The sequence below is a fragment of the Cavia porcellus genome, unplaced genomic scaffold (assembly GCF_034190915.1).
Source record: "Cavia porcellus strain 051 isolate PalLab524CR breed Dunkin Hartley unplaced genomic scaffold, mCavPor4.1 scaffold_3, whole genome shotgun sequence".
NCBI lineage: Eukaryota > Metazoa > Chordata > Mammalia > Rodentia > Caviidae > Cavia > Cavia porcellus.
The window spans coordinates 19,875,670-19,938,355 of record NW_026947486.1 but is presented as its reverse complement, the minus strand read 5'-3'; the positions used below and the strand labels follow the sequence as shown (position 1 = coordinate 19,938,355).

Sequence of the window (62,686 nt, the reverse complement as noted above, 5' to 3'; positions counted from 1 at the left end):
CCAGTACTCAGGAGACTGAGACAGAAGGATTTTGAGGCCAGCCTGAAATACATAGCAAAACACTGTCTCAGAAAACATAAAAAAAACCCTACAAACCCCAAAACAAACAAAAACAAATTAAAAGCCCCACCTAAATAAACGGTCACTTGCTTGCTTTTGTTGTCTTCTGCTGCCATGAACTGTTTTTCCTCTGAGATCCCTTTCTGCAAACCCTGCCTTGGACCCAGCTGATTATAGACTTAAACTTCTACAAATTGTGAGCTAAATAACCTTTCTCCTTTTAACTTTGGGCACCCAGGTATTTTGTCTCAACAAGAGAAAAGTGACTATACCTGATGATGTGGTTCAAAACCCTTTGGAAATGGCTTGTGAGAAGAGATTTGAAAGTTTTGGAAATATAAGCTGAAAAAGTAGAGCTGAAATGCCTTAGGCTGTACTTGATGGAATATTCTGGCCAGAGTTCAGAAGACCAGAAGGCTGACAGAAATCCTGCCAGTAAAAACTAGGCTTAGGGTGGGGGCGGGGGCGGGGTTCTGCTGATAAGAAGGACTGCATTGTAGTTGGACTTTAGATAATATGTATTGTGGCTTGGCAGAAATTTTGTCTGCTTTTTACTCAAGTCCAGAGACTTTGCCCGAGACTGAGGTTATGGACAGCAAACTAATCTGGCAGAAAAAAAATTTCAAAGCAATCTAATATTGAGGCAGTGGCATGGCTACTGTTGGCAGATTTTAGTAAGATTTATGTTGAGAATCAAGAGCAAAAAGCCTAGCAGAATGATTAGATAGAGCAGAGGATATCTTGATTCCTGAGAATGACAAAGAGACGAGAAAAGATGGCCTGAGGGCATCACAAGAAGCAGCATGACTCCCCTCTTTGCCACCTCAAAATTACAAAAGTAAAAGACTTTGGGTTGAGAAGAGAGCAACATGTTCCAGAATGGAGGTGGCCTAAGAAAGTTTTTCCTAAGGATTTGGTTCATAGGCACTCAACCCCTACAGCCAAGAGAGAAGGAAGCGTGGCCACTGTTTCAGTTGGCAGCAGACCTTGGCATCATCCATGTGGTGCTAGTTTTAGAAGCATGCACAATGCAAGAGTTGTGGGGCCAGGAAGGCTTCAACCCAGATTTCAGAAGAAGCCTGGAACTAGGCATGATGGTACACACCTATAATCCCAGCACTTGGGAGGCTGAGCTCAAAGCCAGCCTGAACTGTATACTGAGACCCTGTCTCAAAAAAAGGCCCTGGAGTCCAGGCAATGTTAGTGCAAAGCTGAAGGTATAGTAGAGACCACAGAAGGTTTGAGAAGCCTGAAAAGTGGGTTGTTCAAGAAAAGCTGCAAAGAATGAGCAAAGCCAGCCAAAGTAAGAAGCTATGGGAGCTACAACTACTGGCAGTGCTGTAGGAGCAATGCCACCCAAACCCTTTGGAGTTCACATTTGCCACAGATTGCCAGGATGCTGGAAGTGGATCTGCTGAAGTTTGTACTGTGCATAAGTACAGTATTATTCTTCCAGATAAAGGCAATGATTCCAAAGCAGGGTTGTCTCCTCTCCAGCTCTGGAAAGTCCCAGTGGGCTCAGAAGTTGGTGCCTGCTCACTGACGGGCCCAGAGGACAGAGCATCAGCTGGAGAGGATGAGCCACATGACTTCCATTCAAATAGAATTTCCTCATTAGATCTGGGACTTATGTGAGACCTGAGATCCCTTTTTCATTGTGATTTATCCTTTGTGGAATAGGAATTTTTTTTTTATATTGGGGATCAAACTCATGACCATGCACTTGCCAAGCAGGTGCTTGTGCCACTGAGCTAAACCCCCAGCCCAGGAATATAATTTTTGAAATTCTACTTTATTAGTGCATGTTTAGGTTATATGATGATGAGGTTTATTTGGGGATGCTGGCTCAAGCTTTTAACATATCTTAATGAATTTCAATTCTCTTGCCTATAAGGACTATGCATCTTATGCCTCTTGAACCACTGTATTTTGCAAGCAAAAAACTGATCTGGTTTCACAGGTTCATAGCTATAGAGGAGTTTTGCCTCAAGATGAATTGTACACCTGGTTTCAGCCATGGTTTGTTTATTTATGAGACAGCCTTGCTGGGTAGTTCATGCTGGCCTCAAAATCCTCCTGCTGCATCCTCCCGAGTGTTGGGATCACAAGCATGCACCAAGTCACATTTCATTTAGATGATATTTAGATGAGACTTGAGATTTAAAGTTAATGAGGGGGTTGGGGTAGGGGTCAGTGGTAGAATACTTGCCTAGTATATGCAGGGTCCTGGATTCACCCCACACCCAGCACCATAAAAACATTCCCAAATGGGAGAAATGTTTTGAGCTATTGATATGGAGGTGAATGTAATTTGATTCAGGAAAGACATAAATTTGCAGAGGTCAGACAGCAGAATTTCCATGTTGAAACCTTGTCCCCCAGGAATTTAGAATGTGACTACATTTGGAGTCTGGGCTCTAATCCAATCTGATTGATATTCTCATAGGTAATCTGTACACCCCTCATGAAGCCAGGGGCCTAAAGGCACAGAGAAAAAAAAAAAAACAAGCAAAAACAGAGGCCAAGGAGAGAAGCTTCAGAAAAAAGCAAAGTTGCTCATGCTGTGACTAGCTCCAGAACCAAGAAAATCAATTTCTGTCATTTAAGCCACTCACTGAGTAGCATCTTACTGTGACAGCCTGAGCTAATACAGGTCTATGGTGTGAGGGACTAGGTGGCATTGAAGGGGAAGTCCTTACGGTGAGTGACAGGATGTGTATGTAGGGTGACTGATTAGGAGCATGTGGAATCAGGTTGGGGGCTCATGAGGTCAGAGCTAGCAGGTGTGTGTAATGATGGGGGTCTGTGAATGCACGAGTGATGGAGAGGCATGGAGGGTTAGTAATTAAAGATCTTTCAGTGTTAGAGTTAAGGTCTTTTATTTTATTTTCTGATTTTAACAATTGCCACCAGCACAGACCTGGCTTCTCTTGTATTTTTTTCTCAGTGGCTCTTAGCAGTAGCACTTTTTTTCCTGTCTCAGGCCATTTTCATGCCCACCATCAGCCCGAGTGCCTCTCCACTTGGTGGAGCAGGACAAGATTTTCCTGGCGATGGGAGCACCTCTCAGCTGCAATTCTGGTCCAGTCCACCCTTCATTAGTTCTATTTGCCCTTGCTTTTCATCACCTTGGTGTCCAATGCATTCTGGGCCCCATAGAACTGCTTCACGGAATCAAAAAAGAGGACTCCGGGTATCACCAGCCATAGTACATTCATGAAGAAAAAATAAAACCAGAAATAGATGGGGTGACCCATCTCCCCATGCTGGAATCCATCTCGGTACTCTGTCAGGAAGTAGAGTAAATCCCCATAGATCTGGCCTGTGATGGGCAGAAAAGGGAGAAGCTCCTGTGAGGAGGAGATGCTAACCCAGACCTCCTACTACTCTGAGGCATTCCCAGTCATCTTGCAAGGTCCCATACTTGAAGAACCAAGAACTCTGAACTCACAGGGCTGAAAATCTGAGAAATCAAACAAGTAAAGATTCCAGAAAACACAACACTAACAATTTCTGAACTCAAGAGAGCTCATAGCTCCAGAGTTCTGTGTTCAGTTCTGTCTCAGTCTCCTGCATGCTAGGACTATGAGCATGCACCGCCATGCACAGCAAGAACTGAAGCAACTTAATAAAATCTTAGAAGTTGAGACAGCTTGGCATTCTAGAACTAAAGAGAAGACACAGATCCAGAACTAGAGAAATCTAACAATTTAAAAACATAAAGACTGAATCTCAGATAAAGGGGTTGAGAACGCAGGTCCCAGAGGATCTGGGAGCTCCCTGCTAGTGTGGCCACCTAGTGCAACCTTCACAAGGGACTCTGTGATAAAAGCAAATGGAGAAATGAACCCTCCCCACTTGAGTGACAGGCTTAGAGGGGGCATGGCTGTCTCCGAACTTCTGGGGTGCTGTCATTCTAGTTCACCCTTGGATGGACACCACTGAGACATGCCCCACCCCCAGCCAGGGAAACATCAGCTCTAGTGCCAATGAAGGTCCTCTCCTTACCCAAAGAGATCACAAACTGAAGGACATAGCGGGAGGGATGTTGGCGGAGAAAGGCTATCACTGCCCACAGGCTCAGTGGTCCCCACAGGACAACCGTGATGCTCTCCATACAGATGATGAAGTTGTCTTCACTACAGAAGGGAGGGAAGGACACTGGTGTCAGTGTGCTTCGCCCACACTGTGCCCCACTGCATTTCCCAACTCCCCACTACCCCAGACCAACGTAGGTGACACTTACATGATATACCGGCTGTCTCCCTTAGCGTACTCTTTCCCTGAAGAGAATAAACAATAAAGGTGGGAAGATAAAAAGGACCAGGGGGCTGCGGCAGCCCGAGGGAGAACCACCAGGGTCTCCTGAGATCTGCGCCATGTTGGAACTTTAGGACCCTGGGAAACCAAGCAAGCAACTCACCTCCCTGGTAAGCGGCTGTGGTGTGCAGGCTGCAGCTGCCCCAGGGGGAGAACCACCAGTGTCTCCTGAGATCCGCACAACGCGGGAAACCAAGCAATCAGCTTGATAGTGGGCCTATCGGTGCATAGGCTTAGAGTCAAACATCCCACTTCCCCTGCTCCCCTTTAGCAAATGGGAACCAGAGATCTGAGGCATCTTTTGGGAGGTTGACCATATGCAATATAGCAAATAAGGGGGATTTCCTTTTACCATCTTTTTGAAGGCAAATATTTTTACTAATGTTTTGCTTTATTCTTATTTGTTCATTTTTTTTTATCGGTTCCAAGGATGGAACTCATGATCACCTGCTTGCAAGGCAGGTGCTTATGCCACTGAGCTAAATCTCCAGCCCCTGCTTCATTCTGATTAATGGTACTGTTCTATTCAATACTCTGTTTTGGTAAGTTCTATAATGTTCTGTACTTCATTTTATTTTGCTATATGTGATTGAAAGAACAACTATTGTGATGATAATAGGATATAGTGTGATACCTATTGCTGTTATCCCGGCAACCTGCTGTGAAGTTGTGTACCAATTTCACTACACTGTCTCCAGGGATGTAGCTCAGTGTGAAGGGCTTGGGTTTAAGCCCCAGTAATGCAAAAAACAAACAAAAAAAAAAGAGGCAGCAGACTTAAGTAAGTTCTTCACACACAAACCCAAAGGATTTCTAAATGGTCAATTAAGGTAGGAATGGTGCTCAAACTTTCAATATTCAGTAAGGAAAAAGTAAACTAAAGCCAAAGAAGAGTTGTCACTCACATTCACTAGAATGACTGAAGTTTAGGAAACACCTGAGCACACTGAGCATTGGGAAGGGTGCAGAGGAACTAGAACTCTCCTATTCTGCTGGCAAGAATGGAATATGGGAAACCATTTTTTTTTTTAGCTTTTTGAGACAAGGTCTCACTATGGAGTTCAGGCTGATCTTGAGCTCACTTTGTAGCCCAGGCTGGTCTTGAACTTGCTATGATCCTCCCACCTCAGCCTCCTGAGTGCTGGAATTACACACATGTACCACCAAAAACTATTATTTTGAAAAAGAGTTATGTTTTTGTTTTTTTCTTTGGTGCTTGAAACATAAAGCAGGGCCTTACTCAATGCTGGGCACCCATTCTGCTGAGCTATACCCCAACCCCTGGTAGTTTTTCATAAAGTTATATATGCACCTAAGTTGGCTATTCTTTACATATTGATCCAAGAGACATGAAAGGAGAGATTAACAGAGAGACATGTATTAGACTGTTCACAGCAGCTTTATTCATGAGGCCAAAAGGGAGTATTGTCAAGACAGCAGAAAACTGCCTTTCAGTACTATAGGAGTCAAGAATTTTATGGCACCTATGCTTTCTAAGCTCTTTATGAAACAAGGAATGACCTCATGTAAAAAAGCAAAATTCAGAAACATATAGCATGTTAACATTTATGTAAAACAGGAAAAAAGTAAACAATTACATGGCACTTGGGAGGCTGAGGTGGGAAGACTGCTGTAAGTTTAAAGCCAGCCTGAACTGCATAGCAAGACACTATCTCAAAAACAAAACAAAACACAACTACATGGCATCTGCTGCTTGTCACTGTTTTTAAGTACCTTATATATATTTGAACATTTACTATGATCTGCCCCTTTCATCTGTGGTACTAAGAATGGAACCTAGGTCCTCATATGCCAGGAAAGTGCCATATCACAAAGCTAAATCCCCAGTCATTTTTATTTTTATTATTTTTACTATTTACTTATTTAGTGGTACTGAGGATTGAACCCAGGGCCTTTGCACTGAGCTAGCTACATCCCCAACACTTTTTTAAAATTTTGAGACAGAGGCTCACTAAATTGATCAAGCTGGCGTTGAATTTGAGATCCTCCCAGATCAGCCAAATAGCTGGGATTACAGTGAATGCTACCCTGTGTGGTTTTATTATCTGCCTTTTAAAACTATGAAAAAAAAAACCTTCTGAATGTGGTGGCATGTACCTGTATCCAAGCACTAGGGAGGCTGATAGTATGAGGCCAGCCAAGACTACCTAGTGAGTTGAAGGCCATCCTGAACAAAATTAACATTTGTCAATAGTTTTGAAGGCTGGGCATGGTAGCACACACCTGCAATACCAACTCTTAGGAGGATGAGGCAGGAGGATCACTGTGTGTTCAAGGCTATCCTGTACTATATAGTGAGTCTCTATGTAAAAAAAAAAAGTTTTGGGGGCAATTTTATAGATAAAAGGCAGACTTTAATTACATATATCTTTAAATGTTTCTTTTTTTGAGACAGGGTCTCACTACATAGTTCAGGTTGGCCTTGAACTCACAGCTATCCTCTTGCCTCTACCTCCTGAGCACTGGGATTACAGGCATGCACCATCATACCCAGCTTAAACATTTTTTTCACCCATGTGAATACAGATGCAAAAGGTTACATAATTTTTTTATACCAGGGATCAAACTCACTACCTTGAGCTTGCCAGGCAGGTGCTTGTGCTGCTGAGCTAAACCCCCAGCCCCAGTTATATCAATTTTTAAAACAGATGAATGAAAGAATTGATGGGTAGGTAAAATCTAAGCCAACCTATGCCCAGAAATACTCTTCCCCCCCAGCACAAAAACCCAGGACTCACAGAGTTGGGATAAGAAGGCTTGGTCTCCAAGAATGGCCTTCTGGTAGAGAACGAACCAGCCCTCAATCACCAGGTGGACGAATGCACACACTGCAAACCAGCATACAGACAGTCGCCGCCATGTCCCCAGTGGGACAACTGAAGCACGACTGGACAACAGCCACATGGTCACGACTAGTGCCCCAAAGACAGTGAACAGGACAGTCACAATATACCAGGCAGAAAGGTCGTTTGGCACAAAGTGATCCAGCCGCAGGTGCCTAGGCCAATACGGGTGCAAGGGGCCTGTGCTGGTAGTGGCCATGTCTCTATGGGCTGATGACTGCACGTGAACAGAGAGGAGAAAAAAAGGAACTGAAAAACCTAGACAAATAGAAAGCAGAGAGAGATAATTACTATGAATAATAAAACAGTTTACCAGTTAACAGACTGACTATAAAACACGGACTCTCTACATTACTTAGGCTGGGCTTGAACTGGTGATCTTCCTGCCTCAGATTCCCAGATTGCTGGGATTACAGAAGTGTGCTACCAAAAAAAAAAAAAAAAAAAAAAAAGAAAAAAAAAAGAAGTGTGCTACCAAATCCATCTTGGATTAAAAATAATCCCTGCCAGGCATGGTGGTGCAGGCCTGTGATCTGAGCACTGAGGCTGAGGCAGAAAGTTCCCCCCCAGTACCAGGCTGGCCTGGGATACCAAATGAATTCATGGCAAACCTAAACTACACAGTGAGACTCTCATAAAACTCAAACGATGATGACAACAATTTAATCTTAAAAATACAGAAAAAAATTAATCTAGTTGCATGCTGTTAGAAACATGACTAAAATACAAGGCCCCAGAAAGACTGAGTTTGTCCCAAGCCTCTGGTAGCGGTAATAACAGGAAACAGACTTGAGTTCAGCCTTTCCTAATCACAATCTACCGAGATACACACAGGCACCCAGCCTGGTCCCAGTCCTCACTGTTTTAACAGTGTGGTAGGAAAGTCAACTGTCACTAAGCCAGGTTCCGGCTCTCATGCTGGCTCAGTTTGGTGGCAAGATACAGGAACCAGGTCTAGGTATGCTGTAGAGGCCAGTGTCTTGCACAACTCAACGCAAAGCACTCAGAAGGCTGAGGCTGGAGGTTCGTAGGAAGATTACTGCGAGTTCGAGTCCAGCCCAGACTACGTAATGAGTTCCAGGCCAATCTGGATTACATAGCGAGACCTTGTCTCAAAATAAATAAATAAATAAATAAACAACAACAAAAAAACTAGTTCAACAGAAAGCTATTATTCCTTCTCCTGGGGTCTTGGTAACCGCTGTGGATCTGATAAGATACTAGCCTAAGCTCCACCCCAGCGTTCAGAAAGCAGACAGACCCCGCGACAGCGCATAACGCCACGGAGCTGTGCGAAGAGCGGGAAAGGCTAGAGTCTCGCGGGCAGCCAGGAGCCCACCAATCAGAGCCAGGACCCGCCAGAGCCCTGTCAGGCGAAGACAGCGGGTCTCCGGTTTCCTGGACAACCGCGCGGAGCTAGGAGCTCCCGGCGGCAGGCTGAGGGCAGGCTGCTGGACATGGAACGCGAACTGCATGAGGAACTCACCCGAGCCGTACTACTGCAGTAGGCTTTCCGCGAGAGTTCCGGATGCCGCGGGTGGCTCTCTGCAGCACTCCTCCCACGCTTAATAGAACAGACCAGTGGGCAGGTGGGAGGGCACTGCCCCCCAGCCAATAGGAGCTCTTTGTGTACCTACTCTCCCCTGGCGCCTTTTCCGTGGTTGGTTAAGACCCAGTCAGGCGCAGGCTGGTGGGCGGTTTTTAGAGCGCATGGCCTTCCTTGATTTCCTGAAACCTAATCCACCCCAGCGGGGCATAATTAAGCTGCACTTTCTTAGTGTTTTCTGTTGAAGCGGCGTTGCGTTGCTCTCTCACCTGTGCTGTGATTTTTCTAGGGAACCGATTGATCAGTTGGGAGACCACCCTAACGCGAGGAAACTATAACACGACAGGCAGATCACCAGCGGCATACTGCAAAAACCAGGCCCCGCCCCATGCATCTAAACCCTTCAGTGCTCAGAACTACCCAGTCCTTAGAGCTGCGGTCACTCTCACCTCTCCGGGCTTCAAGTCAGAAGAATCAATCAGAACCCAGCCCTCTCAGTCCTCCAGGCCAGTTGGCATGGAGACCCTCAACTATGCCAGTTTTAAAGAGCCAGGCAGAAAGGCAGAACGCTAAACCAGTGAACACCTAGGCCGGGCACTCAATCAAAACCCAGACCCATCCCATTAGAACCCACAGCCCTTAGTCCTGAGGCCCAAGAAGCACCAATTTGCCCTCTTTCTTGCTTTTCCTCTTAGCTCAGTCAGAGCAACCAAGCAGGATAGGGATCCTTAGGTTTTCTGGTCAATTAGCACCTGCACCTCCCTTCCCCCTCCCATCAGCCACTTGGTCTCTTCCTGCTCCAATCTAATCAGGACCAGAACCCGGGCTTCTGCAGATTCATCATTCAATCACAAACCATAAATCAACCGCACAGCAGTCACAATCTGCTTCCTCATGATGGTTTCTTTTCCAAAGTTTTTAACCTTGCAGTACCCCTTTCCTCACTCCTATTCCCCTCTGAGCAGTGAAGAAAGAGCCAGTACTATATTTCTACTTTTATTTGACAATAATAAACTATACAAAAAGGAGGAAGACACGAAGGGAGGCCCTGGATCTCTCTTTCTCTGTTTTCCAAGTATCCCCACCCCTAGGGCCATGCGGGGATCATCTTTTCCAGCCTTGTAGGTGGGAAATGACAGGCATGGGAGTGCTTGCTCTGTGTGTGTAGGGCTGTTAGGGGTCAAGAATGGAGGGTGTGAGGGAGTAAAGGGCTTTCCCACATTCCCCATCAGAGCTGGCACCCTGATGAAAGTTCTTGAGGGTTACAAGGGCGCCTAAGGGTTATCCGATGAGACGATAGCAGATCCAGCATCCAAAAGTGACCCAGTGACTGGCCCAGCTGAGCTCGGACCACTTGTGGACAGTGTATGCCATGCCATAGCCCTGTGGGAGAAGAAGAGGGGATGGTTCCACTCAGCAAGGTCAAACAGGGTCTCAGCAAAACCCAGCTTATGCCCAAGGGCATTTCTGTAACTTCATGGTAACCTAGGGGATAAAAGGCCCCAGGACATGTGAAAGGTGACCAAATAGTTTTCATTTTCTTCTTTAAAAATCATTTTAGTCCAGTGTGGTGGCATATGCCTATAATCCCAGCACTTAGTAGTGGGAAGCAGGAGGATCGCTGCCAGTCCGAGGCCAGCTTAAACTGCATAATGAGACCCTGTCTCAAAAAAATCATTTTAAAGGGGATATGGATGTAGCTTGGCAGTACCGCCTACCATGCATGAGGCCCTGGGTTCCATCTCTAGCACTGCCAAAAGCAATCACTTTTAAGGGGCTGAGGGTATAGTTTAGTGGTAGTGTGTGTTTAGAATTTGTGGGGCCTTGAGTTTGATTTCCAGCACTGCCAAAAAAAAGTCATTTTAAACAAGAAAATGCAAGCCTACTTTCTGACCTGTAACCTCTCTTGTATACAAAGAGCTACTAGAAATCAATCTTTTGTAAAAGCCAAACACATCATCAAATGAGGCGAGTAAGCCACCTTAGTAAAGGAAAATCAAATGGCTTTTTTTGTTTTTTGAGACAGAGTTTCACTGTGCATTGCAGGCTTGCCTTGAACTCACAGTAATGCTCCTGCCTCAGCTTCCTGAGTGTTTGTAATGGCTCTTAAGTAAGAACACATGCTCAACCTTACTCATACTCTGATGACTGGCAACCATATCCAAGAAGTCTGTGCTCACACACTGCTGGTGGGAGGGCAGAGAGTAATCTCTCCACTGCGATCATCAGGAGCAGACCCTGCAACTGCCCATGCTTGTGTGAAGTTACATATGTTCTGTGCAAGAGTTCCTGCTGCAGCTTCATTTGCTATAGGAAGGACTAGAGATTACCAAACATCCACCAGTCAATTAAAGTCTCACGTTTTCACAATGGAAAAATGAATGGGGACACTATATACTGATGTGGAAAATTTTTAGCAATTGTAGAACAGCCTTGTGTGTTACCTTTAGGTTAAAAACTTGGGGAGAGAATTAAAATATATCATTGTATTTGCTTTATATGGTCAAAATTCTGAAGGCTAGTCTTGGTTTTTGAAGGGTATATTTATAAAATGAGTAAGCTATTACTTATAAGAAGGCAAGGGATAGAGGATGAAAGTAAGATTTTTCTCTATGAATATCTTGATATCTTAAATATTGTTTTTTTGTTTTGTTTTCTTTTGGGGGTGGAAGGGCTCACTATATAGTTGAGGCTGACCTAAACTTGCCATGTATCCCGAGTTGGCCTTGAGCTTGTAGGGATCCTCCTGCCTCAGCCTCCAGAATGCTAGGATTACATGTGTGTATCACCACACCTGGCTTTCTTTTCTTTCTTTGTTGCTATTGTTGTTTTGTACCACTAGGGATGGAACCCAGGGCCTAGTACAAGCTAGGCAAGCACTCTACCACTGGGCTACACTAACCTCAGCAATAAAATATTTTAATAAAAATACAAAAAAAGAACTTTAAGAAGAACCCAAGCCCAGATTTTGTACTCAACCTAAATAAAAATTTAAATTGTTGAGTATTGTGTTTGTTTTTTTCAAATATTTTTTCTTAATGTTTATTATGATACAATATGGGCTCATTTATGTAGCCCACGCTAGCCTTGAATTCCAGACCCTCCTGTAGTAACCTCCCAAGTGCTAAGATCATAGGCATGGGCTACCATGTATGGCTACATTTTGTTTTTCCAGACTGGGTTTTCCTACATAGTTCAGGATGGTCTTGAATTCACTGTGTAGCCCAGGCTGGCCTCAAAGCCACGTGATCTTTTTGCTAGTTCAAGGCCAGCATGGGTTATATAGTGAGTTCAAGACCAGCCTGGGATATATAGTGTGATCCTGTCTCAAAAAAAGGAGGGGAGATAAAATCTGGAAATTGTGTACTTGACATAAACAAAAATAGTGTAGAAATGTAACATTTAAAAAAAAAAAAGAAAAGAAATGTAACATTTTAAAAAACTTTTTACTTTTTTTTCTTGGTACCAAGAATCCAACTTAGGACCTTGTGCTTGCCAATCAAGCAAGTGCTTGTGCAGATGAGCTATATCCCCAGTCCCATTTTATTTTTACTTTTGAGATAAGGTATTACTGTATTGCTTAGGCTGGCCTTTACCTCCCAAGACATTCTCTAGCTTCAGCCACCCTTGTAGCTGCAGCTATAGGTGCATGCTACCATTTAGAAAATTTAAAAATAAATTCTTCTTTTGCTGTTGTTTTTGATACAGGGTCTCAGTATGTAGGCCAGGCTGGTGTTAAACTCACTCTGTAGCCCAGGCTGGCTTTGAACTCACAGTGATTCTCCTGCCTCAGCCTCCTGAGTGCTGAGGTTTATGTGTGGGTGTCATGCCTGGTTAAATGTAAAATTTTTAAAAAGCAAAGTCAAGTTTTAACTGGACACAATGGTACATAGTTATAATCGCAGACAAATGGAAGGTTAAAACAAGAAAATATCTAGCTCATTTTGGGCAACTTAGTGATATCCTGTCTCAAAAACTAAAAAGGATTTAGGGGATAGCTCAGTGGTAGAGCATTTGCTTAGCATGTGTAAGGCTCTGGATTGAGTCCTCAGTACAGATGGGAAGTGAGAGAGGGAGGAAGGAATAGAGGAAAGAGAAAAATATAGCTTTCACAGTCAATCATATATATGTGTATTTATGTATTTTTTTCAGTACTAAGAACTTTATACTGGGCTACATATTCTGAGCTTTACTTACTGTAATTTTTATTTTATTCATTTATTTATTGTGGTACTGGAGAGTGAACCTAGAGCCCTCACATTGAGCTACATCCCCAGCCTTTTTTTTGTTTTTATTTTGTATTTTGAGACAAAATTCTTACTAGGTCCCTCAGTTACTGAGGCTGAACTCGAACTTGGAATCATTTGCCTAAGCTTCTCAAAAATGCTGGCTTTATAAGTGTGCACCATCATGTCTGGTAGTAAAATAAATTTTAAAAAAACAAATAAATAAAAGGGAGGATGACATAGGAGGATCACTGAGTTTGAGACCAGTTTGGGCTACATAATGAGTTCAAGGCCAGCCTGAACTAGAGACTCTGGTCTCAAAAAACAAAACAAAACAAGCAAACAAAAAAACAACATAAAAAGTAAAACTTGGGGCTGGGGATGCAGTCAGTGGCAGAGCAAGTAGTGGCATAGCATTTCCACTACTAACAAAAAGTAAATAAACAAAACAAATGAGCTGTGTGGAATAGCACACACATAATCCCAACACTCAGGAAGCTGACAGAGGAGAGTTGCTCTAAGTTTGAGGCCAGCTGGGACTACATAGTGAGTCTCAAAAAAACCCCCAACAAATTAAATAAATACAATTAAAAGGTAAACCTGGTTTTTTACATTGTCTTTATAAAGTGACTTTTTTGCTTGTTTAGGAGGATTGAACTCAGGACCTTCACATTGAACTCAGTCTCCACTGCTTTTTACTTATTTATTTTTTTGAAAATTTCTCACTAAGTCATTTAGTTGTCCAGACTGGGATCAAATTTGTGATACTCCTGCCTGAGCCTCTCATTTTGCTGGGATTATAGGTATGCATCACCACGCACTTCTTAAATTTTAAAAGGAAAATAAATAAGTATATTTTCCACATTTTACTCAAAGAGCCAACAGTGTGACGAACCAGAGGACACTGGGAAGGGAGGGCAAGCACACTAACTGCACATGCTAAGAAATATAACCCGGGAGTTCTTCCCTCCATCTCTGTCCCCAGGGTTCCTGTGAACAGGAAGTGCCATCCCTGGTTTACTACCCAGCCCAGGGCTAACTCACCTGCTCCTCTGTGGTGTCATCCACATCAACATCAAACAGGGAGCCCAGGTAGGTCAGGTGGAAGATGGCCAGGGCTCCAAAGAGCAAGTTTAAGGTTCGCACCCCCAGGCCCTGTGGGGGACAGATAAGCATGCTTGTTAGCTGCACCTGCTCACTGTCCCCATTGCTGCCTGCACTGGGAAGCCCAGAGAGACACGAAAGGCACTATGGGACCCAGGAATAGAGATGCCCAGGTAAGACAGGAAAGAGATGTTTCAAGGAGCTCAGAGGGTGAGGGTGCTTTGAATCATGAGGATGTCCAGGTTGGAGATATGAATGTTCAGCTGGAGGAGCGAGAATGGTGGGCTCTGAGTTGGGGTTTTTGGTGACAAACACTGGTCCCATGTAGAAGACAAATTAAGTGTGGTTGTCCATATTTCATAGGGCAAACAGTTAAAAATAACAAAATAAAAGCAAGTCCCTGCTATGACCTGGAGGGCCCACATCGCTCCTGGTTTTCTCTGCTCCAGCTACACTGGCCTCTCATGGTTCCTCAGATTGCAGGTCCACTCCCATGTTGGGTCCTTCACACAGGGCAGATGCATGCCTCCTTTTCCTCCTTCACTTCAAGAACTCAGAAGTCCCCTCACCTGGGAAGCTTCCCTGACCTTCTATTTAAAAGCAAAACCACCTGCCCCCATGTTTCCCGTCCCTTTTCCCCATGTTTAGCACTGCTCACAACCTGGCAATCTATTATTAGACTTCGTTAACTTATTTTTCACTTTACTGTCTCTCCTGTTAAAATACATGTCACATAGGGCCAGATTTTGGTCCATTTTGTTCACTACTGTATCTCCAGCAACCTATAACTAGCAGGTGCTCAATAAGTATTCACTGGGGTGCCACATGTGCATACAGCAGGTGATCAATAAATTCCTATTCAAGAAATACATGGTAGTGAACAGAGGCAAGGACATAGGGGTAGCTCTGGCACCAGAAGAAGAAGCTGGGGGCCCTGTGACACACACAAGATGGAGACAGAAGTGACATTTCTGAAGGGAAGGGCTGGGCATGAGGTTGCCCAGGTGGAACCCTCACCAAGCGATGGCGGTGTGGACAGTCAGGTCGACATGGCTTTGACAAGACACAGGCACTGAGGATCTGAGCCAGGCGCTTCCGGAGGACTGGGTTAGTGTGGGGAGATAAGGGGATCAAGTTAGCCTTAGGGGACAGTGGCCGCAGGCCTCCTGCTAGTGAGCCTTCTCTGTCTAGGGGATCAGGCCAAGCACTCACCATGCTCTACATAAGTGATAAACGCCAGGGACAGCAGTACTGCAGCCAGGTGGAAGCTGAAGCCCTGGGGGCCAAAGGGGGGCAAGGAGGTGAGTGAGGAGGAGGGCCTGCCACCCACCCAGCGCCCCATCCCGCTCTGCCTTGCTCACGTGCAGGAGGGCACTGGCCGCATAGGTGACCAGCACAGCTGAGAAGGTGCCCAGGCGGAGAGCATTCTTGAAAACATCTGGAGGGGAAGGGTGCAGGTCAGGATTCTTCAGAGACTCCCCTACTATTCCCAAGAGCCGTGTGCAGGATGAGAACACCCGCACTGGATTGGGGCGCCAGGATTAACATTCTGATAATGATCTCCAGCTTCATAGGCCCCAACCCAGGTCCTCCCTCAGTCTTCCCAAGCTCAGTCAATAGCAACACCATCCTTCCAGGACCTCGGAGCACATGCCTCAGAATCACCCTTGGTCTACAACCTCCCCTAACTTGAATCCTTAGCAAATTTCCTGGGTGCTCCCTTTAGAATTTATCTCTCCTGTCCTTGTGCCCTGCTGCCACCACTGTCGCTGGCCTGGACTGCTGCTTTGTCCTCAGTCTGTCCCCTAGCAGCCAGAAGGATCCTGTTAGAACACGGAGCCCTGCCCTGAGTAACGCCTGTCAGCCTTGGAAAAAAAGTCAAGATCTTTTCAATGGCCCACGGGGCCCTACAGGACCTTCCAGAGCTTGTGTCCTAGCAAGGGCACCCTGACTTACTTTGCCCTCTCCAGCGACCCCCCCACCCCCGCCACTGCTAGGGATGGAACTCAGAGGGCTACTTAGGAGCTCCACCCCAGCCTACAAGGACCTTCCTGCTATCCCTCAGAGACCAAGCAAGCTCCTGCCTCAGAGCATTTGTACCTGCTACTGCCCAATCCTTGCATTTCTCCTCCACATATCTGCATTCTTTTCTCCCTCACCTTCCTCTGCTCTTTGCTCAGATATCACATTCTCAGTTACACTGCCCTTGCTAATTTTGTCCAAAGTGGCAACATTGCCTCATACACCTGCCAACACTCCTGGATTATCTTTTATCTGCTTTATTATTTCTGTCTTTAGTTTTTGTTAGTACACATTTGTGGTACATATAAATTCCTTGTGTGGAGTTGTACATGTACATAACACATCTTAATTTCTTTTTCTATCCCCTTTCTCTTACTTCCCACCCTCCATCTCTCAATCCCCTTCTCATTTGAGAAAGAGCTATCTCTCTACTTCTGTTTTGTCTTGCTCTTTTAAAAATATATATATATTGGGTTTTTTATTATTTTATTGCGATACTTCTCACCCTGAAGTGTGATACATTTAGCACATCTGAACTTTGTTTTTTTGAGACAAGGTCCCCCTATGCAGTCCAGGATGGCCTTGAACTCCTGGTGATCTTCCTGCTTCAACTTCCCGCATGCTGGGATTACAGTCATGCTCCACCACACCTGGGCTACACTAGTACCAGTGTGTGTTTCTGTCTTATTTATTAACTGCTTGGCCACCAAGTGGCAGTTCCACAGGGGCAGTGATTTTTTGTATCTTTTTATCCCTGCTGTATCTTTGGTGTCCAGCACACAGTAGTTGCTCAGTAAATATCTATTATATAAATATGTACAAAGCCCTCCTGGATTACAAATGCCCTGCAGCGGTGACTTGGTGACTCACAGTTATTTAGCCAATAAGACATAGGCAAGTTCCAGCTTGTGACAACTTCCACCATTGACCGGGGGAGCTCCACGTCCAGTGGTCTAGACACTGTTAGGTCCCTATAGACAGAAGAACCAAGCAAACCCAATTGGGATCTCAGCCTACCTAGCTGCCATATTCTTGTCTCAGCTGTTCCCTGCCCTAAGAGCATCATCCCCCATCCTCCTTAAGCAGCATCCTGGGGAGTGCAGGCTCTCAGTCCCCCGTACCATTTCAGGTGATCCTTTTCCTCAGTGAAGCCAGCCCCTGCCAATGTGGCTGTGGCCTCAGACAGAAAGCCCACAAAATAGTTGCTGAAGTGGAAGGAGACTGCACTCTCATACGCTCGCAGCCATCTGGGGAGGGAGGAGCAGGGGAGAGAAGCATGAACCCAGGCTTCCCATGACACCCCACCATGTATCACCATCCCCAGTCTGACTTGGTGGACTCACCTTACTATGGTGCCTCTAGGGCCCCCAGGGGTCAGGAAGGCAGCAGAGAGGAAAGAAGAGAGCATCAGAGAGGTGTTGGGCAGAGTTGCTCACAGACAAGACAGACAGAGACGGAGTGGCAAAAGAGGCAGACTATGACAGTCACCCGTACACAGACACTGGCAGGTGGGTGGTTTCATGTGTCCCACACAAATGCATGAGATGTCCCGTTATATGACACAACCCTGCATGCTAAGATCCCATGGAGCGCTAGCCATGAAGGCTATCAGACGCCCAGCCTCGAAGCTCTCTTACCAGACTCAGTAACCATAAGTCAGTTAAAGCCCTTTAGTGACACTCTGAGACTACTTAGCATGTGTGAAAACAAGCACACACGCGCACACACACACACACACACACACACACACACACACACACACTTTCTGTCAATTTTACAATCAGACATGCCCCAAACCAGGTAGCATCCTGCACTGGCCAATACATAGGGTCTGAAAGTAGGCCTGGGGCTCATGCCTGGCTGCTTAGCTGGGTGAAAGTGGTCAAGTCACTGCACTGTTTGGAAACTCGTACATCATCCTACATAATTAGCAGCTAGTGCAGTGGGGAGAGGCCAGATTCAATTCTAGGTCAAAGCAAGGCTGTTAGTCCTAAAGACAGGTGCAGGCTCCTCATTGGTCACAAAACCCTTCAGCTAGCTAATATCAAGCAGTGAGAGGAGGTAACACATAGACAGGATCAATCACAGACACCCAGCATGCTATAGCCATACCAGAGTTATAGTCAAGCCAGAATCACCCACCTAGACCTACCGTATCAAGTGACAGCCACACACCACATCAGTGCCAATGACACGGACAGCCAACCAGAACTCTCAGTTCCACATATGGGGAAGTTAGGAGCTATAGGCAAACAACCCACATATCTTCCTACCCAGAGATACAGACAGGCCAGAGTCATCAACTAATGTACACTTGTTACTCTCAATTATGGCTGCATAACTTGTTCCTAATGATGAAAGAGATGAACCAGTGGACACCAGACATACAGTATGTGTCACAGTTTCAGTCACATACAGTCACAGAGCCGATCTTGGTCAAACGGACAGTCACCAACAGACACCCAGTTTCTGTCTAGCCATGAGATGGATGGCCAGGCAGATGCAGACTTCCAGAAACAAGTGGTCCTAGACTCTGCCCCACTCCTAGGCACACCACTCGCCCTCAGCAGTTGCCCTCATTTACCTGGCTTTGCGTTTCTTGCTGTAGCAACAGAAGAGGACACAAATATTAAGAGACAGGCTCAGAAATGGGGAGACTCCAGGGCCCAACCCAACCCCCTTACTGCTGGGCTGGGGCTTCAAAGGTTGTGCTCACTTGCGAAGGAGGCGGTCACTGTCAAGGGGGATGAAGTAGGGGAAGAGGTAGGGGCCCACACAAGTGGACAGTACAAGGCACAGCAGGGCCAGCGCGAGGCTCCGGGCCACCTTCTGCAGCCATTGGCGGCTCTGTAAGGATGAAGGCTCCATGAGCACTGCTCTCTGGTGGCTCCCACAGCCCCTGCCCACCTGTCCACCCAGGACCTCACCAGCGGGCGGCCTTGGACAGCCTGTAGGTAGTTGTGGAAGGGTATCCAGGGCCCAAAGACGATGGTGCCCACGAAGTAGAGGTAGCCCATGAACTCCACAGGTGAGGGCACAGCACCCACCTCACCCCGGTCCAGGTCAAAGCCCAGAGACACTGCCTTCATGGCCACAATCATCTGGGCCCCTATGTATGGGGCCCATGGTCAAGTGGATGGGCAAGAGAGCGTGTCAGCATGGAGGAAATAAGGGCACCAAGTGAGAGGTTCAAGGAAAAGAGGGTATGCTGGCAGGGATACACAGGCAGGTGGACGAGTGAGCCAGGACAGGCATACATCTTGACTCAAGAATACCAGGCACATATATGACATAGGACAAAACATGGTACCGAAACCCAGCAGGACCAAGGGGAATGTGAGGTCTCCACCGTTGGGTGGTGGATGAGGGAGAGAAGTGGAGGGAAGACTTAGGGTAGGGGATAACAATGAATCATGACGGGGACAGGAGGGCTGGGCCAGGATTACCTACCTCGCATCTTGTGCCATGTCACGGTGTCCACCATGTGCATCTCACTGGGGAAAAGGGTGCTGGTCTTTTCTCCACAACTCCCATGGCCTCTGACCATGGAGGGGGAACACCAAGGTGCCCAGAGGGCTGTCCCTTCCCTTGTCCTACACAACCTCATGGAACAAAATTGTCCCAGGCTCCCTCCTCCAGAGGAAGCCCACACCCACCTGTCCTGTGTGGCATGGTGGAAGGACAAGTCCCACAGCTCCCCCCTCCATGAACACTTCACACCCTCCCCTTTCAGTGCTCCTGCATAGAACAATTCTCCCAGACACACTTCTCTCTCCCAGGACTCCCCAAACCTCCCCATCTGGAATGCCCACTTTAGGGCCTTGGGGATCCACCCATATTTCTGTCCACAGTGTGAAGATGAGGAAGCACAGCCATACCCCATGAGCAGGTAGATGAGGATGGTGACGGAGAGGAAGACGCCACGATGGGAAGAGTGCCGGCAGAGGAAGAGCACGAGGTAGCACAGGAGGCTCAGCAGCACGACCCAGACCATGTGCAGCTGGAAGAAGTGGTAGAGGCTGAAGAAGCCACCTGCGACGGTGCTTGCATGCTTCAGGTAGGATGGCAACCCTTTGGGGGAGAGGGAGAGAGGGAACAGATAGAGAGAAAGAGAGAGGCAGAGGGTGGGAGGGAGAGAACAAGAAAGGGAAGGTTGGTGGGCTGGAAGGAGGGGGACGAAGACATGGGCACAGATACAGCCTAGAAGCCAGGGTGGTGGGAATGGAGGAGACCTGTAAATGATATTGTGGACCTAGACTGGTTGGCAAGGCCTGGATTTTAAAAAGAAGAAACATCTATAAAAGACATTCTGGAAACACTGGAAAAACTTCAAGTATCAATTTATGTTGGATAATATTGTATCTGGGGGTGTGGCGGTACACACCTGCAATTTCAGCACTAGGGAGGCTGGGGCAGGAGGATTGCTGTGAGTTCAAAGCCAGCCTTGGCTCCATAGTGAGTTCAAAGCCAGTCTGAACTACAAAACAAGCCCTGCCTCAAAAAATATATTATTCCATCCTCATTTAAATTTTAGAGAGTAGGGCCAGGGATTTAGCACAGCAGCATAAGTGCCTGCCTGGCAAGCGTGTGGTCAAGTTTAATTCCTGGTACAAAAAAAATTAGAGAGCGATGATTTTTTTGGTCTTTTTGAGACAGGGTCTCACTATGCAGTTCAGGCTGGCCTTGAGTTCACTTTGTATCCTAGGATGATCTCAAACTTATAACAATCCCCCTGCTTCAGCTTCCCGAGTGCCAGGATTACAGGCATAAGCCACCATACCTGGCTTAGAGAGTGATGATTAAAGCTATAGTTGTGAGAAAATGTGTCCTTTTCATTGGCAGCCACACTAAAGGATTTGGGCTGAAGTATCATGATATCCACAGGTTATTCAAGCAATTCAGGAAAACAATAGGTAGATAGACAAACAGATAATAGATAAAGCAAGCTATTATGGCAAAATACTAACAGTTGGAGAATCTGTTGAAGCATATATGGGTGTTCATTGTACTATTTTATTTGACTTTTTGGTAGCTTTGACATAAGTCAAAATAAACTGGGAGGAGCTGAGCGTGGTGGTGCATGTCTGTAATCTCAGCACTTGGGAGGCTGAGGCAGGAGGATCACTGTGAGTTTGAGGCCAGCCTGGGCTACATAGTGAATTCGAGGCCAACCTAGACTATATATCAAGACCTTCTCTCAAAAACAATGAAATCAATCAATCAACCAATCAATGGGAGTTTGGGGATGTAACTCCATGGCATGGTGCTTGCCTATCATGTGTGAGGCTCTGGGTTAGATGCCAAGCACCACAAAATAATACTAATAAACTTGGGGAAAAATATCCATTTAAAATAAACAGATTTCTAGAAGTCTCTGCATCCTATAGGAACCTTGAGGACTTTGAACCGTAACCTTTGGATATAGGTCTGCTATGATTCTGGAAACATTCCACAGTCTTACAATACAGAAATTTTGCCATGTCCGAATTCTAGAAATCCAGAATGCCAACATTTTGAAAGCCTAGAATGTGAGAGTCTCAACTTCTCAGAATATCCATATGCTGTGATCATGGTACTTGGATATTTCATAACCCCATAACAGTATTTCTGTTCCTTCAGTATTCATGAAGAACCTTGGGAAATAGATATTTCAGGATCCTAAGATCCAAGAACCTCAGCTTTCCGGAATCCTAGAGCCCACGAATATTGATGGGCATGACTCAGTACAATAGGTTGTGGCCCGGCACAGCATGGCACATGGTAGCTGGGCACAGTAGGATGAAGTTTGGGCTGGTAAGATGTAACTGGGCTAACTAAACACATCCAGGCCTAGATTGGATTGGCAAGATGTAGCAGGGAGAGGTGTGGCTTAATGTAGATGAACATGGCAGATACAGCACTGTCCGGCATGGTGGCACACAGTGTGCAAGGCACTTACCCAGCCTCCAGAGGAGGCGGCAGGCGAGGCAGATGGCAAGGAGCAGCCAGATCTGGTCAAGACCCTGCTGAACAGTAGGCAGAAGACAGCCCTGCAGTAGCTGCTGGAAAAATTCCTGGCGGCTGAAGGTGGCCATTGTGGACCCCCACAGATGGGTGGACAGATGGACAGATCTGCCAAGGGGGGGACACAGAGGGAGCAGGATGTCCATGGGGCTGCCCATGCCCAGGGTGGTCTTGAGCATCCGATTTCAGTTTGGGGCTACTGAACTCACAGTTAGTACTGGGGGCCTGGGGAAGGATGTGAACATCAGGTACATCAGACTGAGCCACCAACTGTGCGTGGGAGTGGGTGTTCTGGGTGCATAAGTACAGCTGTGACCTGTGGTGAATGAAAGCCTGTGTATCTTGAATGATGTAAACGGTTTGGTCGAATGATGATCAACTGATGTTCATTCTAGGCCCACAAATCAAAAGGCGCAAGGAAAGGGGGCTCTGGTTTCCAAGGTACAGTTGCTCTGTGTGTGTGGGGCGGATTCTGTGACTCTCAAGGGCCTTGTGCATCTCTTCTTGTATGAATTGGGGGGGGGAATCCTGCATCTTCCGCGCTACCCATCTCACCCCCACCCGGCAAAAGGCCTCCAACAAAGCCCTGCCCAGGTCCAGGGAGGGGTAATGTTGGCAGGGAACACACCAGGAGAGCTACTAGGAAGGTGATGCGGAGGGGGTCCCAGGACATGCACTTAGATTGGTGCGGGGATACTTACTCAAGGATAGCCACGGGGGAGCGACGTGCACACCACTGGTGACCTACCTGGCAGGAAGGAAGCCGTGGTCCTGGGGGCTGGGACGCGCCGTCGCCGCCGCTGCCACTGTAGCCACCTCCTCCCGGCAGCCTCCCCCGCAGGCCACAAGGCCGGGACTAACAGCGGCTCCCAGGCCGGTGAGGTGAAACTGGCCCTTTAAATCCCAGGGTGGGCCGGCAGCGGAGCTCGGCCAATCGGAGAGCCGGAGCGGGGCGGGGACCGAGAGGAGGGAGCGGGAGGATAGCTCCAGGGAGGAGCTGTAGGTTTGTGGGGTTCTGGGCGCAAGAGGTCGTTGGCAAGTGGAGGGTTAGCGCGCGCATTTTTCTCAGTCTACAGTGTTCTAGCCCCGGTACGCTCGCGAGGTAGATTTTCGATCTCCAAAAACAAACTTCCGAAAGGCCGAATTTCTAATCCTAGGGAGCAGAGATGGGAAAGATCTGGGGAAAGCTCAGTAGCCTAGGGGTCCTCCACACGCATACCCACGCACGCCCTCCCCACTTGGTGTGTCCCCGTTTCACAGATAGAAAACTAAAGCGAGGCCTAGCTTTCCCCTTCCTTCGGGACAGAGGACGAATTTCCAAGCCTCCCTGCTCCCAGGGTCAGGCAGGGAGCGTTTATAGGTAATGACTGTCACCTAAGAGAACGCACCAGGCGCCTGTGCTTCCCCGAGGGCTAGCGGCTAGCTGTAGTCGCTTGGCTTATCAGTAACTGATTTTCTTCCCCACCTCACTCCTACCCTGGACAAAGGTGACCTGCTGACTACTGAACAATCCTGTGAAGCTAGAAGCTAGCAGAGAGCACTTCTACTGGAAGCATTTAAACCAGGAGCGGTGACACATGCCTGCAAGTTCAGCACCAAGCGAGGCAAGCAGGAGGATCCATAACTTCGAGTGCTGTCTGAGCAATTTAGCAAGATCTTGTTTCAAAATTTTAAAAATGAGACAAACCGGGCATGGTGGCACATGCCTGTGGTCCCTGCACTCGGGAGGCTGAAGCAAGAGGATCTCTGTGAGTTCGAGGCCATCTTGGGCTACATAGTGAGTTCAAGGCCAGCCTGGACTGCAAGGTGCGACCTTGTCTCAAATTAAATTAAATTAAAAATAAAATGGGCCGATGTTATAGCTGAGTGGTAGAGTGCTCTGTGGTTCAATCCCACAGTGCCCCAAAGAAGGGAGGTCATTTACAAAGCACTTACAGTGGCCCCAAGAAAAAAACATAGGGCTGTCTGCAGCACCACTAAGAATTTATGCAGCATCTGTTCTCTACCTACCCAACACAGCAGCTTCTGGGCATTCTACTTTATTCCTAGGTTGATGAAGGCCCTCCCTTCCTGCTTTTTTTTCCCCAAAGGAGGGCTTCTTTTCCCAAAGGAGCATTTATTGGCTGCTAGGGTACTTAGCTCTGATGTGGGAGGAGAAGGAAGCCCAGGTCAAACTGGACCCTACCCTCACTCCAGGAGCTAAGGAAAAGGAGTTCTAATAGGTTAATGCTTACCTGTGTGGAGTTAAGAAAGTCACACTTGCTCTCCCAGGGTGGTAGGCCAATGCTCTGCCATGGATCTACACTCCAGCCTAATTTCCCTCTGCCTTTCCCCCCCTCTCATTTGAAAGACGCTTTATATTAGGATTTAAGCTGCAGCATAAGGTTCACGAAAAGTTCACAGACTGACACTACTTCTCTCTGCCCTTTTCAGGTGGTACTGGGGATTGAACCCAGGGCCTTTGTACTGAGCTACATCTCCAGCCCTTTTTTATTTACTTATTTATTTTTCTTTTTTTCCTTTAGAGACAGGGTCTCACTCTGTAGTCAGGCTGGCCTTGAACTTGCTGTGTAGCCCAGGCTGGCCTTGAACTCACAGCAATCTCTGGTCTCAATCTCCCAAATGCTGGGATTAGAGGCGTATACCAATGGATCTGGTTGACTTTTTAGTTTAAAAGGAATTTCACTAAATTGCTAGACTGCTCAGATTGGGTTTGAATTGTGAACCTCCTGAATCTGCCTGCTAGAGTGCTGGGATTACAGGTGCATGCCATAATGCCTGGTGTAAAAACTACTTATTAAACACATGAGCAGGGTGTGGTGGTACATGCCTGTAATCCCAGCACTTGTAAAGCAGAGGCAGAAGGTTCACAATTCAAACCCAATCAGAGTAACCAAGAAATTTAGTGAGACTTCCCCTTTTGTCTTTTCGAGACAGGGTCTCTCTATGCAGTTCAGGCTGGCTTTGAACTCACTTTGTAGCCTAGGCTGGTTTCGAACTCGCAATGATCTTCCTGGCTCAGCCTCCTGAGTGCTGGGATTACAGGCGTGAGCCATCACACCCAGCTGTGAGAGCCCCTTTAAATTAAAAATTAAGCCAGGTATGTTGATATACACATTTAATCCCAGTAATTGAGAGGCTGAGCCAGGAGGATTGCTATGAGTTTAAGCCCTGCCTGGGCTACATAGTGAGATCCTGCCTCAAACAAAAACAAAACAAACAAGCGAGAAACACACTTGAGGATTTGGGTACAATCACCAGCACCACAAAAATACATAAAAAGCACAAAGAAGAAAAGCTGTTCTTCACAAAAGAAACCAGTCTAACCTGGGCGTCATGGTACACACCTACAATCTCAGCTATTTGAAGGATCCAGGTAATAGAATCACAAATTCAAGGCCAGCCCAGGCCTTTTAGCAAGATCTACTCTCAAAAAAATTAAAAAGGCTGGGAATGTAGCTCAGTACTCCCTGGGCTCAATCCCTAGCACCACAACAAACACATAACAACAACAAAAAAATCTACATCAGACAAAGGTGCTCTGTGCCCATGATGAATTAAGCCAAAAATGAAATTAATCTAATTTTGTTTGATTGCAATCTTATGAACAGTGTTTAGACCAAAAGAGAAAGAGAAAGGAGAGAGAGAGAGAGAGAGAGAGAGAGAGAGAGAGAGAGAGAGAGAGACAGAGACAGAGAGACTATCCTCCAGGTCTGCCAGACCTGACTGAGAAATTGTTCTGTATTTTCCTGAGGTACTCTGTATGGAACCCAGGGACTTGGACTTGGGCATGTTGGGCAACTGCTCTGTCACTGAGCTATGCCTCTAGCCCCAATCTGGCTGATATATAACTTCACTATCTGTTACAGTTTCAATCCTCTCTAATTCACTTCCCAGATAAAATTCATTGAGATACCTAATCATAGACGTTCCCTCGCTTCCTATCCCGAGCAAATCCCTGCTTTCTCTGCTTCCCTTTTGAAGGGGTATGTTGGGGTTTTTGAGACAGGGTCTTGCTATGTAGCCCAGCTAGATCTAAAAATTGTGGTGAGCTTCTTGCCCTAGCCTCCCAAGTTCTGGGATTACAGCCATGTGCCACTGTGCCTGGTTTATCCCTGCTTCCTTCGGCCTTACCCGGACCATGTTCAGTGGAGTGTACCTATAGTGTGTCATGTCTGCCCACCCCGCAACCCGCACAGGACCCGGAGTGAAATTCGAGTGCTTTGGGTGGGTGGGGTCATAGATAACTGGTTGAACCAAGGGCTTTCCCACTGAGCTACATCCAAAAATCTTTTTTATTTTTGGTACCAGGAATCAAACTCAGGACCTCATGCTTAGGTGCTATGCTATATTCCTGGCTCTTCTTTTTTGCTTTTGAGACAGGGTCTTGCTAAGTCACTAAATTGCCTAGACTAGGTTCTATCTTGTGATTATGCTCTTAGCGTTCTAGAATGGGTGGGTTATAGGCATGCACCACCATACCCAACTATACCAGTGTTTTTCTAGTATGTACAAGATGCTGAATTCAAGCTGGTCATGGTGATGCATTTCTGTGATTACAGCACTTGGGAGGCTGGGGCAGGAGGATTACTGTGAATTTGAGGCCAGCTTGGAATACGTCATGATTTTTGTTTTTCTTTTTGTCTTTTTTCTTTCATTTCATTTCTTTTCTCTTTTTTGGTACTGGGAATCAAACTCATGACTTTGTGCTTGCCAGGCAGGCACTATGCCACTGAGCTATATCCTTGGCCCTACATCGTGATTTTTAAGGCCAGCTTGGCCTATGTAGTGGGACTGTGTCTCAAAACACATAGGCACATGTGCGTGCAAGTATGTTTTTTTATGCATGTGCGTGCACATGTGCGCACGCGCACACACACACACACACACACACACACACACAGAGCTGGCTTCAGTCCTCAGTGCTGCAAAAAATAAACCAAACACCCTGCCCTAAATCACCTAATAAACCCAAATCCTATAAATTCTAACATTCTTTGACTGACACCCCCAGTTTCCCAGCATGAGCTTTCCCTTGTTGCTATGAGCAATAAGCTGAGCTTCTTTGGGCTGGAGGTGTAGGGCACTCAGTGGTGTAGCTCAGTAGTAGAGCCTTTGTCCCGAGCACCACACACTTGCACACACATACAACATACAAACTAATCACAGATGCATTCCTGAGGCTGTTTGAATGACAGCTTTGGCAGAGTTGGCTCTTTGGAATGCCATCTATGGAAGCTCCTCATTAAGTTGCCTCTAGCCTAGAATATAAGTAATACTATTAAACAGATGGAGAAAACGAGGTCTAAACAGATTAAGTGGCTTCTTTTTTTGTCCTAGGTCCCTGTAGCAACCCAAGATCTGGTTGTACCAGCTGTCAAGGCTGAGGGGATTTTCTGGCTGGCCCTCACCCCTGGAAGACTGGCAGCATCTGGCAAGGATGGCAATTCAGCCACTAAGCCCCAGACCCACCAAAATGTCATTTTTAAGACATATTTTCAGCTGTTTCCCTGCTCTTGCTCCCCATGAAAGACAACTTCTTCTGATAGCGCCAGAAGCATCCAGCACTCCTAAATGAGGCCTAGAATGTTTTTTTTAGTTTTGTTTTGGTACCGGGGATCAAACTCATGACCACACACTTGCAAGGCAGGCACTTACGCTGCTGAGCTAAATCCCTGGCCCTCAGAGTGCTTTCTTAGAATCGAAATTCAGCCCCCTGCAGGAAATTTCAGGAGCTACTGCCCTTGAGGAAGCCCTGCTGGCAGTAGCATTCACTTTTTGCTCCCCTTTCCTTGGCAATACAGCCTTGCATCCAGAGGCCTCCACGCCTTGAGGAACCAGGTATGGTGGGGTGCACATGCCTGATGCCCATTCTTATGTCAGGTCTCTGGCATGTGTCCCCAGAGTGTATGTGTGGATTGGAGCTCAGGATTGTGTCTGCATGCTCACCTGCTGTGCAAACATCCATTTGTCTATCTGCTCATCCACCTCAGGGAAAGTGCTTTTGAGTGGCATCCTTCCTGAGGTTTAGGGTAGCCTATCGTTTCCTTTCCTTTTTGTAATATTGAGGATTGAACCCAAGGCCTTTACACTAAACTACATCTCCATCCCTCTTTTTATTATTTATTTACATTTTTTTCCTTAAATCAAGGTTTCAACTATGTAGTTCAGGATGTCCTTGAACTCCTCATTAAGTAGCCCAGGCTGTCTTCAGACTTCACAGTCATCCTCCTGCCTCAGCCTCCTGAGTGCTGGGATTACAGACTAGCATGCCTTGTTGACCTTATTTTTTATTTTGAGGCAGGGTCTCACTGAGTGACTCAGTTGCTCAGGCTGGCCTTGAATTTGTAATATTCTGGCCATTGCCTCTCAGAGTAGGTTTACAGGTGTGTACCATCACATCAGGTTTTTTTTTCCCTTCAAATTGTGGGTTGGACAGCTGCTAGATGAGACAGAGTAATAATTTAAGATGAGTTGGAGTCAATGAACAAGCAGGAGATATCACAAATAACATTAAAAACATGTTCACAGATATCATGACAGAAAACTTTCCTGATAGAATTTGAATACAAATAAGTGAGGCATATAGAACTCCAATTAGCAATGATCAAAAAATCTATATCCAGGCATATCATAGTCAAGATTCCAGAAATTCAACACAAGAATAGACTCTTAAAAGCTGTTAGGGAAAAGAAAAAAATCATTTATAAAGTAAAGCCCATCAGAATCACAGCTGACTTCTCAGCACAAACTCTCAAGTCAAGGAGAGCCTGGAGTGAAGTGCTTCAAGTTCTAAAGGAAAACAACTTTCAACCTAGATAGATGTATCTTGAAAAATTACTGGAGAAAAAAGATACTTCCATAACACAGATCATCTGAGGAAATTTATGACTACCAAACCAACACTCCAAAATGTTCTGAAGGACAGGCCAGAAAGATATTAAGGACTATAGATTTATGAACTCGAACAGAAGAAATCCACCAGGGAAGGCAAACAATTATAGGGAAGGAAAAAAAGGGGGAGGCAAAAACAGGAAAATAACATGACAAGGATAAGTCAATACATATCAGTTATAACCATCAGTGTCCCAATTCACCAATCAAAAGACACGGACTGGCAGAATGGATCAAAAGCAAGATCCAACAATGTGCGGCATACAAGAAACACATTTAATTCAAAAAGAAATTTGTAGACTGAAAGTCAAAGGATGGAAAACAATACTCCATGCAAGAGGAATCCAGAAAAAAGCAGGGATAGCTATTCTATTTGTAGACAAAGTGAATTTCAAGCTAGGACTGATTAAGACAGATAAAGAAGGTCACTATATCCTTGTAAAAGGAACAATTTAAAAGGGAGAAATAACACTCATAAATATATATGCAACAAATTTCAGTGCACACAGCTATATAAAATAATTACTAATGGACATGAAAAATCAAATAAGCCCTAATAAAATTGTATTGGGAGACCTCAATACCCCACTGTCATAACAAGATAGGTCAATTAGACAAAAAAATCAAGGATGAAATATTAGAAATAAATTACACTTTTGAGCAAATGGACTTAGTAGATGTCTATAGAGTGCCCCCCCCAGCATCAGAATACACATTCTTTTCAGCTGCACATGGGACATTCTCCAATTATCCTATGTATACTATCAGACCACAGTGCAATGAAATTGGAAATCCATGCCAAAGGAAACCACAAGAACTTCATAAACGCATGGAAATTAAACAGCACCCTACTGAACAACCAATGGGTCACAGATGAAATTAAAGAGAAAATCAGACAGTTTTTTATGGTTCAGAGATGACAATGTACATACTGAAGCTTGTGGGAGACAATGAAAGCAGTAGTAAGAGCGAAATTTATAGCAGTAAATGCCCATATCAGGAAAACAGAGGAAGCGCATATAAACAATCCCTAGTACCAAAAAAAAAAAAAAAAAAAAAAAGAAAGAAAGAAAGAAAAAAAAAAGATTGTAGGATTCATCCTAGGGATGCAGGAAGGTTCAACATATATAAATCCATAAATGTAATACACCATATTAACAGAGCCAGGGACAAAAATCATATGATCATCTCAATAGATGTAGAAAAAGCTTTTGACAAAGTCCAGCACCCATTCATGATAAAAACCCTCAGAAAATTAGAATAGATAGTCTTTATCTTAACCTCATAAAAGCCATCTATGACAAACCAATAGCCCACATCATACTATCTGGACAAAAACTGAAATCTTGCACTCTAAAATCAGGAACAGGACAAGGATGTCCACTGTCTCCACTGTTACTCAACATAGTCCTGGAAACTTTAGCAGGAGCAATTAGATAAGATAAAGAAATAAATATTGGAAAGGAAGAAGTTAAAATATTATTATTTGCAAATGACATGATATTCTACATAGAAAACTCCAAAAGCTCCACCAAAAGACTTCTACATTTTATAAGCAAATTCAGTAACATAGCTGGTTACAAAGTCAATGCTCAAAAATCAATAACCTTCCTGTACATGAATAACAAATTCACAGAGAGAAACCAGGGAAACAACACCTTTTACAATAGCATAAAAAATGAAATATCTAGGAATCAATCTAACAAAGGAAGTAAAAGACCTCTACATTGATAATTATAATACTCTGAAAAAGGAGATTAAAGAGAATATTAGAAAATGGAGATATATCCCATGCTCTTGGGTAGACAGAAGCAATATAGTGAAAATAACCATACTTCCAAAACTGTTGTACAGATTCAATGCACCCGAATCAAAATTCCAATAGCATGTCTCACAGAATTAGAGAAAAACAATCCTAAAATTCCAGAAGAGCCCTAGAAAGCAAAGACAATACTGGGCAACAAAGACAAATCATGGAGCATCACAACTCCTGACTTGAAATTAAACTATAAAACTACTGTGAATAAAAATGTGGTACTAGCACAAAACCGGACCTGAAGATCAATGGAATAAATTAGAAAATGCAGAAACAACTGCAGACACACTAAGCCACCCTCTTTTTTTCTTTTTTCTTTTTTTTTTTTGTGCCAGGGTTTGAACTTACAATCTCACGTTTGCCAAGCAGGCATTTACTCCACTGAGCTAAGCCCTGGCCTCAAGCCACCTTATTTTTTTTTTTTTTGTCTTTTTCGATTTTATCGGTACCAGGGATCGAACTCATGACTGCCTGCTTGCAAGACAGGCACTTATGCCGCTGAGATAAATCCCCAGCCCCAAGCCTCCTTATTTTTGACAAAAGTGCCAAACACATTCACTGGAGGACAGATAGCCTCTTTAATGAATGGTGCTGGAAAAACAAGTCGAAGATTAAAATTGGACCCATATCTTTCACCATGTACTAAGCTAAAATCAGAGTAGATCAAAGATGTTAATATTAAAACAGAAACATTAAATCTTCTGGAAGATTAAGTAGGTAAAACTCTTTAAGACACTGATGTAGGTAAAGACTTTATGAACAAAACATGGCACAGGAATTATCACAAAGTATCAACAAATAGGATCTTACCCTACTGAAAAGTTTTTGCATGGTAAGAGAAACCACCAACAGAGTGAAGAGACAACCCACAGCGTGAGAAAAAAATGTTTGCCATCTGTTTCTCAGAGAAAGTAATATTATCAAGAACATACAAAGAACTAAAAAAAAATCAGTCCTTCCATATTTAAAGATCCAACCCAAAAATGTGCATCTCAGATGAATACACACTTCTCAGATGGAGAAATACAAGCAGCAAATAAATATGTGAAAAAATGTTTAACATAACTGGTTATTCAAGAAATGCAAATTAAAACAATACTGAGATTTCACCGCACCCCAGAAAGAATGGCTAATATCGAGAAATCAACCAATAACAAATGCTGGGGGAGCTGTGGAGAAAAAGGAACCCTTCTACACTGTTAATGGGAGTGTAGACTGGTGTAACCACTATGGAAATCAGTGTGGAGATTCCTCAGAAAACTAGGATTGGAGATACCATTCAACCTAGCTATTCCCCTTCTGGATGTCTTTTCAAAAGAATTAAAAATGCCATACCACAGTGATGTATGTGCACCATATTTATAGCATCAAAAGTTTAAAATAAATCTTGGAAGCAACTTAAATGGCCATGGACTGAGGGATGGATAAAAAAGATGTGGTATTTTTATAAAATGGAGTACTACTCAGCCATAAAGAATGATAAACCTGTATCTTTTATAGGTAAATCGATGTACTTTGACAACATACTCAGTGAAATAAATAAAACACACGTGTAAACATCATATTGTTTCATTAGTGTGACAAGCTGAAAGAAAAATATGATATGTATATTTACATAAAAATAGCTAAGATAGTTATACTACTGATTTCTCTGAGTTCACTGAAGAGAAAGATTTATGCTAGTATTGTTCAGACAACTGAATGCAGATGTCTTGTGCTCTGGGTGAATGATTTGGGGATGACAATACCCAATGTATGTATGATTGTTATGCCCTGAATGATGTGCTTTGAAATTTTATTATAGTTTTTCTTCTATTTTCTTTCTTTTTATAATTGAATAAAATGGATTTGAAAAGAATAAATAAGTTGCAGGCCACAGGTTGGTATATGTGTCTCTCTAGGTCTTGAGCAAGATCCTGCTGGCCACTCCAAACTTCTAGCTACACACTCTGGGGGCTGGTTTTTTTTTATTCTTATTTTTTTTTAATTTGCAAAAGCTATCTCTGGCTCCCTATGGTCAGAATTAAAGGCCTTGCTCGACTTCCCACTGGCAACCTCTGCCTTAGCCCTCCATATGTCCTAGGCTTTAGCCCCACTCATTGTCTCTTCTGAGGCTGAGCTGCACCGTGTTCATGCCACCCTTCCTCCTTCTCCTCCTCTCTCCTGGCAAACGCAGATGAGTCCATCAGCATGTAGCTAAAATGTTGCTGGCATAATCCAGTGCTCCCTGGGATGCCCACAGCATTGGTCACAGAATCAGGCCATGAGATGCATCTGGGGACATCTCTCCTGCTAGACTGAGAGGTTTGAGAGCAGAGGCAGATAGAGCTTGTCTCTGTGTTCCCAAGGCTGGATCTCAGCAGCATCAGGAATATGGGGGCCCAGAGATGAATGGAGTGTGTAGGCAAGGGCATGATGGGTGACTGAGGGGGTGCATTATGAATGGGTGGAAAAACAGGTTGATGATTGTTCAAATGTTCTCACCTGTCCCATCTGCTTTCTGGTCTCTCCCTCCAATCCTCTCACATACAAAGCATCTCTAAGGGTCCAAAAGGGAATTCCATCTTTTAAAAAATCAGTTTTATAGATTGTACCTTGGGCTGTATCGGGTCTTGACCTAGATCTCTAATCTCCTAAATGAGTGTATGACGAAGGCTTAAAAAAATGAGACAAATGGTATGATTTTAGGGCTCTAGGATGTCAAAACCCTTTAGCTGAGCTCAAGACTCTGAGGACTAAGACAAAGACTTCTCTGGACTGCTCATTTTTATTAGTTCCAACAAAGGGCAGGGAAACTGAGGAAAGTGCAGACAATGAGCAGGACCTTGGGGGTCACTTCAAGGATGTCTCCAAGTAATGAATCATGTCAATTTAGTAGAACCGTCTTATCATGAAGTCATGGGAGCAGTGAGACTGTAGTAGTAATTCCTGCAGCTGTAGTCCTTATCTACTTAATTGATGTTTGAGCCAAGTTTCTGTAACTGTGGCCTTAGCTTGCCCTTTGAGATATCTCTGGCCTCACAGGTCACTGCAGACCTCAGCCAGGACCAGTGATTCATAGAGGTTCACTTACTATGAATCACCTCCTGTCGCCAGGCAAGGGGCCTAGGCCTAGGACAGACTCACAGATAAACACAGAAAGCCAATTAGTTATTTTAAATCCTGCTTAGAGCCGCTTTGTAGTGGTCTCCAATAGGGCTGGTCCTGGGTTCTGCCCAGCATGAAAGAAAGAGGGTGGGGGGAGAGAGAGAGACAGGGAGAGAAACAGACAGACAGAGACAGAGAGACAGACTAACCAGGGCACAGACAAATTCCTCAGAAAAAGGGCTCAGCAGAGCACAAGCTCCAATGTGCCAGAAGGGCATCTACTTGCCAAGGAGACTGGAGCTGAGGAGGAAGGTGTCACTCCCACCTCTGGCTGCCTTTGAGCAGCTAGGTACTGAGGATTTGGAATTCCCCCCTCCCCAACAGAGATCCTTTGGCCACACTGCCTAAATTGCACCACTCACAAGGCACCCCCTCAGCCACCCATCACACCTGCACACTCCATTCATCCCTGTGCCTCCATTTGTGGACCCATATTATTGATGCTGCTGGGGATCCAGCCTTGGGAGCACAGAGATGAACTCTATCTGTCCCTGCCCTCAAGCCTCTCAGTCTAGCAGGAGAGATTTCCCCAGAAGCATCTCATGGCCTGATTCTGTGGGCATCCCAGAAAGCACTGGATTATGCCAGCCTCCAGCGAAACAATGCCTTTTTGACTGCCTCTGCCACAAACATGTTTCCCCATTCTGGGAGTCATTGGCTTTTTTAAAAAATTCAGGGTCTTGAATGTAGTTCAGGCTCACCTTGAAGCTACTATGTAACACAGGTTGGTGTCAAAGTCACAGTGATTTTCCTGCCTCAACCTCCTGAGGGCTAGGATTATAGGCATGTAGAACCACATCCCGCTTATTGGCATTTTAACATGAATTACCTTTCCATCTGTAGTGGCTAAGAGATATGGAGCAACTTTGTAGCCTACAACTCTAAACCTCCAGCACAAGCCTGTAACCCCAGCTATTTGGGAGGCTGAGGCAGAAGAATCTCAAGTTTAAGCTCAGCCTGGGCAACTTAGTGACTCTGCAAGATCCATCTCAGAATAAAAAATAAAAAAGGTTAGGGATGTAGCTCAGTGTGAAGGCCTTGGGTTCTATACCTGGTACTGAAAAAGGGCAAAAAAAACCCCCCAAAAAACAAAAAACAAAAACAAAAAAACACCAAACAAACTGAAAACCTCCAAATAGAGGACAGAAAAGGACTAAGTCTGCAAGTGGTTTTCCTGAAAGATTTAATGGTGGCCTCTTACAGTACTTTCACCCACTCTCTTCTTTTCTTCCTTTCCTCTTCTTTTTATTTATTTTTCATGATGCTAGGGATGGGCCTGATACTTGCTAGGTAAGTGCTTTCCCATAGAGTTCCACTCTCATGCCCTCTAATTTTAGGCAGGATTTTGAGCTTGTGATTTTCTTGCTTTGGCCTCTCCAAATGCTGGGATTACAGCCATTGTGCCCTGCTTCCATGTCTTTTTGATGACATACTTCATCTTGTTCACTGCATGTGGTTCTGTTGGGTTTGGTTTTCGTTTTTTCAGTACTGATGATTGAACCCAGGAGGTACTAAGCCACATACATCCCTAGCCCTTTTTATTTTTTATTTTTTGAGATGAGGTCTTCCTACATTGCTCAGGTTAGCTTTGTACTTTCAAGTTTCCCACCTCAGCCTCCTGAGTAGCTGAGATCACAGGTATATATCTCCAGGCTTGGCTTGTGCATAGTTCCTGTGGGGTTAGATTAGCCTGGCCAACCAGAGCAAAGTGTCATCCTGAGTGTAGACTCCAGAAGCAGTGTATGACCCAAGCCAGACAGTGCAAGCTGCTACTGGCACTGAAAGGACACAGTAGTTTCTCTATAGTTTAGGGCTTCTTGCTCTTCACTGGGAGGGGATGCTGAGGCCCAGGCAGAAAGAGGAGGTGCTATACTTATTGGTGCACAGACATCTCTCACTGGCAGGCAATTCCCTTCTACTCATACTGGCTGGAATCGTGTTTCTTCCCTTTGCAACATACATTTCCCAGAGGATGCCTCTGCCTTCCTGCCCTCTCAGCCCAGATGGACGATCTTCCCACTCTTCACATTGGTCAGTGCATGCCAGTGGCATAGGCAGGATTCTTGACTGGAAGGGACCTCCCTCGGGTCACAGAATGCAACCCCTGAGGTTTAAACGTAGACCCTTTTCTCTGAGCCACATCCCTCACCCTTTATTTTGAGAGGGGTCTCATTAAGTTGCTAAATTGTCCAGGCTGTGCTCAAAACTGTCGTCCTCCTGCCTCAGCCTCCCACAAGCTGAGATTACAGGCTTGCACTACCAATACTGCATCATGGTTTCTCCTCCTCCTCCTCTTCTTCTCCTTCTTCCTTCCCCTTCCTCCCCTTCCTCCTCCTCCTCTTCTCCTTCTCCCTTCCTACTCCTCCTCCTCCTCTTCCTCTTCCTCATCTTCTTCTTCTTCTTTTGCTTCCATTCTTATCTGGTGGACTTCTCTGCAAGAGCAGAGTCTGGGCTGAGGGAGCTCCCGCTGCTAGTCAGGCATTATCTTCTGGTCCCCAAAAGTGGCCACATAGGTCCTCAGCAGAGCAGCAGCTCAAAGTGCCTCTCGTGTAGAGAAGAGATCCAAGGCCCTGAGAACTGACTCCACCCTGAGCACCCCATAGATACCTGTTGGCAATTCCCTTTGCCTTACATTCTTTCCCATTGTCTTCTGGGCCCCACGATCCTCTGTATGGCAACATGGGTTTCCAGAGAGAGTAAGCCAGGCATACACTCCTGGTCAGCGTGTTGTCCCTCATCCATCACTCACAGTAAATCTGTTGTGTGTCATCTCTAGAGGTGGCATAGCTGGGCCCTCCTATGCCAGCATCTGCAGAGAGTCCTAAGCAGCCTTTCACAGATACCTGCCATTAGCTGGCCATGGTGACACATGTCTAACCCTAGTGCTTGGGAAGGCTGAGGCAGGAGGATCACAAGATTGAGGCCAGCCAGGACAACTCAGTGACTTAGCAAGACCCCCCACTATTTCAAAATAAAAAATAGAAAAAAGGCTGGGGATGTCACTCAGTGCAAAGGCCGTGTTTAATCCCCAGTATTGCAAAACAAATATCAAATAGAAAACAAACATCAAACAAATAGAAAAATGAAACAAAAGACAAAAAACCTATCGCTAGCTGAATGTGCTTGTGCAAGCACAGGAGGATCACTTCCCCAGGAGTCTGAAGCAGCCTTACAACATAGCAAAAACCTACCTTGACAGCAGCAATGACAACTGATCTATCATTGAAGTTCCACAAAGCACAGACCTACTAGCTAATAGCTGCTGTATATTGATAAGTATTGGGTCGGCAATTTGAAGAGCTTCAGGTCTGTTGTCTTATCTCCATCACCGATGGCAGGAGCCATAATTATATCCACGTACTGATAAAGAAGCTGAGGGATGGCAGTTGAAATAACTTGAAAATAGAACTCTTCGCACAGGTGTTCCCACATCATGCCCCAGGATGGCAAGAGGGCATTTCAGCACTGCCACTGGTCAGGATGGTGGTAATGGAGGCTGACTCTGTTTGGAGGTGTGCCACGGCCCTAGAGGCAAGGCAGAGTCCAGGACAGCCTGGGTTTAGCACTATCTCCTAGTTCTAGTCCCTGAGAATCACTTCAGGAAGACCCTGTCCTCTCTGTTGGAGACCTCAGGTGTACTGTGAGCTGGTTGATGCAGGGCATCATTATCATACAAATATATATCAAACACATTAAGGAATTTACTTGGAGGTGAGTGCAGAGGCACAAAACTATAATGCTAGGCCTTGGGAGGCTGAGGTAGGATTCAGTGTTTGAGGTCAGGCTGGACTTCATAGCAAAATCCTGTCTCAAAAAAATCCAAAAAACAAGAGAATAATTTTATTTGCTAGTGGTATGGCTCAGTTGGTAGACTGCATGCTTAGCATTCACCCCGATCCTGATTTTAATTACTAGTATCAAATATCACTTCACATCTATATCAAGTTCTACTGAAATAGTTAATGGCAGAAAAATTGCCATGAAGTGAATTGTTGAGAATAGTCTGAAAGGGTAGACTTTGAAGAAAATGGCCAGTGAAGCTGTTAATGATAAAAAAGTAAGAAGCAGCTGCTATGCTTGGATAACACGTAATTCAGTGCACACATTTAACAAACATGTTAAACTACAACAAGCACCACTGAAGATTAACAGTAACATTATTTTTGATTTCAAATGTACTTGACTTTCATTATAATTATGCCTAAAGTATTATAAACAGCTCATTACCCCCCCATTTGTCATAGATGATTTGTTTTGGGGGTTTGAGGCACGGTCTCACTATATAATCCAGGTTGGCCTTGAACTCACAGAAATCCTTCTGCCTCAGCCTCCTTGGTGAAGGGATCACAGATGCACATCACACACAACCTGTCACAGATGTTTGAGTTTATTGTTAAGACCACACTCTAGGACTATTTTAGTCTTTGAGTTTTTAAAATTTTATTGATACATTTTAGATATGCATGATCACATTCATTATAGAGAATTTATACATGTACATAATATGTCTTTTCTTTTGTTCCTATTTTCTACCCTCTCTTCATCTCCTTATTTACAAAAGTTTTCTTTCTATTTTCCTGTCTATTCTCTTTTGGGGGGGGGGTTCTTTTTGAGACAGGGTCTTGCTATGCAATTCAGGCTGGCTCTGAGCTCACCTTGTAGCCTAGGCTGGTCTCAAACTTGAAACAATCTTCTTGCGTTAGCCTCCCTAATGCTAAGATTACAGGCATGCACCACTACACTCAGCTCTCTTTCTATTCTTTTTTCTTCTCTTTTTTCCTTTATGCCTCCACTTTCCCTGTTCCCCTTCTCATTTGAACATTTTATTCCCATTTCCCAATATCTCTTGGGACCATTTTAGCCTTTAAAATTGTGCATGTGGTGGTTGTTTGCTTTTGTCTGTTTTTTGTCAGGTGTTGAGGCACAAGAATTGCCATGAGTTCGAGACCAGCCTGGGGTACATAGTGAGTTCAAGGCTGAACTATATAGTCACACCCTGTCTCAAAAAACCAATTTTTTTTAACAATAGCAAAGTTTTATTACAGGTAGGAAAACAAAAAACAGGTTCCAAAGAGCAGATTTGGGTCAAGTAAAAGTAGGGAAAGAGTGAACAGCTGCCAGTCTTTAACATTGTTGTAATTTCTGTATGCACTTAGGTTTTTATTAAATGTAATTCAGGGTAAGTCTTGGCTCTGGAGTAGCACTAAACAGCAGTATGCATCTGTTCTCATTGTGTCTGAGACGTGAACCAAGTAATGTCTGCCGACTGTGAAACTAACATTGCCAGGAAGAGTCCTACACAGATATAATCTCCATTTCTTCAGCATTCAGAAATGAAAGATATTAATGCATTAATGGTAATATAGTTCTGGTTTAAGTTTAAAGATGTTTTCAGGATGTGCATGGATGCTGACAATTTAGTAAGATTTAGACAACTGTTCAAATATGTAATGTTGAGCTTAGGTTTTTAAAAAGCTGGCAAACTAGGTTTTGTCATTTGCCTTTTCTATTTATTTATATATTTATGAGATAGGGCCTTGCTATTCAGATCATGGCCTTATACTCACTACGTCATCTAGGCTGGCCTTTAACTAATGTGATCTTCCTATCTTGGTTTCCCAAATGCTGGGATTGTAGGCATTAGCCACCATAACCAGCTTTTTTTTTTTTGTCTTTTTCCTTTTTATCGATACTGGGGATCGAACTCACAACTGCCTGCTTGCAAGGCAGGTGCTTATGCTCAGGGGATTGTAGGCATTAGCCACCATAACCAGCTTCTTTTTTTTTTGTCTTTTTCCTTTTTATCAATACCGGGGATCGAACTCACAACTGCCTGCTTGCAAGGCAGGTGCTTATGCCGCTGAGCTAAATCCCCAGGCCCCTGTTGTTTGCTTTTTTAAAAAAGAAAATCAATGTGACTGCATTTGGTGGGGAAAAAATCAGACATACACAGGCAACCAGGGATATTGAAATAAACTTGCTATATTAATATTTGGTGGAATCATCTTTTAGTACAAGGTAGGAATCAGTTAAGTGTTCTATAGGACAAAATTCATTTGCAGTTTGAACTTTTTAAAGACTGGGCCTTGATATGTTGCCCACGGTGGCCCTGAACCCCTTAGCTCAAAGGATCCTTCTGCCTCAGCATCCACAGTAACAATATTACCAGGACAGGCCTAATTTCATTTGCATTTTTGTGGATGGCAATTATCAGCCTTGCACTGGGTAATTTCTGTCTCTACAGTTTCAAAGTGGCCCAGTTCCCAAAGGTGCTACTTGAGCTTGAATCTCCCCTCAACATCCAGCTCTTCAAAGGTAAAGGAAGTCTAGAGATGAAGTAGAAAGCCGACATAGCCAGAAAGATGCACAAGTCCTAAGCTGGAGAAACAGCCATTGACTAGCGCAGTCTCATACACTGGAAGACTTGAGAAAATTTTTCAGTGGATAGAATGATTTCCAGCTCTTGTGACCCAAACCGGATGTGGTCTAGCAGAACCCTAAAGCCTATCTGGTTTATAAGGGGCTGCCCATGAATGTGCAAGTGTGAGTGAAAAAGTGCACACATGTGCCCGAGTCTGGGTATCCAGATGTTTGCACATTGCTAGCCCATCACTCAATATTTTTAAAGTACGTATGGGTGGGCACGCATGCGCACACACAGAGGACTACAATAAAAACTAGTTGTAATATATAATTATTATTATATATTACAGAAAATTGGAATGCAGTAATAAAGGGGCTTTTTATTTATTTTTAAATATTTGTGACATGACCTTGCTATGTAGTACAGGCTGGCCTTGAACTCACCATGTAAAGCCTAGGCTTCCTTGAATTTGCTGTAATCTTGCCTTAGCTTCCAGAATGCTGGGATTACAACCATGCACCACCATGCCTGGCTAAAGGGGTTTTAAAATTAGAACATCAAATTAGAAGATCACCCAAATTGTTGGGGAATGAATATTTCAACATGCCTGTAACAGTCTTATAATATAAAGTGTCTTGCCATAGTAGAAAATTGTATACTGCTTCTGATTTTTTAAATCCAATGTCTGGGAATAAAGCTAAATTTTAGTTATATCAGTGAAAATAAAGGTGAAATGTTTTCTTCAAGTTCATGGTTACCCCTGACATCTATCAGGTGAAGGACCTACTTTATGGGGAAATCATAGAGTCAGAATATATAGCTTTATGAGGTAAGACCTTGCACAGCTCAAGAAAATTTCACCACAGCACAACAGACTTCTGTGTTATTTCCTTCCTTGTTCTCCTCATGTAGTACTACAGTTTAGATCTAAAATGGCCCTCAAAGCCTCATGTGTTTGGTAAGTTATGAACTACGATGGATGGCACTATAGCTGACTTGCTATTAGGATATGAGGTCTGGTCAGAAGAGGAAGGTCATTGGGAATGTGACCCAAAGAGTGCATCTCCTTCCATGGCTGCCAACAGGTAGGCAGCCTTTTTCAGTAACAGGCCCTTCAGCAAAGCCATTTCTGCCCTGGAGCCATATAACTATAGGCAAACCTCTAATGTCAAGCATTGAATTCCAGGAACAAGAAGTGACTAAGGCAGATTTTGGTACAAGTGGGATACTGCTGTGATGCTACCTGGCCATGTGACTTAGAAGCCTTTGTAACTGGTTCTTGAGGGAAGGGGTATTTGAAAAGGTTTGGAGACGTAGCTAGAAAAGCCCAAGTATTGTAAGCCAAGCTTCAAGGGAGATTGTGGTCAGAGTTCATAAGCCAGAATGGTGAAAGGCAGAAGCCATCAAGACCAAGCTCAGGAGATTTTAGTTGGGAACAAGAATTCTATTGGCAATTGGGCTCCAGGCCATGTGCTTTACACTCTGGTAGAATTTTTGTCTACATTCTGTTCATATCCTGAGACTTAGTGGGGCAGTGAAATAAAAGATATTGGATTACTAAATTACGGGGAGAGAATTTCAAAGCAGACCAATGTTGAGCCTGAGGCATAGGTATTGTTGGCAGCCTTTACCCAGATATATACTGAGAATCAAGAGCAAATGGAACATCCCAGTGACTTTAAATGTTTTAAGTTTCACCAAAAAGGAAGCTCTTGTAAAGTTGAGGCCTGTAAAGTTTTGGACAAGGAAAGCTTGGTTGCTAAAAAGATTAACATTATAAAGAAGCCAAATACTTTACATTAGGACAATAGGAAAGATGCCTTGAAGGCACCACAGAAATCTGCAAAACCCCACCCCTCTGAGGCTAAAATGTGTTGGAGAAGAGAACCTCAGGGCACCATGCGGGAGAAGGGCTACCTAGGGAATTGGTTCCCTAGGGTTTAGTTCACAGTGCTCAGCCATTGAGGCTTTTGCAACAATGATATAAAGGGCCCAGCTACTGTGCGAGCTGGTGGGAGACCTTGGCATCATCTACATAGTGCTTGTTTTACAGGCAAATATACTATAAGACTTATGAGGTCTAGAAAGCTTCCACCCGGAGTTCAGAAGACCTGGGAGGTCAGTGCATGAAACTGAGAGTGAAACTGGAGGTGCAATAGACTCCAGGAAGTTACAGATGCCAGGAACAATGGAACATCAACTGAGGAATGCTACAGGCAGTAAGCAAAACTACCTCCAGAGAGAAGCCATTGGGGTTCAAATGGCAAAGCCACAGGGGTAGGGCCACTCAAGCAATTTGGAGTTTACATCTTGCCATAACTTGGCCCAAGTATTGAACATGGAGCTATAGCACTTAGTGCTGGGTTTCAGTCTTGTTTTGGTTCAGTTCCTTTTTCTCTTCCTATTCCTCCCTTTTGAAATATTCATCTTGTGGTATTGTATGTTAACTTTCTTTTGCTCATAGCTACAAGTTGCTTTGAGTCTCAGAGGAAATTTTGCACTTGAACATTTCAGCAATGCTGGAAATGTTACAAACATAATCACCCACGCCATTCTCATCCCTTTCTTCCCTGGAGCCAGTCAACTATGGAATAAAAAAATGTGAGCCAAAGTAAACCTCCTTCTTTAAGTCGTAGGTGTTGGGCACCATTTCCTAATGATGAGAAAGTGACTGAGACATGGGCATGTTGCAGAATCCCATTCATGGCTTGTCTGTGTAGGCCTGCTGATATCTGAGGACAAGTTCATCAACTCAAGCTGTTTTTCTTGAAAGGCAGCAGTTTCTGAGTTGTCAGCTTGCCAGTTAACTGAAAGACAAAGAAAAAGAAGGTTTTAAACAAACTTGCAAGCCCTCAGGGGTTGGGGGTATGCAGCTCAATAGTAGAGTGTTTGCCTATCAAATGCAAGGATTTAAGTTTGATACTAGCACCCTCCCCCACAAAAAAATCTACTTTCTTTTTATTATAATCATTGTTCACTAAGCTTGAACAATTTTTGATTTCTCTCTTTTACTGCAAACAAAAACATACAGAAAAATGCATAAAACATAGGGGCTCAATTGATTAACTGTAAGCTGTTATTTTGTTTAAGTGTAGGATGTTTACTCTCACTGTTGTTGTTCTCCACTATAAACAGACCATGATTTAATGGGGGTACTACAAAGAGTACTGCTCTAGCCATTCTAGTAGTCTATCATTTTCTCTTTTCCGCTGCTGGGGATACAACCCTGGGTCTCATACATGTTAGGCGTGTAACCCACTACTGAGCAGTATCTGTCATTTCTCTAGTACCTATTTCTTAGGGATGGAATTTCTTAGGAATGGAATTGGCAGCTTTAATAGAAAATTGGCAGCCAGGCATGATGGAATACATCTGCAATCTCGGCCTCTGGGAGGCTGAGGCAGGAGGATCAATGCAAGTTCGAGACCAGCCTGGGCTACATTGTGAGTTCAAAGCCAGCTTGAACTACACAGTGAGATCCTGTCTCAAACACACACACACACACACACACACACACACACACACACAGGTTTCCATAGTGATGGTACTATTATATGCTCCCAGCAGCATGGATCAAGTTTGTAATTAATTATCCTTCCAAATGTTTAGTATTGTCAATCTTTTTAAATGGGCTGGAACTTTTTGTCTTCTTTTGAAACAGGGTCTCACCATGCAGTTTGGGCTTGCCTTGAGCTCAGTCTGTAGCCCAGGCTGGTCTACAACTTGCAACAATCCTCTTGCCTCACCCTCCTGAGTGCTGGGATTACAGTCATGTGCCACCATGCTGGGCTTGGACTGGAACTTGTGATCTTCTTGCCTCAGCCTCCTGGAGTGCTGGTATTATAGGAAATTGCCACTGTGCCCAGCTGTGATTTTGTTAATGTTTCTTTTTAAAGAGAAAGCTTAGTCAGAATAACCTGATAGGGCACTGTCAAAAAAAATGGACATCCTTTAACATTTGGGAGTTACCAAACTCTGCTATGGATCAATCATGACTCATGTTTCACCTCTGGAACTCTTCTGTATCCTCTGCACTGTTTCAAGTTTCTGCTTAAACATTACCTAGGGAGAGCCTTCCACAACAGCCTTTTCAAAACTGCTAACAGCTATATCTACCTATAATTCCTAATTCTCTTCATTCTGTTTTACTTTCTCTATTTTTCATATCCCACATTACTTTTACATATTATACATACAATCATGCATCATTTAAAAAAGGGACACATTGCGGGAAAAATCATCCTTGATGATTTTTGGCATAGTGCAAATATCATACAGTATACTTACATTGAGGTGGCTATGAGATCACTAGGTGATATAATATTATGGGACCACTGGTGTGTATGCAGTCCACTATTGACAAAAACATCATTACATAGTACGCATAAATGTGAAATACAAGCTATATAGTATGTTTGTGCATACATAGACTGCTTTTCTTTCTACGATAGTGGGGATTGAACCCAGGGGCTCATACATGCTAAGCAAGCATGCTACATACTGAACTACAACACCAGTCCTTTTTTTTTATGTTCAGAAAGAATCTTGCTAAATTGGCCAGCAATCCCCCTGCCTCAGCTTCTGAGTAGCTGGATTATAGACATTGCAACACTGTGCCCGCTCAGAGTTTTATTTGTTACTCCTTTCCCAAATTAGTAACTCTATAAGGATTGCAACATTTGTCTGTTTTGTTCCTTGCTATACCTCCAATCATAGAACAATGCATAGCTTACAGTATGTTCTCAACAGCTATTTCCTGAATGCCTCAAAATGGAATATGTAAAAGCTTCGAGCAGTTCCTAGCAGACAGCAAGAATGTCTAGTAAATCTCCATTGAGTGTAATCTTATTAGCTGATGCAACATTTAAAAGGTGAAACTGTGTCAGATATGGTGATATAAGCCTGTAGTCCCAGCTATTTTGGAGGCTGAGGCATGTAAGTACTTAAACCCAGGAGTTTGAGATCAACCTGAGCAACATAGCAAGGCCTATCTCAAAAAGAAAAAAAAAAGTTCACTTTTATAGAGTTTTTTCTTAGAGATGTTGTTATGGTTTTTGACTAGATGTTGCCCTAAAACCATGTGTAGTCATTGGGGTAGGTTTCCAGAGTTTGTGATTGATTCACAGTCTAATGATGGGATTATGGGTGTTAGTGCTACACCCAAGTGGGTATGGTTGACATACAGTATAAGGGACAAGAAAGAGTCTTTTCTTGGGTTCTTCCTTTTTTTGGCTTTTGTTGTTTTGCTGTCTTCTGCCTCCATGAACTGTTGCCTTCTGCCACATGCCACTCTGCCTTGGAGCCAGTAAATTATGGATTGAAACCTCTACAAACTGTGAGCTAAATAAACCTTTCCTTTCTTTTTTTCTTTTATTGGTACCAGGGATTGAACTCATGATCGCCTGCTTGCAAGGAAGGTGCTTATGCTGCTGAGCTAAATCCCTAGCCCCAAAACTTTCCTTTCTTAATTTTGGGCATCAGATGTTTTGTCCCAGCAAGGAGAGAAAGGTAACCAAGACAGAATTTGGTACCAGTGAAGTGGGGTCATTGCTGTGATTATACCTGACCATGTGATTCAAAAGCCTTTGGGATTGGCTTGTGAGAAGAGTTTGGAAAGGTTTGGAGATGTCATCTGTAAGAGTAAAGCTGGAACGTGTTAGGCTGTTCTGTATGGGAGATTCTGGTCAGAGATCAGAAGACCAGAAAGTTGTAGAAATCCTGCTTGAAAAGAACAGGTTCAGGAGGTTTTTCCTGGGTAAAAGGACTGCATTTGTTGTTGGAGTACAGATGCTGTGTTTTATGGCTTGGCAAAAAGTTTGTCTACATTTTGATCATGCCCAGAGATTTTGCCATACCCTACGATTAAGAGAAGTAGACTAATTAATATAGCAGAAGAAATTTCTAGGCAGTCTAATGTTGAGGTGGTGGCATGGCTACTGTTGGGGCTAATTTCTTTTGAGAATCAAAAGCAAAGAGCCAAACAGAATAATTTAAAATGTTGTTCTGAGTTTGGCCAGAATGGAAGCCCAAGTCTGTGGACTGCAAAAATAGAGCTGAAGGGATCTCAACTGATGAGAAGGAACAGGAGAGTATAAAAGATGGTCTGAGGGCATCACAAGAAGCAGCATGTCTCCACCCTTTGCAGCCTCAAAATTGCAAAAGTAAAAGACTAGGCTTTGAGGAGAAAGGTGTAGAGTATCATGTTCCACAATGGTGGCAGTCACATTATATTCTAGAATGGGGTGGTGGCTGAACCACATTCCAAAATGGTAACAGCTGCACCAGGCTCTAGAATGGTAGCAGCTTACAGAAATTGTTTTTCAGATTCAGGTTCAGAGTGCTCAGCAATCAAGAAATTTGACCCCTACAGCCAAGATAGAAGAAAGCCTGTTTCTTCTGGGAGCAGAACTTGGCATCATCCATAATGCACTGGTTTTAGGCACATGCAAAATGCAAGCGTTATGAGGTTAAGGAGGCTTCCACCTAGATTTCAGAAGGACTGGGAGGCAAAGCAGTGTGCCAGACAGGGCAGCATGTGAAGCTGTGAGGGTGAAGCTAAAGATGCAGTGGAGATCCCACAAGTTTAGAAAAGCCAGGAGCATGGATCATCTAAGGAAACCTGCAAGGAGGGAGCAAAGCCAGCCTAAGAGGGAAGCTGTGGGAGCTACAACCACCACAAGTACCGTAGGGGTGGAGGCACTCAAGCCTTCTGGAGCTCACAATCAGACTGCTTCAGATGCTGGACATAGAACTCTAGGACTTAAATGTTTTCCCTGCTGGATTTTGGATTTCCTTTAGTCCCTTTCCTTTGTATCTTCCTGTTTTACCCTTTGGAATAGTAATGTTTATCTTGTGCCATTGAATGTCAAGGGTTTAACTTTGTTTTCATTTGTACAGGAGCTTATAGCTAACAGTTTGTCTTATATCTTAGAGGAGACTTGGGATTTGGATTTTTTCAGCAATGCTGAAACTGTTAGGATTTTGGCAATTCTTGGAGATGGATGACATGCCTTTTACATAAAGGGTGTACATGAATCTTTGAGGGGCCAGGGTTGGAATTTTATGGTTTGTGTCTAGATGTCCCTCCAAAAGCCTCATGTGGTCATGGTGGGGGGTGGTGGTGGTGGTCCTTTTGAAGGCAGCAGAGCCTAGCATTTGTGATTGGTTTGCTGTCTAGCGCTGGATGGGTAGTTTGAGTGCTGTACCCACCAGGGGCAGGTAGCTGACATACAATATAAGAGAAAAAAGGAGGCATGCTTTTGCCCTTTTGGTACTTGTTGCTTGTAGCTGCCATGAACAGTTGCCTCCTAGCTATGCTACCCTGTCTTGGAACCAGCTGAGCATTGATTGAAACCTCCAAAAACTGTAAGCTAAATAAACCTTTTCTTCCTTCATTTTGGGCATCAGGTATTATGTTTCAGCAATGAGAGAAAAGTAACCAAGACAGATGCCCTTCATTCCAACCCTTAGGTAAAAGACAAACTTACCTTAATGTGTTAAGGTGTACAGTTCGGTTTGTTGTGTTTTACCTATCCAAGGAAAAGAAAAGGGTTTCAGATATTTGGCTAAATTTTTCTTTCCATTCATCACACTTAAGTCAACCTATTGATTTTTACAGATTTTGGGAGGCATGAAAAAAGGGACCATGGGATTCAGGGTAGAAAGAGGCACACTGGGAAGGGGTCAATGTGGGCTCAGAGCCACTTTTCCAGACCTCAGGGGCCAGCAGGGTGTGGTGTTAAGGGGAGGTCAGTGGTTGAGATGGTACATCCACTCTGCTGATGGGGCAGTCCTGAGGACGGGTCTCCTTGGCCAGCTGCCCCTTCTTCTTCAATGTACAGGCCTCCTGGTATGGAGGTGAGATGGGGGGCTGTGTGGGTGGAGTATACTTGTACTCGGAGCCATCTTGTAACTGAAGAAACACAAGAGGCAGGAGACTATGAGGCCCTGGAAACTAGGAAAGCCTCCCCACCCATTGGCAGGGCACTCACGTCCAGTGGGTAACTGCGGTCTGAATCATAGGCGCTCAGGTCCCCACAGGTCACAAAAGGCACAATAATGCGGGTGGGGCCATCCAGTTGGTTGAAATCTGAGTCTTAGGAAAAGGCAGGGAAAAGACTGAGGACAGGACCAGTCATGACTCAGGCCACAGTATGGGTACCTAGTCCTCCCAACATATCTACGAGCCAACCTCCCCTCAGCAACTTTCCTTCAGGTCATCTCCTCATTGGGAAACCCTCCACCAACCCCTTCTGACACCCCTGTTCTGATTTCTCCCAGTACTCATATCCATTTTACATTCTATTATACACAGACTGGACCTTCTCCCTCATAGGGCAAAAGTCTGACGTGGATGACTCTTTCACTTTGGGACATACAGTACAACTCATTGTCTTCCTCAGGTATGACTGAGTGGCTTCCTAAGACAGAAGTCCCTTAGTCAAATGCAGTTTTTGTGGTGTGGGGCTGAGGTTGCCTCAAGATATCCAGTGTATGCGGTGGGAGATAGAACCCCAGGGACGGCCCTTAACTGTGGCTCTCACCGTATGAGTGGTCCAGCAGAGGCTTGGTCAGGTCTGCAACGAAGCCCTCAGGAGGGTCATAACCCCGACAGACAGCAAAGGCCTCTGTGGGGGGGATGCATGTTGAAGACTACCGCATCCATCTTGTGCAGGTCACACTTCCAAGCATCCCTTTGCCTCCCCAGCCTCTACCCTACTGACCGATGCTGGAGTTCCGGCTGCTCCTAGGCTTAGCGCAAAGCACACTGGAGAAGAAGACACGTAGTTGGCTGTAGAGCAGAGTCACATCCCGGCCTCGGAATATCTGCAGGGTGAAGAGGCTGAGATGGAGGGACGAGGGTGGCCCCCAGGAACCACTCTCTCCATTCTATTAGGTTCCCTAGTACTTACCTTGGCCACAAAGCAACCCCCTGGCTTCAAGACGTGAGTAGCAATGTTCAGAGCCTGTGGGCAGGACAGACGGCTGAGGCTGAAGTGGAGATAGGCAGGAGGGGTTTGAAGGAAGGCAGGGATGGCCAAGGTTACTCACGGCTAGGAGGAGCTGGGCCTGCATGTACTCATCAACATCATGGAGGCCAGTGACTGCAGCGAGAGGAACAGCATTAGAGGCCCCACTGGGCTCTATATATCTTCTTGCACCAGAGATGAGATGACTAAAACAGCATTCTCAGGCTTTTACTAAGGTTCTGGGTACAAATTACTACCTGCCAATTGGATACATGCTCAGAGCTCCTGACCCTTAGGAAGTAAGTCATTTTAATTCTAAAATAACTTCACATATAAGCAACAACAGATGGTCACTCTGAGCTCAGTTGGCAGACCATACCCTACAGCTTTAACAAGTTCAAATCCAAACTCTTGGACCTCTTGTCCAAACTGCTCCTTGACTGTCTCACCTGGGCCTTCTAGATATTCTGGCCCAAACTTTAGTTCCCTTTGACACCGTTCTCCTAATACCTACATTCCAGATATCAGCAAATTTCAAGTTGCAGACATTAGCAAATCTTGGCAGCTCTATTTCAAAAGGTGTCCTCAATCAGTCCTCCCCATTTCTGCCACTTCTTACTCACCTGACTACTGCAGGGACCTCCTCCTCCCAGGACCCCTGCTTTTGGCCCTGCCTTTCCACCACTTGAGCAACCTGAAGGAGGGATCCTGCCACAACCCAAGCCATGCAGTCTTCTGCCTATAACCCTCTCCTGGTGTTGCCCAAACAATTATCTTACCAAAAAAGGGGCAAAATAGGGGCTGGGACAAGTCACACAGCACAACGCCTGCCTGACAAGCACAAGGTCATGAGTTTGGTCCTCAGAAGCCAAAAAAAAAAAAAAAAAAGCAACATCTTTACCATGGCACTGTCACCTCCCCCTACTTTTCTGCCTATTGGAGACTGGGCCTTTGTGCTGAGCTAAACTACATTCCCAGTGTTTATGCTTCTGTTGCACAGGCTGACCTTAAATTGTGATCTTCTGCCTCCAGAGCAGCTGGGATTACAGGCATCTGTCACATACCTGGCTTTATCACTTTTAAACTTGTCACTTAGCTCAGCTGTTTATTTTCTTTCTTTTTTTCTCTGGTTTGAGATGGTCTTGCTATGTAGCCCAGGTTGGCCTCAAACTCAACTCTCAGTGATCCTCTTACCTCGGCCTCCCAAGTGTTGGGATTATAAGCATGTGCCACTATGTCTGGATCAACTGTTTATTTCCTTTTCCATTGGCTCCCACTGGAACATCAGCTGCGTGAAGTTAGAGACCAGGGTAATTCTATGTACCAATGCTTTCCCAACAAAACAAGTGTTCAGCAAATTTTTTTCCTGGTACTGGGGACTGAACTTAAGGTCTCTACACAGAGCTTATATCCCAGGTTTTCATTTTTTATTTTGGGCCAGGGTCTTGCTAAGTTGCCCAGGCTGTGCTTGAACTTACAATCCTCTTACCTCAACCTCCTAGAATGCTAGATCAAATGTGTTACAAACAAAGAACTAAAAAGTATGAATAGTAAGAGGGAATTGGATAGGTGCAGAGAGATGAGAAGGAAGGGTGGACAAAAAGAACAAAACTCAAAGGGAAGACTAGGAGCAGCGTTCAAGGGCAGAACCCTTGCCTCACAAGTGTGAGGTCCTAGGTTGATCCTTAGCATCGAAAAAATAAAAAACCCAACAGGGGTGAGGACAGGGGAGAAGACAGAGGCAGAAGCAGGAAGTCGAGGAAGCTAGGTATGTGTATGACGGGGGGAAGCTGTGACCAGAGGAAAGAGACAGAAAGTCAACCAAGGTGGGACACACAGAGGACATGCATATCACCTCCCCCTGCCCATTTCATTTACCATCGGGAGCCCCGTCACACACCACTAGGTCTGCATGGCAGCCCTCAAAGTGCTGGATGATTTCCTTGGCAGTGGAAAGCTACAGAGAGAGGGGGTAGGGTAAGTGACCCAGTGTGGCCCACTAGTGCCCAAGTCCAACTGGCCCTGGTACTCCCAAGTGAGCCAAGTCTTCAGGCTATGCTAGTCTAAGTAAGACTGGGTTCATCTCTGGGACGTGGCTTCATCACTTTTTGTGGTCTCTCTGCAATGATGACCTGTTGGCTCTGTTTCTGTGCTACTAATCTTTTTTAAGGGGAGGATAGATGTGGAGACAGGGTCTTACTATGTGGCTCAGGCTGGGCTAGAACTCACAATTCTCCTACCTCAGCCTCCTGAGTTCTGGGATTATAGGTATGTGCCACTATGGTGAGTTATATGATCTCTGATCCTGCCTGTGATCCAGGGATAGAACCCAGGGCCTCTTGCAGGCCAAGCAGGTGCTCTACTATGCCATACCCAATTTCTCTCTATTCCTTCTAAGCTCTCTCTTCTGTTTTACCCACCCACACACCACAACACCTGCAGTCACACTCTCACCTGGGTGATGTCTCCTTGAATCTGTATCACACCTGGTAGGGGAGCCATAGCCTGCAAATCCACAGCTACCACATGGCCAGGCCCCTGGCCCCTGTAGACAATGTGGCCCATGTCAGCCCTATTTTACTCACAGCCCCTCCCTCATCCAGGCTGCCCCTCTCACCCACTCCCTCCACCCCACTTACCCAATCTTCTGACTCAGCACCTGGCTCCAGCTGCCTGGAGCTGCACACAGGTCAACCGCCCGGGTCACACCTAAGCACACAAGGAAAATGTACTGGTCAGTTGTAACCACCTCTACAATTCCTCATCCCTCTCTGCTGGGGAGCGTCCATGCCTATCCATTGTTGAGTGCTCACTCTTCTTTGAGATTCAGTCATTTTCTTGCTTGTCTCCCCACCCTAGAGACTGTCCAAGTCAGCCTGCCTGCCACAGGGAGCTCTGGCGACCTAGCCCACCCATGTCCACCCCAACCTCTGGGTGTTTGACCCGCCTTAGGACCTTGGAAGAGGTGGAATTCCTCGTCGAGCTGTAGCAGTTTGAAGGCGCTGCGGGCCCGCCAGCCATTCTCCTTGGCCAGGCGATAGTAGACATCCCGCTTATCCTTTGACGTTCGTCCCATCTCACACTGCCCACCTGCTGATTAGCTGATGCCACCTGTATCAGTAACAAGGTGAACAGGCCACCAGTTTACCTGTTCATGGCAGAGAGAACCATGTACACCCAAGACCAAGCTCATGTGACCAACATGACAGCTCACTCAGCACAAGACCAGAGTCCACAGCTCAGGGTTCCTGTCACTGAGTTCTTAGGCTCCATCACTTGACTCTCAGATCCACAAACTCAATGCTTTCCTGACAGATGAACCATAACTGACCTTGTCTACCTGTCACTGTCACTGACATTCCACTTAGTAACCTGTGACTTTACCTACCTCACACCTTTTACCATCTCACTGACCATCTTGGCAGTTGCCTCCATTGTCCCTAGATTCATAGAGCCTTATCAGCCCCCAATAATCCTTGCTTTTTACTTCCATTACCCTAACACTACCTCCCACTCTCTTAATCTGTTTACCTATACTGTACTTCATCAATTCCTTGAGTGATTAGGCCCTCTGCAGTTATTACTATGTGTTTAATCGTAATTAATGGTTAGAGCATTGATAGTGATAGAGCTTTCAATGACACAAACACCTCACTGCCGCATATGTGCTATAGGTTCACCACTTCTGGTCTAGAATATCATTGCATATTAGCTGCCTGTTCTGCTCTGTTACTTTGTAGCCCTCCACTTTAGGCCTCAGATCACACTATTGGTCCCTGGTAGGTTGCCATTAACGTGCATCCAGTTACTCCCTGACACTCACACATCAGCTTCCTGTTCTCCTCTTGCTGCCCATCTGCCCTTCACTCATCACTCAGTCATATATCCCAACAACTATTACTCTTCTTACTCTGTTCTACTACAATATCCCATCAGCCTCTCACTATCTCTTCTTTCATCACTGCCTTCATTAGTCCCTTGATCGTGTCCCCTACCTCTCTATTATTTGCTCCAGTCACTCACCGTTATCATCTTCATTACTATACCCTGCCGCTCTGCATTAACTCGCTGAATAGCATGTCTCCATCAATCCCTCAGGGGTCACGCGCACCCCCGTCCACTCCCCACTATTTTAACCCCTTTCTTAATCAACTAACCAACACACCCTATCTATCCTCAATGGCTCTCGCCAGGTTTATACAACTCTTGCAGTCCACCGACCTTCCATTAACAGACCCTGGCCATGTCCCCAGTGCATCCTCATTGCCTGGGAAACCACAGCTCCACGGGGACCACTACACCCCACTCAGGCGGCTCCAGGGGTTGCCACATACCGCAGCCCCTTGACCTCGCCCCGCATTCTAGTCCCTTTATGTAGATAACCTTTGGGTTTGCAGCCTAGCCGGTACCAGATGTCTGGACTACGCAATTGTAGCACCTAGGACCGACCTCCCTCTAACTCTGCCGGCGGGACAGTACAGCAGTGTCTCCAGACTCGGCCAGAATCTGCGTCTTATGTGCTCCAGGTCCTACCTTAGCTGGCAGGACGAGGAGGGAGGAAACCGGTCTGCCAGCAGCCTGAGCCTTGGCAAGCGCGCCAATCAGCGAGAAATGGCAGGGCTTCGGTTAGTGTTCCTAGCTGACTCGGATGCCTGCCACACCATGCCTAATGCTCACCGCAGGGGGGGGGGTCAACTCGGCATAGCAGAACCCCAAAGCTCCACGGAGAGCCCTACCGGACCAGAACGTAGCACGTGGATCCAGACAGGTAGTGTCAGCGTTTCTGGGTCACACAACAGCCGCTCCCAGCATGCAACGCTCACGAACAGGGGGCAGAACTTACGTACTATGTGATCGAACATAGCAACGTAAGAGAGATTCTTTGTGCTATTGTTCGGGGCCAAAATCGGCCCTTTTTGGATCTCTCTCTCTCTCTCTCTCTCTCTCTCTCTCTCTCTCTCTCTCGTGTGTGTGTGTGTGTGTGTGTGTGTGTGTGTGTGTGTGTGTATCTATGGACTACATTTCCCAAGATGCAACAGCACGATCCGGCCCACTCTTTTTACTCTTGGCTCCAAGTGAAATTAACACCGAGGGCTTGAATAGCAGAGTGCGTTGATAAAGCCCACAAAAGCTACTCTGATGCAATTTCACATCCCGCTTCCACTAGCTGGTAGCACTCTATTATTTTGACCTCTCAGAATCCTCTCCACCTGGGAAACAGAGACGATACAGAAATTTACAGCATTTTTGAAGGTTAAAAAGGTGTCGTTTAGGAAACTGTTCTATCCTTTCCATTTCTTTTTTCTTTTCTTTTCTTTTTTTTTTTTAAGACAGGATCGCATCTATGTAGCTTACTGGCCTTGAAATCACTATATAGGCCAGGCTAGCTTTGAACTAGGGACAGTTTTCATGACTCAGCCTCCTGAATTCTGGAATTACACACGTGCACCACCACGCCCAGTTTTGACCTATCCTTTCTTAATTCCCATCTACCAAAAATACCGTACACATTGTGACCCAGTGCACAAAATATGATGATGGAAATTTCTTATAGCGTTTACCATGTGTTGGGCACTGTCCTAAATTTTCAGTGGTGTTCTAGTAAATGACTAACCAACTTTTGGCAGGGGCAGGGACTAGTTCCTAACATTTGCCAGCTTCTATGGCTTGCACAGTATTATCTGGTCAGATTTCAGTTTGCTTGTGTATAGTCTCTAAATATGAGATGTAAATATAGTCTCTAAATATGAGTAGTACAGTACGTACTACTCATCCCATACAGATAAAATACTGTAAGGGTAAATGACCTCAAGAGCATAGGGAATGTTTGAAATGCAGTAAAGTAGTTAGGATATGGTGAGTTTTGAGTATTACCTTTAAATTACCTTGGAAGGGTATAGTTTGTTGTTTCTGCTTTTGATTTTGAGACAGTTTTGCTATGTACTTCAGGCTGGACTTGAACTTAATATGTAAGGCTGACCTTGAACTCAGTTCAATCCTCCTGCCTCAACCTTCCCAGTGCTGGCATCACAGATAGGAGCTATCACACCTGGCTAGCATTTCATTTTATTAAATGGTACCAGAAGTTGAACTCAGGACATTGTGCTTGCCAAGCAGGTGCTTTGCCTCAGAGCTATATCCCTAGTCCTGGCATTTCATTTTCAACAATAGTTGTTTATCATCCAATTCACAAAATTCCTGAAAATTGAACAAGTGATTCCTGCAAACCTGTACAAGTTGTCTCTGGTACATCACAGAATTCTTTCATTTTTTTTCACTCGTTTTAGTCTTCACAACAGCCATATGAGTTACTTACCATAATTATCCCCAGTTTACAGTGGAAGGAACTGAGCTAAGGGAGGGTTATATTATAGTGAGCATGTAGACATGTTTGGGCTACGGGTGTAGCTGAGTAGTACAGTGCCTTCCTAGTATGCATAAGGCCATGTAGCATAATAGAAAAGCCATTTAATATGATATAGATAAGATCATATAAAATATAGTGATGTATAATAGTTGCTGTATAGGCTAGGCTTAGCAGCACATGGCTATATTCCCAGCCATTCTAGAGGCTGAGTTAGGAGAATCATAAATTTGAGGCCAGCCTGGGCAATTAATTTAGTGATATATTGTCTCAAAGTAAAATACAGAAAGTACTGTCGATATAGTTGAGCAGTAGAGTGTTTGCCTAGCATGTATAAAGGTCTGGGATCAAACCCTAACACCAAAAAAAAGTTAGTACAAAAATTACATTGCAAGCCATGCAAGTTGGAGACCAGCCTGGACTGCATAGTGAGAACCTGTTTCAAAAAAGAAACCAAAGGTTCAGGGATATAGCTCAGTGGCATATCACCTGCCTGGCATGCACAAGGTCCTGAGTTTGATTCTTAGTACTAAACAAACAAACAAACAAACAAATAAGCAATTGCATTGCAGTAGACAATAAAAATACCATTATATGCAAATGCAAAAAATATAAATGATATATATTTTGTCCATTTTGTATATTGTATAAAACCTACAGTATATTCACATATATAAATGAATATATCAATATAAATAAATATGTTAGCATCTATACACTTACTAAATTATCTGTAATAATATAGATACAGTAGAAGTAGTGGTGCATACCTGTAATCTCAGTACTCTGGGAGGCTGAGACAGGAGGATTGTAGATACAAGGCCAACCTGGGCAATTTAGCAAGACCCTGTCTCAAAAAAAAAAGGGTGCCCAGTATTGCTAAATAAATAAATACTATTAAATAAATAAATATATAAGGTTTTGCCAGGTGGTGATAAAAGCTCTGAAGAATGATAAAATATGATGAGATGCTTCCCCATCCCTTTTTTATTACACCTTACAAAGAAGATGTTTAAGTTTTGGCAAAGCAACTTGCTTCCTCCAGCAGGGCCAGGAGTTTGGGGGACAAGAGCCAGGCTCTGAACTCCCCAGGATCTTCTTGAAGGAGGATATTGACCTCTAGTTCCCACCTGGCACCCCACTGAGAGCAAAGGTGTCTTCCTGTCAGCCTTCTGAAGAGGTCAAGGAGCGTGGAGCTGCCAGATCAGCTCTTTCCCAGAGAGGGACATCTGCACAGCTCCAGGTAAAGGGGTTTGGCTTGAAGGGGCAGACTTAGTCCGGGAAAAAGTTGCTTTGCTGTCTTTAAAGGACCATAAGACACCGGAGTGTTACTCAGTGGGGAACCTACATAAAAGGCCACATTAAAGACTAAAAATTAGGGGGCTGGGGATTTAGCTCTGCGGCATAAGCACTGCCTTGCAAGCAGGCAGTCATGAGTTCAATCCCTGGTACCAGAAAAAATGAAAAAGACCAAAAAAAAAAAAAAAAAAAAAAAAAAGAAGACTAAAAATCATTCATTAAATCCTTTTACAAATATGTAATTAGCAATTATGATGGTCAAGCATTGTTCTAAACATTCTTCCTTCATTATTTCATCGAATATTCTCAGCAACCCTCTGCACTAGCCCTTATGGTGCCCCCAAGGAAGCTGAGGCATGGCATCTCAGTTATTTTTCTTGTCAAGATAAAATACCCAATGTCCAAAGTTACAGGAGGAAAAGTTTATTTGATTAACAGCTTGTCGAGGTTTGAGTCCATAATTGGCTGGCTCCAAGGCAGGTTGGCGTGGCAGAGGGGCAACCATTTATGGCGGACAAACTGTAAGAAAGCTACAAGGGACCTTAACAGCATCTTTCTGCCCCATTTGTATTGTATCCAGGCTGCTGGGATTAGGGCAGTGTCAAACCAATCACTGGACTGATTTGGTAATCACATACCCTTAATCCCAGCATAACACAATCTAGATCCAGCCACCTCCATTCCCCCACCTAAAACTGCATGAGGCTTTGGTGAGGTATCTAGACCCAAACCACAACACACAGGGTGGGGTGGGAACTTGCTCCCGGGCCACATAGCTGCAGAGCTAGGAAAGCCTTTGCTGTGAACTCCTTTGTTATATTGCTCCCACTTCTCAGTGCTCCTGAGCAATGACCTACATTAATGAAAATTAGGAATCTCCTCAGGACAATTGATAAGACCCAAAATTACTGATTTTTTTCCATGCTGGAGATGGAATCCAGGGCCTCATACATGCTAGGCAAGTGCTCCACCAGTGAGCTGCACCCCTAGCCCTTTTTCTTTATTTTGAGACAAGGTCTTACTAAATTACTCAGGCTGGCCTTAAATTCTCATCCTCCTGCTTCAATTTTCTATGTAGCACAACCAGCAAATGACTTTGTTTTTTGAGACAGGTTTTCACTGGGCGGTTAAAGTTGGCTTTGAACTTGCTGTGTAGCATAGGCTGACCTTGAACTCATAAAGATCCTCCTACCTCAACCTCTGAATGCTAGGATTACACAACTGTGTGACAATGCAGTGGGCCAAAAATGACTTTGAACAAGCTGAACTCAAATGTTGCACAAGGGTATGATTTACTGAACCAACAAAACTTTTAAGTGGGGATAGAGATCCTACTCTGATGAACTAACAAGCTTCAAGCCATGATTAAATTTAAAGAACCATAGCTATTCCAAAGTGACTTCAATGAAGTATTACCAATTTATGTTCCCACCAAAAAATGTGCTCCTAAATTCTAGTCAGTATAATGTATTATCAAACATTTTTTAAAGTTTGGCATGTGGATTGAAAGTGGTATTTCATAGTAGCTTGATTCACATCCTACTGAGGGGTGATTTTTTTATGTTAAAAGACATTTATTTGTATTTTCTGAAAACTGTTCATGTTTTGCTTATTTTTTTACTTGAACATTAGTCTTGATGATGTGTTTTCTTTTTTGTTATTGTATTTTTGATGATTTGTTGGAATTATTTCTTTGTTTGATTCAAAATTTTAACTTAAAAAAAATTTAAAGGACACCACCAGGCATGGTGGTGTACTCCTATAATCTCAGCATTTTGGGAGGCTGAGGTAGGAGAATCACAAATTTGAGCCCAGCCCAGTTAGTTAGTGATTTGATGAGACACTGTCTCAAAATAAAAAGTAAAAAAGGGATAGGGTTGTAGCTCAGTGTGAAGGCCCTGAGTTCAATGTCCAGTACCACACACACACACACACACACACACACACACTCTCACTCACACACAAATCTGTCCTGCTGCACATGGTGACACACATCTGTAATCCCAGCTACTTAGGAGGCTAATTTTGGGGCCACAGCGTGGGTAGAGAGAGCCAGCAGATCCAGCTCTGCGTGCTGGGCACCACCACCGGAAACCCCTTTCCTCGGCATGCCCACTGCAGGCAGAGAGAGCCAGCAGATCTGCCTCTGTTTGCTGGGCATTGCTACCAGAAGGCCCTTTCCTCCGTGTGCCCAGCATGGGCAGAAAGAGACAGACAGATCCACCTCTGCCTGTCATGCAGTGCCACCAGAAGGCTACGTCCTGCAGGTGGCCACTGTGGACAGAGAGGACCAGCAGATCTGCCTTCACCTTCAGGGAGCTGCCACCGGAAGACTCCTTCACGTAGGCAGCCAGCAGGAGCAGGGACACACAGCCAGGTAAGCCCTATGCACTTGTAGACCACCATTGGAGGCCCTTGGGTCCCTTGGGCAGCCATCACCCACTAGCAGAATCAGACAAACACACCCCTGTGTATCTGCCACCATCATGGGAGTCCCACTATAGACACACAGGCTGAGAGAAGTGGCCCCAACTCCATGCACCCCTGATCATCAGGGAAGCCACAGTGTAGATGCACAGGTCTGGAGAAGCCCGCTCCATGCCTTACTAACTCCCTGTAAATCTGGAGTTAGAGGAACCCAGGTGCCTGTCCCATCCTCCTACATCGCGTAGGGGCACCAATGTGGGAAGTGCCTGGGATCCCACAACCAGCTTGTTGGGAGGAACATAGGAGAATGTCAAGATGAAAGAGCAAAAGGCAAACTCAGACCTCTAGCCCAAACAGAACAAGTCTGGGAGATACAGTCATGGAAGAAAACAGAATTCACACAGCTGAAATCTCTGAGAGGATAGCAACTGAAGTAAGAAAACAACTTCATGAGATTGTAAAAGCAGTCAAATCAGAAATAATGTCTCAGGTAAAAGAAGAAATCACAAACATATTGAAAGAATTGCTGTGTGTCTAGAGAAGACATAGACAAAAAAGAGAATAGGAAAATGATGGAAACCTTGAATGAATATAGAAAGGAATTACAATGCATGAAACAGATTCATAGAGAGACCCAGGAAATTAAAAATTCAATTGAAAGCTGGCAAAACCACTTGAAGGAGACTGAAGATAGGCTTTCAAACCTTGAAGATAGGATTACAGCTAGTGATTGTAAAAGGAAAGATCTCTTACAAATAACACAGAATCAGGAAATAATAACTCAATGGCTGCAAGATAATGTAAAGAAACATAATTTAAAGAGTGATAGGTGTCAGTGAAGGAGCAGAGATCAACACAAATGAAATTAAAAAGATATTCACAGAAGTAATAGAAGAAAACTTCCCAAACATGGGAAATGGATCTGGCATGCAGATAAGTGAGACATATAGGACTCCAACTAGCCATAATAAAAGTAAATCTACACCCAGACATACAATAATCAAGAGCCCAGAAATTCAGCACAAGAACAAATATTAAAAGCTGTTAGAGAAAAAAGACAGATCACTTATAAAGGAAAACCAATCAGAATCACAGCAGACTTAACACAAATCAAGTCAAAGAAGAGTTTGGAGTGAAGTATTTCAAATCCTGAAAGAAAACAACTTCCAACCCAGATTGATCTACCTTGCAAAACTATCTTTCAGAATTGATGGAAAAATAAGATACTTCCATGCTAAAAACAAATGAAGGAATTCATGACTACCAAACCAACCCTACAAAGAGTGCTAAAGGATATTCTAGACAGAGAGAGAGAAAGATGACCATGGTTCCAGGAACAGCAGCAGAAAAGAATCGCCAACTGAGACAGGCAATTGAATGAAGGGGAAAAGTGGAGGGCCTACAACAGGAGGATAGCATGGCAGAGACAAACCAATGTATGCTGGTTGTAACCATTTATGTAGATGGCCTCACGTCAGCAATAAAGAGAAGCACAGGGAGAATGAATCAAGAAGCAAGATCCATGGATATACTGTATACAAGAAATACATTTAACTGGAAAGGACATTCTTATACTGAAACTCAAAGAGAAAAAAAAAACAATTGTTTCATGTGACAGGAGATAAAAAAAAAAAGCAAGAGTAACTTGTCCATCAACCACAGAATGGATCAGAAAGATATGGCATTTTCATGCAGTGGAATGTTACCTGGCTATAAAGTAGAACAATCTCAATGTTCCTGCTGGTAAATTGACACAACTGGAGATCATGTTCATGTGTGAAACAGTTAGAACTCATATGCATGAACCTTAGCATAAGAAACAGAAGGAGTTAATGGGATCCAAAAGCAAATAGTCAATGTAAGAGTGATAGGGGAAGAAACACCTGTGAGGGAAAAGTGGTAACTACTGTTAATTTCTCATTGTCTTGTCTTGAACTCTTGCATTGTTTTCACAGTTTTGTTAGGTTTGGCTTTGTTATGTCTTCTTTTGTTAGATTTTACCCTGTCAGATGGTAAGGGTAGATATTTTGAATATAATGGGATATATTATGGTAATTATGGTTTCCTATTATATTGCTTTGAAGTCTTATAATGCTTTCATTAATTGGTTTGATTGGTTTTATTCTGTTTTATTTGATTATGTATGATGGTATGCACAGCTATTTTGAAGAAAATGAGACATTATGGTAGCCATAATGGTGATTTCCTATCATCTTGTTTTGAAGTCCTATTGTGCTTTTGTTCTTCTGTTTTGATTGGTTGTATCTTATTGTGCTTTATTTGATTTTATTATGTATGATGGTATAGACAATTCTTTTGAGGAAAATAAGATATAGTAGCCATTATTCATTTCTTGTTATTTGGTTTTGAAGTCCTGTAACACTTTCATTCTTTTGATTGTTTTATATTATTTTGTTATGTTTGATATTATTGTGTGTGAAGGTATGCTCAACTATTTCAAAGAAATTGAGATATTATGGTAGTCACTGTTGATGTCCTGTTGTCTTGTTGTGAAGTGCTGTGTTGCTTGCATTGTTTTGTTCTGATTTGATTTGTTTTGTTTTCTTTTGTTTTATTCTCTTTAAAAAAATAAGTTTGGGGCCAACCTGTGCAATTTATGGAAAACTTGTTTCAAAATTTAAAACATGTTTTAAAGGGCTGTTGGTGTAGCTTTGTGCTGTGTGGTACAGTGCTTGCCTAGCATGTAAGAGGCCCAGGGTTTGATCCCCAGCACTGAAAACAAAACAAAACAAAACTACCAAAAACAAACAGAAAACATCTGTTGTTTCTTTTTTTTTTTTTAATTTAAGAGGAAAAAGAGAAAAACACAAAACAAAACAAAGCAGTGTAAGGTTACACATAATACAGAACTACAAAAAAGAAACATAACAGTAAGAAATCACCTGTTAATAGATTACATATTATCGTCTTGGAAATAGTTGCTCGAATCACAGTATCAAAGAATACAAAGTAGACATTCAAACAGAGAGACTGCAAACAGCTGTGTTAAATGATCCAAAAACATTAATATAGTCAGCTATTTAACATCCCTAAACACACTTGCTGTTATATCCGTTAGAGCTCTTTTTTTTTTCCCTCCCTCTCTTTTTTTACAACAAAATTTACACATTTTGGATTTTATTACTCCTTAGTTCTTATTACTTTTTTGGGGCATCTGTTGTTTCTTAAGCAGATCATCCAGAGCACCCGGATCCCACTTCCTTCTGTTTTCCTCCTCTGGCATATGCTAAGTACCTGCTA

The 62,686-nt window shown here is 44.2% G+C and overlaps 3 protein-coding genes across 10 annotated transcripts; all 3 read right to left on the bottom strand.

Moving 5' to 3' along the window:
• Positions 1–2,950: 2,950 nt before the first annotated feature.
• On the bottom strand, positions 2,951–8,771 carry Ebp (EBP cholestenol delta-isomerase). The gene is given in 5 exon segments (NM_001172945.1): positions 2,951–3,382; positions 4,069–4,199; positions 4,307–4,343; positions 7,140–7,502; positions 8,731–8,771. Coding segments are annotated over 4 exon segments (690 nt in total). The 5' UTR covers positions 7,444–7,502; positions 8,731–8,771; the 3' UTR covers positions 2,951–3,164.
• Positions 8,772–9,773: 1,002 nt separating this feature from the next.
• On the bottom strand, positions 9,774–23,057 carry Porcn (porcupine O-acyltransferase). 5 transcript variants are annotated; one of them, XM_003462553.5, is made up of 15 exons: positions 22,894–23,057; positions 22,081–22,253; positions 20,021–20,213; positions 19,593–19,636; positions 19,070–19,251; positions 18,859–18,989; positions 18,727–18,744; positions 17,486–17,500; positions 17,264–17,389; positions 17,013–17,113; positions 15,482–15,558; positions 15,333–15,396; positions 15,138–15,223; positions 14,061–14,171; positions 9,774–10,173 (listed from the first exon to the last, which is right to left on the bottom strand). In XM_003462553.5, the coding sequence occupies exons 2-15, from the start codon at positions 22,214–22,216 to the stop codon at positions 10,072–10,074; spliced, it is 1,386 nt and encodes a 461-aa protein (XP_003462601.1). In that variant the 5' UTR covers positions 22,217–22,253; positions 22,894–23,057; the 3' UTR covers positions 9,774–10,071. The 5 variants fall into 5 exon arrangements, with proteins under 5 accessions (XP_003462601.1, XP_012999775.1, XP_012999776.1 ...); XM_013144321.3 differs by having other exon boundaries at positions 22,081–22,144; positions 22,894–23,053; XM_013144322.3 differs by having other exon boundaries at positions 20,021–20,142; positions 22,081–22,144; positions 22,894–23,053.
• Positions 23,058–38,371: 15,314 nt separating this feature from the next.
• Positions 38,372–54,217, bottom strand: Ftsj1 (FtsJ RNA 2'-O-methyltransferase 1). Of its 4 annotated transcripts, none has more exons than XR_010046527.1 (13): positions 53,869–54,212; positions 52,291–52,446; positions 51,975–52,044; positions 51,790–51,880; positions 51,214–51,292; positions 49,418–49,470; positions 49,279–49,332; positions 49,090–49,192; positions 48,910–48,993; positions 48,358–48,455; positions 48,081–48,278; positions 47,854–47,895; positions 38,372–43,173 (listed from the first exon to the last, which is right to left on the bottom strand). XR_010046527.1 is itself a non-coding variant. In XM_013144319.3 (12 exons), exons 2-10 carry the CDS (start codon positions 52,409–52,411, stop codon positions 48,082–48,084), a joined length of 852 nt encoding a protein of 283 aa, XP_012999773.1. In that variant the 5' UTR covers positions 52,412–52,446; positions 53,869–54,217; the 3' UTR covers positions 38,372–43,173; positions 47,854–47,895; position 48,081. The 4 variants fall into 4 exon arrangements, 2 of the variants coding, with proteins under 2 accessions (XP_012999773.1, XP_063101869.1); XR_010046526.1 differs by having other exon boundaries at positions 48,358–48,461; positions 53,869–54,206; XM_013144319.3 differs by lacking the exon at positions 48,358–48,455 and having other exon boundaries at positions 53,869–54,217.
• Between the last annotated feature and the right edge of the window lie 8,469 nt (positions 54,218–62,686).

What these genes read in the sequence shown, in the direction of transcription:
- Ftsj1 (XM_063245799.1), bottom strand. Translation starts at nt 52,411, where the DNA reads ATGGGACGAACGTCAAAGGATAAGCGGGATGTCTACTATCGCCTGGCC. An exon ending in GTGTGACGGGGCTCCCGATG is followed by an intron (nt 49,471 to 51,213) that starts GTAAATGAAATG and finishes CTCTCGCTGCAG; the next exon opens with TCACTGGCCTCCATGATGTT. An exon ending in TCTGCTGGACCACTCATACG is followed by an intron (nt 48,462 to 48,909) that starts GTGAGAGCCACA and finishes CCTTTTCCTAAG; the next exon opens with ACTCAGATTTCAACCAACTG.
- Porcn (XM_003462553.5), bottom strand. Translation starts at nt 22,216, where the DNA reads ATGGCCACCTTCAGCCGCCAGGAATTTTTCCAGCAGCTACTGCAGGGC. An exon ending in GACATGGCACAAGATGCGAG is followed by an intron (nt 19,252 to 19,592) that starts GTAGGTAATCCT and finishes CCCCATACATAG; the next exon opens with GGGCCCAGATGATTGTGGCC. An exon ending in GAAAAGGATCACCTGAAATG is followed by an intron (nt 17,114 to 17,263) that starts GTACGGGGGACT and finishes TTCTGTCTATAG; the next exon opens with GGACCTAACAGTGTCTAGAC.